This window comes from Aotus nancymaae, unplaced genomic scaffold (genome assembly GCF_030222135.1).
Source record: "Aotus nancymaae isolate 86718 unplaced genomic scaffold, 86718_ANA_hifiasm-v0.15.2.pri h1tg000041l, whole genome shotgun sequence".
In the NCBI taxonomy this organism is placed as follows: Eukaryota; Metazoa; Chordata; class Mammalia; order Primates; family Aotidae; genus Aotus; species Aotus nancymaae.
In genome coordinates, this window is record NW_026988455.1 from 24,758,879 (window position 1) to 24,830,967 (window position 72,089).

General features: G+C 43.7%; 1 protein-coding gene and 1 pseudogene across 1 annotated transcript; one reads left to right on the forward strand and one right to left on the reverse strand.

Moving 5' to 3' along the window:
• Positions 1-3,741: 3,741 nt before the first annotated feature.
• On the forward strand, positions 3,742-16,081 carry LOC105725144 (serine/Arginine-related protein 53-like; annotated as a pseudogene).
• An 8,645-nt stretch (positions 16,082-24,726) lies between these two features.
• On the reverse strand, positions 24,727-26,218 carry LOC105725150 (ADP-ribosylation factor GTPase-activating protein 1-like). The gene is given in 3 exon segments (XM_064361602.1): positions 24,727-25,156; positions 25,462-25,684; positions 25,687-26,218. Coding segments are annotated over 3 exon segments (1,185 nt in total).
• Positions 26,219-72,089: the final 45,871 nt, after the last annotated feature.

Sequence of the window (72,089 nt, forward strand, 5' to 3'; positions counted from 1 at the left end):
CTCCATAAGCGGTGCCATGGCCTGGGAGCCTCTGACATTCCAACCCCTTCCACAGGCATAGAGGGGCCTATGGCTCAACCTGGCCCCACCCCAGGGTCTGTCGCTGCTCCAGCTCCCAGACCACAGACCTAACAACGCATGTACCCCCAACACAGAGAGCCAGACTAGTGAGAAGGCAAAGTGAATAAGGGAAGATGAATTTCTTAACGTCTTTAATAAGCTTGCACATAGTAACCTATTGAATTTTTTTTTCTTTTTTTTTTTTGGAGACAGAGTTTCACTCTTTTGCCCAGGCTGGAGTGCAGTGGTACAATCTCGGTTCACTGCAACCTCCAGCCCCTGGGTTCAAGTGATTCTCCTGCCTCAGTTTCCCAAGTAGCTGAGATTATAGGCACCCACCACCACACCTGGCTAATTTTTTACATTTTAAATAGAGGGGGGATTTTGCCACATTGGCCAGGCTCGTCTCAAACTCCTGACCTCCGGTGATCTACCAGCCTTGGCCTCCCAAAGTGCTAGGATTACAGGCATGAGCCCCCGCACCTGGCCTACCTATTGAATTTTTAAAAGGATATGTTGATGATAGGTGAAAAAGCAAGGACTAGAGAACCCCAGGCATGACTCGGGAGTCTGGTGACCTTTAATATACACGTAGCCCCAGGACTGCCCCCAGCGGAGACGTGGTGACTTAGAAGGACCCAGCAGCTGAGCTGGGGTCATACAGCAAATCTGCCCCGGCTCCTGAGGTCCTTCCTGGCCCCACAGACCAGCAGGGGAAGAGGCAGGCAGGCAGGCAGGATTTGAACACACAAGGCAGCTGGAAGTGATCTGTCCAGAATGGACAGGGGGTGGGCAGGGCAGGAGCCGTCCCCGCTCTGTCTCCCTCTGCTTTCAGAGCAGCTTCCTCCTCTCTGGGCCCTCTCCATATGGGAAAGCAGGAGGTCCCCACAAATCAGGGAGAGGAATGTGAGGTCTCTAGAGGGAGTTTCTGTGCCTTGTGCACATACAGGCGTGCAGGAGGCCCAGTTCCGGGGGCCTCATTTCCATGGTGGAGAGGACTGTGCCAGGTGGTGCCACTGATTTAGATGACAATGGAAATGGCCCTGCCCCCAGCATGTGGGACTGGCTGGCACTTGGGGTGAAGGGGGCAGTAGGCAACAGTCCCCAGCATGTGGCCTGTCCTAGGGCCGGGTCCTGTCTGGCGCCCAGATGACTGAGGCAGCCTCCAAATGGACCCAGCAGTGACTGCAGAGCCAGGACCAGCAGGAGGGGCTGGGACCTGGAGCAGAGATCAGCTTCAGTCCCCCTAGGGAGTTCAGGAGAGAGGGTCACAGAGCTGGGACCCTGACTGCTGAGGATGGACCATGCCTGGCTGCTGCTGGGTTCCCTCAGGAAACCAAGAGGTGAGTTCTGGGACGTGGAGGAGCTGGACGTGGACCCCACGGCTCAGGCCAGGAGAAGCGCCACAGGAAACACTGGCCGACCAACAAGAACATACAAAGGCGCAAGCTCTTACCCCTCCGTGACTCAGTCTCCCATGGGGTGCAACGAGGCCAGCAATGGAGAGACCACAGAGACCTCCCACAGAAACCTCACAGAGACATCTCATACAGAGAGCCCACCGGGACCGCTCACTGCCACAGAGACAGACACACTGTGGCCTCCACAGAGACCCCACAGAGCTCTCGGAGACCTCATGGTGCCCCACAGAGACACAGCACTGAGATTCCCAGAGTCCTCACACAGACGTCACACAGACCCCTTCAGAGAATCCCAGAGACCACACTGAGAGACTTTATTCAGTCCCACAGAGACCTCCTGCAAATTTCAGAGACCTTCCTTGGTTCTCACACAGAGGCCTCACACAGACACCCGACAAAGGCCTCAGAGACTTTACACGAATCATAAAACAGGGAACTCATGCAAAGACTCATGCAGCTCACTGCAACCTCTGGCCTCCAGCCCTAGAAATGGCACCCAGCACTCCCCTACCCAACGGCCTCACAGAGACCTCTCTCAGAGTCCTCATACAGAGACCTTGCCTGGAGACCTCCCACTCTCCACAGAGACCTTGTAGAGATTCCTCACACATGTATGTCTTTTTATGCTTTATGGCCACTTTTCTTCTTTTATGTTTGTTTAAGTTCCATTTAGGTTTTAAATATTAGAACTTTGTCAGATGTACAGGTTTCAAATATTTTATTTTCTGTTCTATAGGTTGCCTGTTTACTCTGTTCACAGTATCTTTTGCTATACAGAAGCTCTTTAGTTTACTTAGATCCCATTTGTCAATTTTTGATTTTGGTTTAATTGCTTCTAGCATTTTTGTCCTAGAGTCTTTGCCATTTCTTGTGTCCTAAATTGTATTTCCTAGGTTATTATCCAGAGTTTTTATAGTTTTAGGTTTTACATTTAGATCTTTAATCCACATATATTTTTTCAATTGATGCTGAAAAAGCATTTGATGAAACTAAACATCCTTTCATGAAAAAAAAATCCTAAAAAAAGGGTATAGAAAGGACACATCTCGACATAATAAAGGTTATATTAGAGAGACTTTCACGTAGTATCATATAGAATGATAAATAAATAAGTCTTTCCTCTTAGATGTGGAAAATGACAAATTTCCCACTTCAACTGGTGAAGCATAAACCCTTCTGCTGCCACCATAGCCGGCTCTTACCTGCAAGCACCACCTACTGGCCTGACAGTGAAATTGCATGACCTAATACAAAGTCACTACCACCAGTGCACAGCGCATGAAAATGAGATTCGCGTTTCAGTACTTCTGTGATTCCAGCTCTCAAAAGACCGTGGGCTGCTCACATGCCCCGTATATTACTACTACAACTGGAATTTGAAAAGGCCACCACGCTAACGCTATTAATACAAAAGAAATCATACAGATCAGATGCTCCTCACCTGGCCATTTCCGTCAAGGCTGTTGCTTTTGCTTGTCAGGCTTGGTGGCTCACATCTGTCCAGCTTTGTCCCCTTCTCAGGGGCTAAGCAGAGAACTCAGGTTACTGTACACTGTGCAATAGGCCAGTCCATTGCCTGAGGCAACAGAGAACTTCTCCCTGTGCACAGATATCGAGCATGACTCATCTACTTCCACCACAGTCAGCTAGAATCTGTAAGGCCACTTACTAACTTGAAGGGTGAACTGAATAACCCAATACAAAATCTGCTGAGGCAAATGCATTACAAATGAAAAACAGTTCCTGAGGCCTCCACTATCTAGGACCTGAAGGAGGCCAGGCAACAACAGTGACACTGTGTCTCAAAAAAAAAAAAAAAAAAAAAAGGATAATTGTAATTCTAAATTCTTAGAATTATTAGAATAATAATGTAGGTTGAAATTTTTTCAGTATCTGGAATATATAACAGTTTTGGGAAAACACCAGTGAGAAAAATTTGTAGAGTGTTCTGTGTAGACCAGAAATCAGAAGGTGATAAAGTAACAATTGTATTTGAATAATCTGGAGTTATGATGTGTATTTGGCATTCATCTCCTTCTATTTTTCAATGAAGAGAAAAGGAATAGATGACATCTACATGTGAAATGGGACACAGAGTTTTAAAGATGATTCTCAAAGAAAGTTGCTAACACAATTACTCACTTGATGTCCCGACACAGGGCTGTGGAGGAGATGGTGGCTGCTGATGGTGACTGGCAGGCACAGGGTTGGTTTTAGCCACTATTTTGTCCATGAGAGACATTGGGCTGTCGTGTACTACATGCAGGTGAGTTTCTAAAGCTCAGATGAGGAGAGAAACGTGAGAACACAGAAGATGGGAAAATTGAAGATCTCACTACCTCAACCACACTCCACTGAGGAGAACTTGTCACTGAGATGCCTGGAATATGCAGGGAGTAGAGAGGATTTTGGGGAATATTATCCATGAAAGAACAGATCCAACCTAGTTGACCTCCCCATGGAAGGAGGGTTTAAATGTTTGTTCACAGATAATGGTGGCTTATGTCAGGATTCCCACAGGTTTCAGAAATAGCCTTCATTGACAAATGCCATACTTCATTTAGAATTGATTCCCATCTTGAGAACCCATGAAATTCTGGAGGGAAATTCCATCAATCTGTGGGGTGTGTGCCTCCCCCCCAGGATTTCTTACCCTATCCCTGTCCCCACCTGTCCTCCAGACATTTACAGAATTAACATGTAATGTTCCCACCAGATTGTGCTGTCAACTGAAGAATCACCCAATTCATAAATTTAGAAAGGAGATTTTATTTCTGATAAAGGGTTGAAGCTGCAGGACGGCCATCTTAACAGGCTGGGAAGCAAAGCCTCCCACAGAGACTGTGAGGAGGCACTTCAAGAGAGGGAAAGATGAGAAATGAACTCATGCGAATGGATTGACCAGTGCACACACTCGGCAGGCTATAGAAGGAGCTATGGATATTCATGTGGCAGGCAGGTTCACGTGTAATAAGCAAACACACCTGTTACATACACTTCGTGTTTGCTTTGGGGTGAGGACTTAAGAACTAAGTGAATTACAGTTGGGCACTATACATCAAAAGGGCTTTTTCTGTGCCAGTACCATGCTGTTTTTCTAAGCATATCTGTGTAGTAAAATTTGAAGTCAGGGAATATGGTGCTTCCAGCTTTGTTTTTTGTTTTTTTTTTCTTAGGATTTCTTTTGCTATTCCGACTCCTTTTTGATTCCATATGATGTTTAGGATTTTTTAAACTATGTAATCAGTTACGTTGGTTATTTGATAGAAATTGAGTTGAATCTGTATATTGCTTTGGGCAGAGTGTTAGTCTATTTTGCATTGCTATAAATTAATACCTCAGGCCAAGTGATTTAAAAGGACAGGAGTTGTATTTGGCTTCTACCCCTGCAGGCTCTGTGAGAAGTGTGGCATCAGCATCCGCTTCTTGTGAGGGCCTCAGGAAGCTGACAATCACAGTGGAAGGCAAAGGGGGAGCAGGTTGTGTCACGTGGTGAGAGGGGGACATGAGAGGCGACGAGGGTCGCCAGACTCTTTTTAACAATCAGATCTCGCAGTAGCTAATACAGAAAGAATTCACTAATTACCATAGAGTGGGTATGAAGCCATTCCTGAAAAACTTTTCCCCTTGACCCAAAACCTCCCAGGAAGCCCCATCTCAAATATTATGGATCACATTTCACCATGAGATTTGGTGGGGAGGGGCAATCTTCTGAACTACATCATTGCACTCTGTGTCCCCAAACTCATGTCGTTCTTAGATTGCAAAATGATCCTTTTTTTAAAATACATTCCAAAGTCGTGGTCAACCTCCAACAAAAAATTCCAAAGCCTCCTCTGAGTCATAAGACAGTTTCCCTGCAGCTGTAAGTATGAAAATGTTGGAGTTACTTACTTGCAATGTGCAATAGTGGCACAGACATTGGGTAAACACTTTCAATACAAAAGGAATAAGTTGCACAAAGGAATGTCCAACTGACACCCCACACACCTAAAGCCTAGTAGGGCAGATATTAAATCTTAAAGCTACAAAACAATCTATCATAACTTTATGTACTTCGGTCAGGACACAGTAGGACAAAGTGGGCCCCAAAAACCTCAGGCATCTTATCCATGTAGCTGGGCACAGCTCATGGGGCTACTTTCACAAGTTAAAGTCAAGTGCCAGAAGGATTTTCAGGCTGAGAGTGGAAGCTGCCTTTGGCTCTGCCATTCTGGGGTCATGAGGGTCGTGGCCACATTCCCAGAGCTTTACTATGAAGTGCCCTAGTGGGGACTCTGAATGGGGGCTCCAATGCCATCTTTCCCCATCCTTGCCACTGCCCTTGTAGAGGCCGTCTGTGGTGGACCACTCCTGTGCACACTTCTTCCTGGGCACGTAGTGTTCTCTACACATCATCTGAAATGTAGGCAAAAGCTGCCCAGCCTCCTTCAGGTATGCAAAATTGATTCAGTATTCAAAAATCAATCAACATATCACTAGGCTAAAAATCAAAAAGGTTTTATGAGCATATCAACTGACACCAAGAAAGCCTTTGACAAAATCCACCATCCACTTATCATGAAAATTTGCAAGACACTAATACTAGAAAGGTACTTTCTGAACTTGATAAAAAGCATTTACCCAAAGAATTACAGCTAACATTGTAGTTAGTAGTGAAGAACCAAATGCTCTTCCCTAAGATCAGGAGCAAGGCAAAGACGTCCAAACTCACTACTCATAGTCAACATAATACTGGAAGTTCTAGCAAGTACAACGTGGCAAGGAAAAGAACTAAAAGGCATACAGATGGGAAAGAAAGAAAGAAAACTGTCCCTATTGCTAGATGACATGATCATCTACATACAGAATCCCAAGGAATTTTCCTTAACAAACCTCCTAAACAAGAGAGACCAGCACATTTGCATAATACAAGATCAACACACACAAAAATCAACTAAATTTTTATATACTAGCAACAAACATGTGGAAACTAAAATTAAAAACACAAAAATGCTGACAAAAAAAAAAAAAGACCTAGTTAAATGGAGAGACATACTGTGTTCATGGATTGGAAGACTCAACATAGTAAAGATGTCAGTTCTCCACAAACTGATTTGAGGATATAACACAATGCCTATCAAAATCTCAGCAGTTTTTCTTTTTCTTTTTTGAGATGGAGTCTTGCTCTGTTGCCAGGCTGGAGTGCAGTGGTGCCATCTTAGCTCACTGTAACATCCACCTCCCAGTTTCAAGCGATTCTCCTGCCTCAGCCTCCGAAGTAGCTGGGACTACAGATGTGCGCCATCATGCCCAGCTAATTTTTGTATTTTTAGTAGAGACAGGGTTTCAGCATGTTGGCCAGGATGGTCTCAGTCTCTTGACCTCGTAATCCACCTGCCTCAGCCTCCCAAGTGCTGGAATTACAGGTGTGAGCCACCGCACCCTGGCTTGTTTTTCTTTTTTCTTTTTTTCTTTTTTTGTTTTTTTGAGATGAAGTCTCACTCTGTTGCCCAGGCTGGAGTGCAGTGGTGCAATCTCAGCTCACTGCAATCTCTGCCTCCCAGGTTCAAGCAATTCTCTTGCCTCAGCCTCCCAAGTAGTTGGGATTACAGGTGCCTGCCACCACACCTGGCTAATTGTTCAAATTTTATTAGAGACGGGGTTTCACCTTGTTGGCCAGGCTGGTCTTGAACTCCTGACCTCAAGTGATCTGCCTGCCTTGGCCTCCCAAAGTGCTGGGATTACAGGCATGAGCCACTGTGCCCACCCTCAGCAGTTTTTCATACTGAGGCGGGAGGACATAGAGAAGCACATTCTAAATGTATATGGAAAGGCGATGGACCTAGAATAGCTAAAACATTTTGAAAAAGAACTAAAAAGAGGAGCCGGGTGCAATGGTGCATACCTGGAGTCCCAGCTATTCAAGAGGCTGAGGTGGGAGAATCAGTTGAGCCCAGTTCAAACTCAGCCAGGCAAAATATCAAGACCCTGTCTCTAAATAAGTAAATAAATAAATTGAATGGGAGGAGTCACTCTACTTGATGTTTAGACTTACTATAGGTACAGCTGTTAAGACTGTGTGATACTGGTGAAGGTACAGACACATACATTAATAGAACAGAATAAAAAATCCATATAGGCGTGCCCATCTGATTTTTGATAAAGTGCAAAAAATAATTAAATGGAGGAAGGATGGCCTTTCAAAAAATGATGGTGAAACAATGGGACACCTATAGGAAAAAGAATGGACCCAAACCTCACGTCTTATATGAACATTCACTGAAAATGGATCACAGACATAAACATGAAAGGTAAAACTAAAAAACCTTTAGGAAAAGTAAATAGGAGAAATCACCTGGATTTAGGGTTAGGTAAAGAATTCTTGGACTTGGCCCCCAAAGTGCAATATGGGAAAATTATAAATGGGACAGGGTTTCAGCATGTTGACCAGGATGGTCTCTCATGAAAATTTTTAAATTTTGCTCTGCAAAAGACCCTGCTAAAAAGATGAAAAGGCAAGCCAGAGACTTAAAATATTTGCCAACCACAGATTCAACAAATATATAAAGAATTCTCAGCTCGGCGTGGTGGCTCATGCCTGTACTCCCAGCACTTTGAGAGGCCAAGGCGGGCAGATCACCTGAGGTCAGGAGTTCAAGACCAGCCTGGCCAACATAGAGAAACCCCGTCTCTACTAAAAATACAAAAATTAGCCAGACGTGGTGGTGGGCGCCTGTAATCCCAGCTACTTAGAAGGCTGAGGAGAATCGCTTGAACCCCAGAGGCAGAGGTTGTGGTGAACCGAGGTCACACCATTGCACTCCAGCCTGGGAAACAAGAGCAAAACTCTGCCTAAAAAAAAAAAAAAAAAAAAAAAAAACCAGAATTCTCAAACTCAACACGAAAAAGCAAAACTGCAATTAGAAGATGGGCAAGGCTGGGTGCCTTGGCTCTCATCTATAATCCCAGACTCTGGAAGGCTGAGGTGGGAGGACCACTTGAGCCCAGGAGTTTGAGACCACCCTGGACAACATAGTGAGATGCCATCTCTACAGAAAAAAAAACAAATTAATCATCCAGGCATGGATGCACACACCTGTAGTCCCAGCTACTCAGGAGGCTGAGGTGGAAGGATCAGTTGAGCCTGGGAGGTCAAGACTGCAGTGAGCCCTGCCACTGCACTTCAGCTTGGGTGACACAGATGAAAGAAGGAAGGAAGGAAGGGAGGGAGGGAGGGAGGAAGGAAGGAAGAGACGGAGGGAGGGAGGGACCAACTACTGATATGGTGACAACTTGGATGCATCTCAAGGAAACTATGCAGAATGGAAAAAGCCAGTCTCAAAGGTCACAAACAGTATGATTCCATTTATAAATCGTCTTATAATAGTGACATTATAGAGATGGAGAGTGGATTATTGGTCGCCAGGGGTTAGGGATGGGAGGCCAGGAGGGCAGACCTCTTATGTCTTTCCCTCCAGCTGCTCTGAGGTCACATGAGCACTTGCTTTTAATTCTTCAAGACAGATGTAACTTCACAGTATACGAATGGTCTGCCGATGTTTTCCAGGGGGAAGGACAGGAGAATCTGCATTGCACACTACAGTTCGGAAGCTTCATCACAGTTCTTCTCATTGGCTCCGTGTTTCTTCCCATAGTTCTATCAGTTTTCTCATCTCTTTCCTCCTCCTTACCTCCACCCAGCAGAACCTCTAAAATTCACATCATTGGCCATGGACACACAGGAACTCAATTATTGCCTGGACTTTTCACAACCTACTCGGAAAAACAAAAGCATATGGCTTCTAAATGGCTGCCATTTATGATTTCAGGCATACCTGCTACTCAGGTATGCTTATTCAGGGTTGTTGGGGAGGTCTCAGTTCCTCTACTTCTTACGATTATTATCACATGAATATATTCCCTTCTAGCCCATGTGCATCTTGAGTGCAGGGACTCTCTTATTCAACTTTTTATCACTCTCTCTTTTAAAAATCTCAAGTGCTGGGCAGGCACGGTGGCTCATGCCTGTAATCCCAGCACTTTGGGAGGCCAAGGTGGGTGGATCACAAGGTCAGGAGTTCGAGACCAGCCTGGCCAAGATGGTGAAACCCCATCTCTACTAAAAAAAAACAAAATTAGCTGGGCATGGTAGCTGGCACCTGTAATCTCAGCTACTTGGGAGGCTGAGGTGGGAGAATCACTTGAACCCAGGAGGTGGAGGTTGCAGTGAGCCAAGATGGCGCCACTGCAACAGTCGGCAACAGAGCAAAGGCTCCGTCTCAAAAAAAAAAAAAAAAAAAAAAAATCTTGAGTGCTTAGCACAGTGACTGAAAACAGACACTTAAAATATTTGTCATGGAACAAATATGCCTTATATGGCACCTGTGACCCTTCCTTTCTTCCTTCCTTCCTTCTCTCCTTCTTTTTTCTTTCTCTTCTCTCTTTCTTTATTTTTCCTTTTCCTTTGACTTTGGTTCAACATATTTCAATGCCTAAAACATGTTGACCAACTACAGCCCACTTTGCCTGTTTTTGTAAATAAAATTTTATTGAAACATAGTGACATTCGTTCATTTATATATTATCTATGGCATGTTCATACAATAGAAGAATTGAATAGCTGTGATTGACTGTAGAGTCCATAAAACCCAAAATATTTACTATCAAATCTTTTACAGAAAAAGTTTGCTGACCCCTGCTTTTCAGGGATTGGTTGATGAGAAATTTTATATTCCATTCCTGAGTGATAACGCTAAGTACAAAACTCATTACTTCAAAAAAAATTTTACATTCTTTTTCCTAACATGCCCAGAATATCAATCACTCATATAATTTGAGTTAAGAGGAATCTTCCACATAATCTATTCTGTGTCCCTTGTTTGCAGCTAAGGTCTGTGCGGAGAGACTTTCCTGAAACCTTCCTCAAAATCGTCTTACCTGCTTTTCGTGTAGTTCAACTTCAATCCTGCAAAGCCTGTGTGAATTAGTCTTACTAGTAATTCCAAAAACTAAATTCAGGGCAACATTTCTACCCATGCATTTGGATGGAACATTTGTACTCAATGGGAAAGCCAAGGTACAACCCAAGCAAGTAGAAATTCGCCTCTGAACATTCTTCCCTCCAGAACACATGACGGCTTCCTATTCCAAAGAGAAGCAAAGGACCGCTAATGCTTCCTTGCCCACCATTACTTTTATATTTTACTATTTCTAATCAATAAGATTCTATTAATAATTTTTTTTTAATTTAGATACTCATGAGAAGTCGTTTCATTAAATGCAGCCTGTGATACTTCTGCAGCATTTTTTTTATTAATGGACATTATTCTTTTTTCTAGCTTCCCCCCCCATTAATGGACATTATCTTTAGGTCACTTTTAGGTTTATTGAGAGATGAGCAGGAATTAAATATAGCCCCCTCTTCCCACCCCTCCCCAACTAGCAGCTTCCCCTGTTGTTAACACCTTGCTTTGGAATGATACATTTGTTTCCATTGATGAACCAATACTGATGCCCTACTATTAACTAAAGTCCATTTTTTTTTTTTTTTTTTTTTTTTTTGAGACGGAGTTTCGCTCTTGTTACCCAGGCTGGAGTGCAATGGCGCGATCTCGGCTCACTGCAACCTCCGCCTCCTGGGTTCAGGCAATTCTCCTGCCTCAGCCTCCTGAGTAGCTGAGATTACAGGCACGCGCCACCATGCCCAGCTAGTTTTTTGTATTTTTAGTAGAGACGGGGTTTCACCATGTTGACCAGGATGGTCTCGATCTCTTGACCTCGTGATCCACCCGCCTCGGCCTCCCAAAGTGCTGGGATTACAGGCTTGAGCCACCGCGCCCGGCCAACTAAAGTCCATTATTAACAGTAGGGTTCACTCTTGTGTTGTACATTCTATGACCAAATGCATAATGTCATGTGTCATCATTATAATACCATATAGAATGGTTCCACTGCCTTCAAAATCCCATGTGCTCCACCGTATTCCTCCCTCTCTTCTTCCTTCTGTGCTTTCCAAATCCCTTTGTATCATTGATCTACTGTCTATAGATTTGCCGCTTCCAAAATGTCATATAATTGAAACCACACATCACATAGCCTTTTCACATTGGCTTCTTTCACTTAGCAACACGCATTTGTGTGCAAGTTATGTAGATATACGTTTTCAACTCATAGGGTAAATACCAAGGACTGTAGTTGCCTGATGTATGGGAAGACTATGTTTAACTTTGTAAAGACATTGCCACATTTTCTCCCAAAGTAGCTGTACCATTTTGTTTTCCCACTAGCAGTGAAGGCTGATGATACCAAATGCTGGTAAAAATGTCTTTACCAGCATTTGGTATCATCAGCATTTTAGATTTTGGTTATTCTAATAGGGGACTCCTTATTGCTTGAATTTGTGTTTCCCTGATGTGTCAGGCTGCTTTTGCATCACTATAAAGAAATAGCTGAAGCTGGGCAATTTATAAAGAAAGGAGGTTTAATTGGCTCACAGTTCTATATGCTGTAGAGTAAGCGTGGCACTGGTACCTGCCCCTGGTTAGGACCTCAGGAAGCTTACAGTCACAGTGGAAGAAGGAGGAACAGGGGCAGCGCTTAGTGAGAGTGGCAGCAGAAGGTGGGGGAGGTGCCAAACTTTTTAAACAACCAGATCTCACATGAACAGAGTGAGAACTCATTTATTATCATGAGGACAGCACCAAGCCATTCATGAAGAATCCTCCCCCATGACCCAAACACCTCCCACCATGCCCCACACACCTCCCACCACGACCCACCATCAACATTAGGGATTACAGAGTTATATTTCAACATAAGATTTGGAGAGGACAAGCATCCAAGCTATATCACCTGATAGCATATGATGTTGAACATCTTTTCCTATGCTTGTTTTTAAGCTGTATATCTTATTTGGTGAGGCATCTGTTCAGATAGTTTGTCAATTTAATTGGGCTGTTTGTTTTCTTATTGTGAATTTTTAAGAGCCCTTTGCATATTTTGGATACATGTCCTTTGTGTTTTGCAATGATTTTCTCCTAGTCTGTGACTTGTCTTTGCATTGTCTTAACAGTATCTGTCACAGATAAGAAGATTCTAATTTTAATGAAGTCCCACTTACCACTTTTTTCTTTCATGGATCATGTTTTCAATGTCATATCTTAAAACTCATTACCAAAACCAAGGTCACCTAGATTTTCCCTTACGTTATATTTTACAGGTTTTATAGTTTTGTGTTTTACACTTAGATCTATGATTTTCTTTTGAACTAACTTTTGTGAAAGATGTAATGTCAGTGTCTAGATTCTTTCCTTTTCTTTATCGTAAGGAACTTCAGTTCCAGCACCATTTGTTAAAAAGACTATCTTTTCCCTTTCTCCATTGAATTGGTTTTGCCCGTTTGTCAAAAATCAGTTGGCTATATTTGTGTGAGTTGATTTCTGAATACTCTATGCTGTTTATTTGATCTATTTGTCTTGTTTTTCACCAATGCCACACTGTTTTGATCATCGTAGCTTTACAGAAAGACTCGAAGTCAAGAGGAGTCAGTCTTCTTTGTTCTTCTTCAATATTGTTTCAACAATTGCATATTTTTGCCTTTTCATATAAACCTTAGAATCAGTTTGCAGATATCCACAAAGTACCTTTCTAGGATTGCACTGAATCTATAGATCAAATTGGGAGGAACTGACACACAGCAAGATTGAGCCTTCTTATCTATTAACATAGTTTGTCTTTCCATTTATTTAGATCTTCTTTGATTTATCTAATCAGAGATTTGTAGTTTTTCTCACATACATTTTGTACTTCTTTTGTTAGCATACTATGGATCTCTCTCTCTCTCTTTTGGTAATGATGCTAATAATGTTGTATTTTAATTTCAAATTCTAATTGTTCATGGCTGGTGATAGTAAAAAGAAAATACTTTCATGTATTAAGCTTGTATTCTGCAACTTTGCTATATTCTAGAACTAATTAGTTCTAGATTTGTTTGTTTGTTTTGTCAGCTCTTTGGAGTTTTCTACATAGACAATCATGTCATCTGTAAACAAAGACAATTTTATTTTCTCCTTTACAATTCATGTACTTTTTATTTCCTTTTTTTGTCTTATTGTCTACAGTGTATTTTCAAAGCAATATATAACTACATATATGATTACAGATAACAAGGTGCATCCTTTAAACCAAAGTCTATAGTATTTTAATTGTAAGTTTTAAATGCATCTTCTAAGCACTAGATAAAATTCTTAAAAACAGGAATGTCTTTGAATGTATTTCCATAGTCTACCACAGAGTCTGTACGTGGTAAGCACTCAATGAGTATGTAGTGGGAATTAACTTAAGATATAACTTTAAAACTTAACATCTGTGTCTGGGGTTTTAGCAGAAAATAGAATTCACATCAGATGCTTCAAATGAAGAGACTTTAACACAGTGGACTCTCAGTCATGTCTGCCATTAGAATCAAAATTCCCCCTGTCTGAGAGTAAGACATGGGCTTCTCAGGTAATTCCAATGGCCAGCAGTGGTTAAAAATCAGTAATAAAAAGACTACCTGTAGAAGTGTAGACAAGACTAAGAAAATCAAAAAGAGATGTTGAGGCACTTGCTTTATAAATAAAGAAACTGAAGCTGAGTGAGGAAAAGTAACTAGCTCAAGGTCATGAAGGTAGTTGATGGTGGAGATGGGCTTCAAGCCCAGGGATGTCTAACTCTATACTCCATGCTGCCTTCCAAATGAGTTTTTCTCTGGAACAAAATGTAATATTTGACCAAGCCTGAAGTAAAAAAAAAACACTTTCGAAGTAAGCACAAGATGCTCTTTCACTTAAAACCACATCAAATAGATTAAGATCAAAGTTTTCCTTGTGTTCTCAAATGAATTAGGGCCTGAAATAAAACCCATCTAGTTTCTGTGATTAATATGACACGTGATGTTGTCTCCTTTTCTCTCCATCTTGCAGATAAAATCATGTCTGAATTTTTCTGGAAAGAGAATGATGAGAAGCCAGAATGACAGATATTATATCTGCTAATGTGTAGTCTGGGAGATGGGACCCCTCGCAGGGAGTGGGTTAGGAGGGCAGAGAAGATGTTGACCTCTGATTAAAGCAAATGCTCAGACCTGGATTTTGAAAACTCTTTCCTTTCCAGTGTTGCTGGGGATAACATCGTAGCTTTACCTCTGAACTAAGGACTTCATACAAATACATTTTCAATTCATCTGCCACTTACTATTGACTAGATTATAAACCACTTAAAGCTTCTGAGACTAGCAGTTACCTCTTAAAATGAAGTGGTCTTCTGATTTTGTGTAACACGCATTTGTCTTTAAAATGCTTTATGTTTTTTATAATTTTCTCCTCTTATTACCTAATTCACAAGTTCATTCTATTTTATACACCTTACATGTCCCTATGCTATTCATGCTGAAGTCTCTTTCACTGCAAAATGAAAGATAAAATTAAATGATTGTCAGGAAGGCACTGAGCTTAAACTGAAGCAAGTTCGTTGGATGCCGGCAGCACCCTGATCTGAAGAAACATCTCAGGGTCTGTCTGCAGCACTTGCACATCAAAGGAAGGTGTGAGTCCAGAGGTCTGGACCCAGCTTATAGAAGTGGGACACCAGTCACCAAATACTGAAGAAAAAAGCAGAACCAAGAGAAGAAAAAAAAAAGAAACACTGTAGACAGTCCTCTTCGAGGAGTTCTTCAGATAGAATATATAGTCAAAAGAAAGAAGGAAGGAAATCAAGATCAAAGTCAAGATCTTTGTCCAGAGATCAGCCTTGTTCTCATTCTTATGACAGAAGACACAGGCATCAATCAAGCAGTAGCTCTTATGACTGTAGAAGGAAAGTAACTCGAAGTCATTCAAGGGGTCGAGGGAAATTCTTTGGAGTTGAGTTAAGAGTTAAGTCTAGATCAAAAAGCAGAATAAGGTCTGGGTCAAGACCTTGTCCATGTTCTCACAGTCGGAGCAGTGAAAGCTCCAGCCACAGAAGAATGCATAGTCGGTCTCAGGATAAAGAACAACGTAAAGGCAGAGCTAAGGAGAAAAGAAGAGGGATTAAGGGAAGGACAAGGATTACATCACATCAAAGGTGGGGAATCTAGAAACATCAAAGCTGGATTAGAGAACATCTGCCACCAGCTGAGCAGACCAAAGCCAGACTACAGCTGGTTCTTGAAGCTGCTGGGAAAGCTGATGAGGCATTGAAAGCCAAAGAGAGAAATGAGGAAGAAGCAAAGAGAAGAAAGGAGGAAGACCAAGCCATCCTGGTAGAACAAATAAAAAGAATAAAATAAATGGAAGCTGTTGAAAGAGATTCCTTTGTTCAGCAGACATTCAGATCAATTAAGAAGTCAAAAAGTTAGTGGAATCTACTGAAGCACAACATGCAACTTCAACATCAGGACCAGCATCACTAGGTGTTGATCCACTCAGTACCAAAAACGAAACAGAAATGAGCAGCATCCCTACCGCCATCAAGTACCAAGATGACAATTCCCTGGCCCATCCACATTTATTTACAGAGAAAGCTGATGCTGAGGGAAAATGATTTAGAGGTTAATTGCTCTCTGACAAGAAAGATGAATAGGCAGTCCTGTGGCCTAAGTAAAATACATACGGTTGGATTGGATGGCCCCAGTAACATTGGAAATTTAGGTTTTTAAAATACCAATATTAACTTTTTGCCCTTAAAAAGAATTCAGCTGATTATATAAAAAGGTAATCTCATTTCATTCTTCTCTCATGTAGACTTGAATATGTGTTGATTTTCTTTAACAAAATCAACTTGTTTTTAAGCTGTATACTTCAAGCTGTAATATTGTGAAAATTAAAATGTAAAATTTAAGAATGCATGAAAGAGAGGCATGAAAAATATTACACTCTTAACAAAGCTAACTATACATTTTTTAAAAAGATTCTCTGGGTGTGGCAAGTGCTCTGCAGTGGACCGCAGTTTCCAGAGCTCCCTATTAATGCCTAATGGACCCAGGCTGTCTATCTGGATGCCAAAGGCATATGTGAATGTATCTTCTGTCCTGCTTCAGCCAATTCCCTAGTATTGACTATGAAAGTCAGCAGATGGGTGTGTTTGGGGTTATGTTGTTTTGTTTTATTTTGCTATGCAGAATATATATTTTAAAAGAGTTTGAATGCATTTGACAGTGGACTAATATGCAGAATTTACAAGAAATTCAAACAAAATCAACAAAAATACGTCTAAAGAATCCCATTAAAACGTGGAAGAAGGACATGAATAGTCAGTTTTCAAAAGAAGTCATACAAATTGCCCACAGGCATTTGAAAACAAGTTCAACATCACTAATCATCAGAGAAATGCAAATTAAAACCACAATGAGATACCATCTAACACCAGTCAGAATGGCTATTAAAAAGAGAAAAAATAACAGATGTTGGCAAGACGTAGAGAAAGAGAACTTTTATACACTGTTAGTGCGACTGTAAATTAGTACAACCTCTGTGGAAAACCATACAGAGATTTCCCAAAGAACCAAAAATAAAACTACCATACAATCTAGCAATCCCACTACTGAGTGTCTAGCCAAAGAGAAAGAAATAATTATCTTAAAAAGATACCTGGACTCATATGTTTATCACAGCACTATTCACAATAGCAAAGATATAGAATCAACCTAAGTATCCATCAATGGCTGATTGGATAAAGAAAATGTATTATACACACTTGAACACCTACTCAGCCATAAAAAAGAATGAAATCATGTCTTTTGCAGCAACATGGATGGAACGGAAGTCATTATCCTGAGTGAAACAAGACAAGCACATGTTCTCACTTATGAGTGGGAGCTAAATGAAGTGTACACATGGGCATAGAGCGCAGAATGATTGACAATGGAGGCTTGGAAGGGTGAGAAGGTGGGGAAGGGAATCGTGAGACGTTACCCAATGGATACAATGTACATTATTTGGGTGATGGATACTCTAAAAGCCCTGACTTCACCAGTATGCAATGGATTCATGTAACAATATTACACTTGTACCTATAAATTTATAAAATAAAAATGGTTTTCATAAAATAAAAATGAATGTAACTACTTACACTTTTATGACCATAGATTTGTTTCTGCTTTTTCTCATCAGTCGTTCTTTATCCTCACTCGTTTGTCTAGATTATGATATTTAGACATTATATTCATAAATGCAAATCATGTGTGACATATTACATGGGAAGTTCCAAAATGTACCCTAATTAGTTGAATTGAGACAGTTTAGTATGTGGAAAATATCGTGAAATTATATAGGACTAAAAACTACATGAGGGTTATTTAAAATGTCTATTTAATTTTGATCAATAAATTGGTCTAAATCAAATGGTTTATAATTAGTAAAGAAATTGATTTCATATCAAAAATAATCTCTATGCTGAAAATAAGAAAAACTGATTTCCCACAAATAATTTTTTTCAGTACCACTTATTGGCAAATAAATCAAACGCCTGTCTTCCCTACCTCAAACGATTTATTAAGAACAGATATCCAGGCATTGCTCTACTTTCTATTATGGATTTAAGATAAATTGAATAGAATTCAGAATACAACTTAGCAGAGAAAAGAAAACTGTGATGTAAAAGGGCTGAAGAACTATGTGGGAAGGAAGGAAGGGAGGGAGGGAGGAAGGGAGGGAGAGAGAGAGAGAGGGAGGGAGCGAGGGAGGGAGGGAAAGAAGAGGAAATCCATAGTTGGAACAGTTAGAACCAAACTCTCAGAACTTTTGGTATGTCGCTGGGATTACAGGTGCCTGCTACCACACCCAACTAATTTTTGCATTTTTAGTAGAGATGGGTTTTTACCATGTCGGCCAGGCTGGTCTAGAACTCCTGAACTCAAGTGATTCTCCCACCTCAGCCTCCCCAGATGCTGAGATTGCAGGCGTTAGCCACCCGCCTGGACCTTTCTTCATTACTAATTCTTGTCAGCACCTCCTGTCTGCTAAGCTTGGGAGCGTTTCCTAATGTCTAACTTGTATCCTTACTCTTCCAATTCTGGTTCGTTCTCACCTTAGGCAAATGAAAATGCTCTCCTGGATTAGATGTCTAATTCATAGTGCCCCACCCCTCCCATCCTCCCAGCACACAGCTCCAGCAGCTATCCCCAGGTAGGCATGACCCAACTGTACTTGGCCTCCACTGCAGGGTGTAGGGCAGCCTTCTGCCCCAGGGCTTGAGGACACTGTGGGAAGCTCCCTGGCACCCATGGAATGTGAGGGTGTTACCATCTTACAGGTCATTGGGAAATGGGAGCTGATGGAAACACCAGGGCTCCACAGAGAGTGGCACGAGCTTCCCACAACAACGAGTCACTTGAGAACTCACCCCTGTATTATCTTCCCATCCTTTCCTGTTGCAGCCCTCCATTTCTGTTCTCTGGAGTTAGCTCCCAAAATAAATTACCTGCACTCCTTTGGCTCAGCCTTTGCTTTCAGGGGGACCCAACGCAATTGCTCAGCATCAGCACATATTCTTTTCAGCTCGCTCTCTTGCTCTCTCTCCATATATATATATAGTTTCTCAGCTCTCTCTCTCTATATATACACATATATATGTATGTATATATATATAGAGAGAGAGAGAAATTAAAAATTATAGGGAGATAAAGAATAAAGATACAGAGAATAACGTCATAAACACTATTGTACTTGTTACACAGAAAAACAAATCTAGACAGTTTATTTTGGACACATATATAAAAGAACATAAAAACATTGGAGAGAACACTGAAATCTCCATTTTTAATTTTCTAAGCCTCATTCCCCTACATCAGTCCCCAGAAGCTGCCACTAACCTGAATTCGGGGGTTTTTTTTAGCCTTATTTTGTTTGCAAAATACTATTTTGCATGATTTAATATTTATACCATTACTTCAACTGAAAATTTACTTTAGGCCAGGCGCGGTGGCTCACGCCTGTAATCCCAGCACTTTGGGAGGCCGAGGTGGGTGGATCACGAGGTCAAGAGATCGAGACCATCCTGGCCAACATCGTGAAAACCCGTCTCTACTAAAATATAAAAATTAGCTGGGCGTGGTGGCGAGTGCCTGTAGTCCCAGCTACTTGGGAGGCTGAATCAGGAGAATTGCTTGAACCCGGGAGGCAGAGGTTGCAGTGAGCCGAGATCACTCCACTGCACTGCAGCCTGGCGCCTGGCGACAGAGCAAGACTCTGTCTCAAAAAAAAATAACAATAAAATAAAATTTACTTTAAAATTTACACAAATGGTATCACACCTTATGCTTCATTTTGAAACTACATTTTTATCTGTCTTATTTTTGTGAAATGTATTCATGTTAATACATATGGTTCCAGATCATTTCTCTTATTTACTGTAATATGCTACTGTATGCCTATAATTTATTTATCTGTTTCTCCTTTTAGACATTTCTGGATGTTCCCGGGTTTTTTTTCTCTCTTATGAGTAGTACTGCTGCTATGAACACGTTTTTGTACCCATCTTTTGGTGCAGATGTGCAAGGTTTTTTTCGGGTGTTTTCTTGGTCATAAGGAAAGGACACTTCTAACTCTTCCATGTGTTGCCAAACTACTCTTTTGAGAGATTCTTCCACTAGTATAATGAGAATTTCCTCTTTTTCGTATTCCAGTCATCACTTGACATACTAAATACCTTTAAAATACTTCGCTAGTCTTATGAGTCTGAATGGATCTCCTTTTGTTTCATTTTGTATTTCCCCAATTATTAGTGAGGTTAACTGTCTACTCAACTATTGAGCCATGAGTTTTCTTCTTTGAGGACTAAAATGTCTGCTTGTCTATTGGGCTGCTTTTGTCCAATTGATGTGTAAGAATTCTTCAGATCTTCTGATACCAAGCTCTTGCTTCCGGTCGATGTTGCAAATCTATTTCCCAATATGTCTCCTATATTTAGTTTTTCTAGTGTGTCTTCTGTAGTAGTAAATATTTGAACTTTGATTAAGTCAAATGTATCCATTTTTACTTTATCAGCGAATTAATTTTCATGGAGTCAGACTTTTCTCATGAGTTAGTCATTTTAAAGAATCATCTTTCAGTTTGGTTTGTGGGCTTGGTTTGCTGGTTTATCTTTCTCTGATTTCCGTTCTTATACTTACTAATCCTTTCTTCTCCTTATTTCTGCAGACTCTATTTTTATTTTCTAGCTTTGACTACTACCTTCATCTTGGTCTTTCAAGAAATATGTTTTAATTCACTTTGTCTGCATTTTTCATTGTTTGAAGTATACAGTAATTTTAGTGACAACGGTTCTAAAGATTTTCCTTCTTAAACCATGGTAAATTAAACATTTTTAAGTTTAAACAAAATAATGTGTATACATACTAGAAAAAGAAAACAGAATTTATCTCCCATTTCTCCTGTCCCTCTGTTCCCTCCCAGATGAGGGCAACCAAATTATTAGAGCGCCAGCCTGGGTTGCTTTACTTTATGTAGGATGAGAAAAATGGGTGTTTATTTGAAATGGTATATTATTGTATATTATTTATTTTCTGTTACATAAATGCTATCAAACAAAATGAAATGATGAATTTATTATTTAAACAAAAACAATAGGACTAGTTAACAGTGGCAATTAGTAGTAGAGGTGATTAAACAAAAAATATGTGTGAGGAAAAAATAACAATATTTTCATAATATTTTTTATTCTCTGACACATCAACTTATTTTAACTCTTTATTAAATTTAATAAATTTTGGCTGGGCGCAGTGGCTCACACCTGTAATCCCAGCACTTTGGGAGGCCGAGGAGGGTGGATCATCTGAGGTTGGGAGTTCAAGACCAGCCTGACCAACATGGAGAAACCCCGTCTCTACTAAAAATACAAAAAAAATTAGCAGGGAGTGGTGGATTATGCCTGTAATCCCAGCACCTCAGAAGGCTGAGGTAGGAGAATCAATTGAACCCAGGAGGCAGAGGTTGCAGTGAGCCGACATCACACCATCGAGCTCCAGCCTGGGCAACAGGAGCAAAACTCTGCCTAAAAAAAAAAAATTAATAAATTATGTAGGTCATATAGTTGGGTATTCTTAAGGTACATGTGAATGTTTTAACAAGGAGAACTTTAATATAGATTATAATTATTTATAATTATAATTATAGAACTTTAATAATATTTAAAGAGGACTTTAATATAGGTAAAGAGAGATTACCCATATTTAGTAGGAAACAGCAATGACATCTTTTTTCTGTACAGTAGGATATTTTACTCTTCCTATTTTCTTTTTCTTAATACTTCCCTGAACTGCTGCACCCTTAAGTCACATCAGTCACCTCACTCGCTCTTCACTCAATGCCCCACTGCAGGAACTCCAAGTCGTGGGTGCCAGCATGAATGGGCAGTGACCACGCTCGCAGGGGATCTATACTGTACTCAGCCCCTATTTTTTAGGATGCCCTATGGGTTTTGTACTTTTCCCTCAACCTTCTTCACCCATCATGAAAAACTGAGATGTCTTGTGCCCAGGACTGACGATTTTTCTGGAACGCGGGACTGACAGTCCTGAATGAGCCCGGACACCTGGCCACCCCAGCAAGTTAGTAATTTTAGCTCTCTTAGCTGGTTCTCTTGGTCTTAGTCTCCATATTGCTAAATAAGATACTTACATTGCTCTTTCGTGATTGTTCTATCTCAGATATCATGTACTGTGTTTTCATATGAAAATGAAGATTTGACTCTTTCCAAATCCTCTTTTCTTTGCTCCAGTGTATTTCTTTTTGTTACTTTACACATTCACTTTTTTTTTTTTTTGAGAAAACCATGCAGTGACTTCCCAAGAAGTGATGCATGCCAGAGGAGTTTTTAAAAATAACTGTCTGTGCATCGCCCCCCTCCCCCTACCCCCCACCCCATCGTTCCCCATCTGGTAAAAGCACACAGAGTTCTTTCCAGATACTCTAAAGCACTGGCTTTACAAAGGAAAAGATTCTTAACCCAAATACACACTCTTTCCACTTACCCCCAAAGGAGACTAACCACAAAAAGTTTTAAAAACTGAATCGAGATGTCAACACCTTCGTTTTTAAGAAAGACTCCAAGGTACCTATGCTGCCAAAATGCCTGCACCGTCCTCTCTCTCAACATCTGCATTCACAGGGGCTTTGCTGCATTCTTAGGACAAGATCTTTTCAAGGCAACTGTTACTAGCTGTTTCCTTATAGGGCATCAAGATAAGAAACGCTGATGATGTTATTAACCCCGATCCCGCTTTGAAGTGGATATGGGAAACTGAGCAGCTCAGCTTTCACTGGTCACTGACACTAACCTTCCTTTTTTTTTTTTTTTCCGCATGCTCCCGTGTGCTTTATTGGAATGCTGTCAGGTCCATGCCTTCCACATGGGCCCTCACACAGCCAGGAGAGGCCCCAGCGCCCGTCCCGGGACACCGGCCCGCACCTGCAGGAGGGAAAGGCGTTCACCCTCTGTGAAGGGGTCTCAGCCACCACATCCCCTTCCGAAGGTGGCCCCGACCCCTCCCTCCCAACACTGACTGCACTTCCCATCAGAAGGGGCTGTCACCCTGCCCCCAAGGAAGGCAACTTCCGGGGTGTGGGGGGAAGAGCTTGGGTTCGTGCTGCCAAGTCAAGGTGCTGGCATAGAAATGGGAAAGTGGAAACCACGCCCCACCGTCCAGGATGGAGTCCACCCCTCCTCAGAGCGCTCAGCCCACCAGGATCCAAGCAGTCCTTGGGGAAAACCACGAGGCCGCCCAAGCCTCAGCTCAGGAAAGACATTCCAAGACCTCACGCTCCACTCTCCGGGGCTGACTTCCTGGGACCTCTGTGTTGGCCACTTTGCCCTGAGGCTTCTCAGCACCCGGAGCCTCTGACCCCAGGTCCAACTACAGCAGGTGGCTGCTTTGGTGACCAAGTCCGTCCGTGGCAGCCAAGGACACAGGCCCTCCACGTCGGCTACCAAGGGGGCTGGTGCCCACAGGGAGGAGAGGGTGCCAGGAGGGCTCCCTGAAATCTAGGGCCCATCCTGTGCCGCAGGTGGCCAAGTCCCTGAGGTGGGACGTGCTCAGGGCTGAAGGGCCAGGCTGCTCCAGGAGCGCTGCAGACGGCGGCCGGAAAGTGGGGTGACCAGGGAGCATGGCTGAGGCCATAGTGAGGAGCACAGCGGCAGGGGAGAGCACCTCACACACTGCACGAGCTTCCGGCACATGCATGGCTGGCCAAGACGGAGGGTAACACAGGGCAGATGAGGGAGACTGAGTCACACGCAGCGGCACGTCATCCAGTCCAAGGGGAAGGTCGGCATGGGGCGGGCACCAGTCTGCAGGGCAGCCCCATCCAACAGGTTCAAGCCAGCCATGCTCCGGGCAGCCAATCAGACTCAAATGACAGAAAAGCCAGAGGGCGGCGTCAGAGGCACGCGGGCACAGCTGCATGCTGGGGGCTGACCAGGAGCTGGACCTTCCCCAGGCCCAGCCACTGCACACAGGTGACCCCAGCTCAGCTCCTGAATCCCGGCCCCTCCTACTGTCGCACCCCCCTGCACCCGGGCCGAGGGCCCACCCGGCCCACCCGCACTCCTTTGTCTAACAGGGCGTCCCAGGATAGTCAAGTTCCAGCACCGAGAACAGCTCAGGCATGGCCGTTGGGAGGTGTGTCCGGTGAATGTGGTGAATGTGGTGGCTGCACGAGGCTGATGCAGGGAAGCCGCTGAGGGTAATGACATGGATTCGACAGCACTGGCCCAGGCAGCCGTGGACTCGGGAGCGAGGGCGGTCGATGGCAGTGTGAGCCCCAGTGTCGCCTTCAGCATTTCCATCTTTACCACTCCAGTCACTTTCTTCAAAGAGAAAGAACCAGAGCAAACCCAGAGTTAAACATCTCCACGAGACGCGGCTCCTCTCATCGCCGACAGCACGGCACGTGGCTGGTCCCTGACCCCGGAGATAATGTGTCGAACCGGCCGCCGGAACACAGTTGCGAGGGTCCGGGCCGCAGCCCACCTCCCAGTAAGCCACGCCGGGCCCCTGCTGGAGTCCAAGAATGCCCAGGGAGTGTGGGATGGGACAGCCTCCGCACGGGATGGAGAGCAAGCTGCCCCACGCACCAAGACTCCCAAGGTGGACGGGCGGCACGAACCCGAGTCTCCCTGGAGTCCTGCCTCCCGAGACGCTGTCCTCACACTGCGGTCCCTGATTCTTGGGTCAAATGGAAGGAGAACGAGGGCAGAGTGCAAACACGAAGTCACCCAGGGCGCTGGGGAAGGGGCTGCGGCGGCCCTACCAGTTCTGGTTGTCATAGCCATTGTCAGCGGGCACAGCCGGCGGCACCGCCTTCTTGGAGCCCTCCCCGCCGTCGCTGTTGCTGTTCCTGTTGGGGGAGGCTGAGCCCCACATCTCCCAGCTGTTGGAGCTCCTCCTCTCCGTGGAGTTGTCCGCGCAAGTCCAGCTGTCACTGCTCGGGGACTTCCGGGCCTTGGTGGACTCGGTGCTCCCGAAGGTCTCACAGAAGCTCTGGTCTATGGCGCTGTTCTGGAAGTGGTCCGGACCGCTGTTCTGGTAACTGTGGTCCTCGGAGAGGCTGTCCAAGGGGCCCTCTGCTTTCCCCGAAAAAAAGGTGGTGACGTCCCGCCATCCATTACTGCTAACTCCCTGGACCTTGGATGCCAACTGAGAGACCCCACTGGACACATCATCAAAAATCTTTCCCGGCCGGGCGCGGTGGCTCACGCCTGTAATCCCAGTACTTTGGGAGGCCGAGGCGGGTGGATCACGAGGTCAAGAGATCGAGACCATCCTGGTCAACATGGTGAAACCCCGTCTCTACTAATACAAAAAAATTTAGCTGGGCATGGTGGCGCGTGCCTGTAATCCCAGCTACTCAGGAGGCTGAGGCAGGAGAATTGTCTGAACCCAGGAGGCGGAGGTTGCGATGAGCCGAGATCGCGCCATTGCACTCCAGCCTGGGTAACAAGAGCGAAACTCCGTCTCAAAAAAAAAAAAAAAATCTTTCCCTCCTTCACCTTCTCCTGCGCAGGCTGGAGGACGTTCTCGTTCAGGCTGTGGCTCAGCTCGGACGCCTTCTGACTTGCTTGGGATCCAGATTTTGTAGCGCCCTCCTTGGCTGCTGAGGCAAACTTGCTGGCTCCAGTGGTGAAGCCGCTCCAGCCCGAGTACAGGGAAGACATGGCATTGTTGAGGAAGTCATCTTCTTTCTTCTGAGGTGGTGGTGTGTTTGGGCCCCTTGATAGGAGCCTAGGTCATCATTCAGCCACTCTTCAAAAGCCTTGTCCGAGGAGGCGGTCACATTCTGCAGCTGGCCAGAGGCTCGGTGTGCCATGGACGGCAGCATCCTGGGCTGAGGCAGGGTCCAGTTCTGGGCAGGTGACGACTCCAGAGACCACCCTCTGCCTTCGGTCAGAGCGGCCACCTTATTCCTGAAGAGGCCCACGGCTCTGCTGTTGTACTTCTCCTGCAAGGACCAGCAGGGATCGTAACCCTCCTGTGACTCCAGGAACTCTCGGAACTTAGCGTTCCCACTCGCTTTCATCTTCTCAAGCTCAAGGCCCTTCCACTTGTCCGTAGTAACAGAGCGCACAAAGCTGAGGTGCACCCCGAGCCCACGGTGTCGCCCCGAGCACTCCAGGCAGAGCCAGATGCCGTAGGTCACACTGACCCACTGAGGATTGAATGCGCCACACTCAAAACAAACGTTGTTCTCATCCTGCACCCCGATTTCTTTAAGAACCTTCCTGGTTCTTGGGCTGGCCATGATACTGGCAGGAGGCGGACAGGGCCGCCGGGGTCAGGCCAGAGCCGGGGTTGGGCCGCCGCACTGCAACGGGGACGCGCCCGGGCGCCCACCAGCCGCCACCAGCTTCCCCACTAACCTTTCATACTAGGATTTCCTGCAGTTTAAGGGTGACAGACTGACTAGGGGAATGGTGACGTCTTATAGCAAGCATCACTTGCATTTTACAAGTGGTTCCTACAGACTACTTAATTTTATCCAAAATATAATGCTCACCTTTCTTTACAGTGCCATCTGCTGCTGCCTCTGACTACTGCGTTTTCCTTCTGTTTGCTTAGTCCACACCCAGTGCGGTAAAAGATGGGAAAGGGAAAGCCATCTTCTATTAAAGTAAGTGTTGGTTCAGCATATACTATCAGGCACTTTTTTTTCAGGTACTACAGAACTATACTGACACAGGCAAAATGTATTTTCTGTACCCTATAGTCTCACTTAATAGGTGCATTAGGCCGGGCTCACGCCTGTAATCCTAGCACTTTGGGAGGCCGAGGCGGGTGGATCACCTGAGGTCAGGGGTTCTAGATCAGCCTGGCCAACGTGGCGAAAGCCCATCTCTACAAAAAATACAAACGTAGCTGGGTGTAGTAGTTCATACCTGTAATCCCAGCTACTCAGAGGCTGAGGCAGGAGAATCACTTGAACCCTGGAGGCAGAGGTTGCAGTGAGCTGAGATTGCACCTCCAGCCTGGGCGACAGAGTGAGACTTCATCTCAAAAATAAATAAATAAATGAATAAATAAATAAAATAATAGGTACAATAAGTAACATCAGGAGATGATCTCAAAGAAAAATTGAATGGAATAAGCAAAAAGACTTGTGGGGTGCTGTTTGATACAGGGTGGTCATGAAAGACCTTTCTGCTAGCTATTTCTGAATGTAGTGTAGGCACTGAGCCATGTAGATGTCTGGCAGAAAAAGATTTCAGACTTAGGATCAGCAAATGCGGAGATGTAGGAGAAGGATCATTCATTCAGCAGAGGGCGCGGCAAATGCCAAGGTCCTGAAGTAGAAACACATGGGGCATCTCCCGGCTGTGGGAGGAGGTGGGGCCCTAGAGCAGCATGAGGGAGTGAGACGCTGGTGATGGGAGCTGCAGTGGAAGCCACGACCAGGTCATGAACAGTGAGGACCCTAACTTTATTCTAAGTGTGACGGGAAGTTACTAGGCAGTTTTGAGCAGAAGAGTATCACAGATTCAGATTTTGAAAGGATTGCTCTGTCTAGTATGCAAATAGCCAAGAGCAGAAGAATAGATGATGATGCTCTGTCACCCAGGCTGGAGTGCAGTGGCATGATCTCGGCTCACTGCAACCTCCACCTCCAGGATTCAAGGGATTCTCCCGCCACAGCCTCCAGAGTGGATGAGATTACAGGCATGTGCCACCATGCCCAGCTAATTTTTCTATGTTTAGTAGAGATGGGGTTTCGCCATGTTAGCCAGGCTGGTCTCAAACTCTTGACCTCAGGTGATCTGCTTGCCTCGGACTCCCAAAGTGCTAGGTTTACAGGTGTGAGTCACCACGCCCAGCCTGTTTATTTATTTTAGAGATAGGCTCTTGTTATGTTGCCCAGGCTGGCTTTAATTCTGGGACTCAAACAATCCTCCCATCTCAGCCTCTCAAGTAGCTGAGACCATAGGTGTGTGCCCTCATGCCCATTTCTATTCTTTATTTTATTTATTTCTGCTCTAGTCTTTATTATTTCCTTCCTTTTGCTAACCTTGGGTTTAGCTGGGTTTTTTTCCCTAGTTCCTTGAGGAAGAGAATGATCTTTATGTCTTTCCCATTACGTCAAATCTCTTTACTGCACTCACACATATAGAAACCTTGTGGTCTTTAATCTGCTATGGGATTGGGGGGAAAAAAAAAACACCAAACCTTGTGATCTGGAAGAAAGCAACAGTGTTCTAGCTAAATTCTCAAAGAACAATAAGAATTAAAAATCCACACAGTTTTGAAACCTTACTACACTCTCATTCTTAACCTTTGTGTACCATCTTAAAATTTTGTTTCTTTCTGGGCCACAGAAGAACAGAGTTTTCATTGTGAAATTTTACACCACGTTTTACTGGTTCCGTGTATTCCCTGGCATACAACGGCCTAAGTCCCCTCTCAGACCTCCTTTTATTAGACACCCCGAGTCTGAAGTAAGATGTCCCCACCAGGATATAAAGACACCAGTGCATACTGACTGATAGGACAGTTGTGTGATTTAGTTATAAGAAGCCAACCAGGCTGAGGCAGGAGAATCGCTTGAACCAGGGAGTCAGAGGTTGCAGTGAGCCAAGATCACACCACTGCACTCCAGCCTGGTGACAGAGCGAGACTCTGTCTCCAAAAACAAAGAAGCCAACCAATTTCTCAGACGGCCAGTTGAGTTTTTAAAGTGTATTTGCTGAATTGAATGGTTGTCTCTTCATGTGAGTTTTAGAAATCTATTATGGTGACCTCATCTCTCTGAAGGAAATAAAATGGTTTTGTCACTGGTAATAAGAATCATGTGACTTTTAATGTCTCTGGTTTAAATTCTTTACCAGAAAGAGCCAGGTCAAACGTTAAGCTCAGTTACAGCAATTATGTTTCCTTTTACTGTTGGCACATTTGCTGTATCCTTTTTCTTTGCTTTTGATTTTATGTTTTGAAAATTTGCTATCCTATATGGTGTGTTTTTATGCAAATCATTTGCATATTCTTAAGAGCCTTTGTGGAAAAAAACTTTAGTTTTCTTCAGGGAAAAGGAACAAATGAATTGGATTAATAAACTGTATACTTTGAGATTTTGACATAAGAAATGTCTGCTCTTGGCCGGGCGTGGTGGCTCATGTCTATAATCTCAGCACTTTGGGAGGTGGAGGCGGGTGAATCACCTGAGGTCAGGAGCTCTAGACCAGCCTGGCAAACATGGTGAAACCCCGTTTCTACTAAAAATACAAAAGTTAGCCAGGCGTGGTGGTGCATGCCTGTAATCCCAGCTACTCGAGAGGCTGAGACAGGAGAATCCCATGAACCCTGGAGGCGGAGGTTGCAGTGAGCTGAGACCACACTACTGTACTCCAGCCTGAGCAACAGACTCTGTCTTTAAAAAAAAAAAGAAAGAAAGAAAAAAAAATCTACTCTTCTGCATAAAATATCTCCCTGGGTTATCAATCACTAGAAAAATGACTACAGATCTCTCTTATTGTATATCCATATGGAGAACACTGAAAAAAGCATCCTTTCCATCAGTTTCCATTGGGAATCATGTTATAAACTTCTGTGGTTTCTGTGTGTGCATGTGTGCATTTCTGTAAAATTCCTCTACATCAGCCTTTTCCACACTATGCTCTGAAAAACAACGTCAGAATAACCCAAATATCTACCAATGCAAATATCTATTAAAATGGATAAATTTACTATAATATGTTGATACAATAAAATACCACTGAGCAATAAAAATTATCAACTACCAATATATACAACAACACTGATAAATCTCAAAAACATTGTGTATTATGAGGCCAGGTGTGGTGACTCATGCCTGTAATCTCAACACTTTAGGAAGCTGAGATGAGAGGATCCCTTGAGCCCAGGAGTTCGAGACCAGCCTGGGCAACAAAGTGAGACCCCGTTTCTATTAAAAAAAAAATTAAAAATTAGCCAGGCATGGCGGTGAGTGCCTGTGGTCCCAGCTACATGGGATCTGAGGCACGGCTCCCTTGAGCCCAGTAGGTTTAGACTGCAGTGAGCCATGTTGGCACCACTGAACTCCAGCCTGGGTGACAGAGCAAGACACTGTCTCAAAAAATACATAAATATAAATTGTGTAGTATGAAAAAAAGCCAGACAGGAAAGAGGCATGCTGTCTAACTAATCTACTCCATTGATAACGACATTAAGCCATACATGAGGGGTTTACCCTGATGGCCCAATTGCTTCATATTAAGGCCCATCTCCCAAAACTGGGATCCCACAGATTAAGGACTCAGTCCTATGAGACTGCCACCCACTTCAGATGCCAATCACCTGTTCCAGGTTGTGACCTGTACTTCTGACCAACTGGCTACTAATTGAGGAGGTTCCCCTCCTAAATCCACTAGTTTGCTGGGATGGCTCACAGGACTCAGGGAAACACTTTGCTTATGTTTACCCATTTATTATAAAGGATATTGCAAAGGATACAAATGAATAGTCAGATGCAAGAGATGTACAGGGGAACGTATGTGGGAAGGAGCATGAATCCATATACCTCCACGTGTTCAGCAACCTGGAAACTCTCCCAACCCAGCTCTTCTGAGATTTTATGAAGGCTTCATTATGTAGGCATGATGGATTACATTATCGGCCATTGGTGATCAGTGCATCCATTAGTTCCTTTTCTCTCACTGAAGGGATGGGTAAAACTAAAAGTTATAACTCTCTCTCTCTCTTTTTTTTTTTGAGACGGAAGCTGGAGTTGCCCAGGCTGGAGTGTAGTGACACGATCTCGACTCACTGCAACCTCAGCCTCCTGTATTCAAAGCTATCCTCCAGCCTCAGCCTCCGGAATAGCTGGGATTACAAGATTACAGGTGCCCATCACCATGCCCAGATAATTTTTGTATTTTTAGTTTTGCCGTGTTGGATAGGCTGGTCTTGAACTCCTGGCCTCAAGTGATTCAACCACCTTAGCCTCTCAAAGTGCTGGGATTACAGGTGGAAAGTTCTAACTCTCTCTCTCTCTTTTTTTTTTTTTTTTTTTGAGATGAAGTCTTGCTCTGTTGTCCAGGCTGGAGTGCAGTGTCTCACTGCACTCTCTGCCTCCGTGGTTCAAGCAATTCTCCTGCCTTAGCTTCCCAGTTAGCTGGGATTACAGGCGTCTGACACCATGCCTGGCTAATTTTTTGCATTTTAGTACAGACGTGGTTTCACCATGTTGCCCAGGCTGGTGTCAAACTCCTGACCTCGTGATCTACCTGCCTCGGCCTCCCAACGTGCTGGGATTACAGGTGTGGTGGTTTACCACCACGCCCAGCTCTAACTCTCTGATCACAAGGCCAGTTCGCCTGGCAACCAGCTCCATCCAGATGCTATCCAGAAGTCACCAGTCATCAGCCAACTCCTTAGCACACAAAAAGCACATCATTTTGGAGATTCCAAAAAATTTAGATGTGTGTGGGAAACCAGGATGAAGACCAAATATATATTTCTTATTTTAAATCACAATATCACAAGGAATATGAAGCACAGAACTGCTATCCTATAAGCCTGTCTCTGAGAACCATATGGATCATAACATACATCGACTTGCTCTTGGCTTTGAAAACAGTTTCTGTTCTGTTATGACCCTACTAAAGCCATGCATTAAACACTCTGGTGCAATCTATATGTCTAGTTTTTGGAAATCCCAAGTCCAGCAACAAAAATATCCTTTGAAAAATGCCCATGCCACCTTGTCTTGCACAGAAATGTCATTGCAAGTTTGAGTAGAAAATTATTAGTAGTAGTGCCTTGAAATATCTTTTAAAAATGAAGAAAATGAGAATTATAATTATTTTTAACAATTCTGCAATTTAAGCTTAAATGGTATTTTAAAAATAAATAGATTTCCTTAACAGGACTCTGCTCCAAATTTGCTTGGTGATGTGAAAGTGAATTTTCCACCTAGTTCTGGCATTTCCAGCCAATGGCCCAGCTGACGGGACACGCTCCCATAGCCAGGCTCATAGGCTAACTTCTGGTGTCAGATGCAAATTATGGTGACTTTTGCCTTTACAAAGGGCAAGATCAAGTCCTGAAGTGAGGCTCCCAAAGAACATACAGCACCCTTCCAGACCCATCTCCACAGCAGCATGGCATGGAAAGTACTGATCTTGTTGGAGGACGTTTGTTCTGTAATGCTGGAGTGATTTGTACCAGTAGCAAAGAGCTGAAAGTGCTTAGATGGCAATTAAATATAAACGTGCTAATTTCTTGACAGGCCAACTATGTAGTTCTCATCCAGCGAAAACTGTCACCCAGTCAAGGCAGCAAAGATGATATAATCAGAATTTATGTGGCAGTGATGTGTGGTGACTCATCTAGGTAGAAAGTAAGATTGGGTCATGTGTTTAACAAACAAGTTTCTATGAAGAATAAAGAATGCTAGGCAGCCTTGACCCATTTCAACTCTTTTCCATCACTCTAATGGGTTATATTTGCAATGATTAGGAGTTTTCCAACTCAAAGGAAATGCTAAAAAATTATTTGTAGGTTTTGCTGGGTGCAAAGAGATAAGAATAGAACTTCTCTATTTAGTTTTAGTTACCACCTCTGACTGTCACTGCATGGCGGCACCAGGCAGGCATTGTTTTAGAAAGTGTGTCTGCTCAGCAGGCCCTCTCGGCTCACTGGCTCCTAATTAGGAAGAGCAGAGGGAGGCAGAAGCTACTGAGCTAGCTCTGTGTGAAACTGGGAAAGGAGAGTGGGTCATAATAAGAACTAGAATAATCTCATTTACCACCATGATAAACAGGATGGTGGCAGATAGAGTCACGCTGGGGCCATTTCAACACACTTGTAAAAGTCCTTATTTCTGAAGGTCCACATTTGTGAAAGTCCCTGTTGGTGAAATCCCCAAATGTCTGCATTGGGGAGGACCCATATTTGTGAAGCTCCATGTTTATGAAGGACCTTCCATGTTTGTGAAGGTCCCATTTGTGAAAGTCCCCATTGGTGAAGGTCCATGTAGGTGAAGATTCGTGTTTGTAAAGGTCTATGTTTCTGAAGGTCCCCATTGGTGAAGCTCCGTGTTTATAAAGGTTCCTGTTGGTGAAGGTCCCTGTTTGTGAAGGTCCTCATTGATGAAGGTTCCCATTAGTGAAGGTCCTTGTTGATGAAGGTCCATGTCTGTGAAGGTCCCCATTGGTGAAGGTCCATGTTTCTGAAGGTCCTATTGGTGAAGGTTCATGTTTGTGAAGGTCCCCATTGGTGAAGGTCCTTGTTGGCAAAGTTCCATGTTTGTGAAGGTCCCTGTTGGTGACGGTCCCTGTTAGTGAAGGTCCTGATTAGCAAAGGTTCATGTTTGTGAAGGTCCCATTGGTGAAGGTCCTCATTGGCCAAGTTCCATGTTTGTGAATGTCCCTGTTTGTGAAGGTCCTCATTGGCAAAAGTTCATGTTTGTGAAGGTCCCCATTGGTGAAGAGCTATGTTTGTGAATGTCCTCGTTGGTGAAGTTCCCTGTTTGTGAAGGTCCTCATTGGCAAAAGTTCATGTTTGTGAAGGTCCTCGTTGGTGAAGATCCATGTTTGTGAAGGTCCTCATTGGCAAAGGTTCATGTTTGTGAAGGTCCTCATTGGTGAAGGTCCTCATTGGTGAGGTTCCTGTTAGTGAAGGTCCTCTTTGGCAAAGATTCGTATTTGTGAAGGTCCCCATTTGTGAAGGTCTCCATTTGTGAAGGTCCCTGTTGGTGAAGGTTCCTGTTGGTGAAGGTTCATGTTTTTGAAGGTCCTCATTGGTGAAGGTTCCTGTTTATGAAGGTCCTCATTGGCAAAGGTTCATGTTTGTGAAGGTCCTTATTGGTGAAGATCCATGTTTGTGAAGGTCCTTGTTGGTGAAGGTCCCTGTTAGTGAAGGTCCTCTTTGGCAAAAATTCATATTTGTGAAGGTCCCCATTGGTGGAGGTCCCTGTTTGTGAAGATCCCTGTTTGTGAAGGTCCCCATTTGTGAAGGTCCCTGTTGGTGAAGATTCATGTTTTTGAAAGTCCTCATTGGTGAAGGAAGGTACTTGTTAGTGAAGGTCTTCATCAGTGTGCAGGGCAGGAACGGGAAAGGTGATGAACGTTCTTCTTTTCATGTGTGCCTATAAGCAGATGGTCATCTACATACTTCCTGGATTTCTTTTTCCCCCAGGGAGATCATGTAACAAGAACCTCTGAGGCACATGGATATATGAGGAAAGAGGAGGGAGATGGAAGGACTCACGGAGCATGCTGCTGTCAGTGCTGTGCTGTCTGTGTGGAGTTGCCTGACCCAACGAGCATCGAAGTGTATACAGTACGCAGATTCTTTGAGCAGCACCATGGTGCTTTATATACTTTATATTTTTATAGGTATTTTATGAAGCACTTCAGAAAGCTTTCATGAAGCCCAGGTTTAAGCTGATGACCTAAAATCACATCAAGTCCCAAAAATTATATGAAGAAAATCTATCCTGTCAAGAGGCTGGCCAGAAGGATAACTAGAATCTCCACCTGTGCCATCAGCTTCTGAGATGAGCCATGATCAGGGCCCTTCCTCTAAGCTTCCTGGGACTCCATGGATGCATGGGACTTCTGGGCAGCAGTCCCTCATCTTTCTGTACCACTTCAGCTGCAGTGAGAAGAAGAAGTTAGGCGAACACTGCATATTGGAGCCTCACTTAGTTTTCTTTGTCCTGCACTATGCTTTTCAAAAAAGGTAAATAATCGCCAACATGTAAAAATTGAGAAGGTTCACATTAAAAATAGATTCTGACTTTCAAAAAATCACTGAGTTTGGATTCATGCTGTCTTGGATAACAGACATCAACTTCTTTTTTTTTTTTTTTTTCTGAGATGGAATCTTGCTCTCGTCGCCCAGGTTGGAGTGCAATGGCACAATCTCGGCTCACTGCAACCTCTGCTTCCTGGGTTCAAATGATTCTCCTGCCTCAGCCTCCTGAGTAGCTGAGATTACAGGCATGCACCACCAATTCCAGCTGATTTTTGTATTTTTAGTAGAGACGGGGTTTTGCCATGTTGGCCAGGCTGGTCTAGAACTCCTGAACTCAGGTGATCCGCCTGCCTCAGCCTCCCAAAGTGCTAGGATTACAGATGTGAGCCACCATGCCCAGCCCAGACATCAGCTTCTAAAAAGTCGTCTAAAAGTTGATGGATAATGCATACTTAGATCAAAGAGTTTAATTGCTGCCACTGCTTCAGCTGTAAGCATTAGCAGAAAGTAAAAAATAGGTACTTTTGAAAGGGTTCAGGGTATGATGCTCCAAAACATGCTGCTGTAGCAAAGGGTTTATTTTGAGCTAAAGACAGTTGAGAAAAAGCAGACACAGGATGAGCCCTTTGCCCTCCCTCTCTCTGCTTGAAAAGTAAACTACAAATTCCCCTTGAAAAAGCACCCCTCTCCCTTCCTGTGCCAAGAGGGGAAGAACAACCTTATCACTGGAGACGAGATGGCACCCAGAAAGAGTCTAGACAAACAAAGCCCCCTAACTAGCACTTCCTGTCCGTTAGCTTCCCTGCAGATTTGTCTCCCTATGATTGGCCATTCCTAGAAACCCAGTTTTTTCCTTTGTCTTATTACTTCTCTGCAAATGTATTGTCCTTTGTCAAGATGCCACATAAGCCCACGATGTAACCACTCCTTTGAGTTACTCACGTCTGAGTGCTCCCGTGTGAATACATGGTGCATATGTTAACAAACTTCTCTTCATTTTCCTCTTGCTAATCTGTCTTTTATCGGTCTAATTTGCAGGACCCCATTCAATGAAACTGAGATGAGTAGAGGAAGAAAGAATAGTTTTTCCTTCCCTACAGTTTCTTGTGACATATTCTTTTGTTGAGCGACTGACTTGGATATTTTGATACTTCCAGATTAAAAGTATTCCTTATGTGCAAAGAAATACAGATGATTATTGTTCAAGGAAGTGTTAAATGCATTGATTGAATTATGTTGTTTTATAGACCTTATTCATCACATTAAAGGTTTTGAAAGATCGATAAGTGTTCTTGTTTAGGTAAACAGAGAAGACAGATGTTAATAACAATTCACTTAATAAACTGATTCTGTTATGTTCTTAATTAAAATGCATCTTCTTCAAAATAACCCCTAGGGATCAGAATATCATAACTCATTGAAAAAGTAATTAAGGGCCAGGCGCAGTGGCTCATGCCTGTAATCCCAGCACTTTGGGAGGTTGAGGCAGGTGGCTCACTTAAGATCAAGAGTTGGAGACCAGCCTGGCCAATATGGTAAAACGCTGTCTCTACTAAAAATACAAAAAATTAGCTGGTGTGGTGGTGGGCACCTGTAATCCCAGCTACTCGGGAGGCTGAGGCAGGAGAATCACTTAAACCCAGGAGGTGGAGGTTGCAGTGAGGCAAGATCTTGCCATTGCACTCTAGCCTGGGCAAAAAGAGTGAAACTTCATCTCAAAAAATAATGATAATAAAAGTAATTAAGTACCTGCCAAATACCCACCTTTGAGTAAGACTGTAGCAGTATTACCTGCAGAAGTTCCGGATCACCAACACGTTTTCACTTGCATTTTCTTTTCCAGAGACTATTTTGGGGAGATTTAATTTGACATGCCAAATGTATCTTTTCTAGAGAAAAAAATATACACTCGAGTCACTTCAACAGCACATCAGAACAAAGTTTTAGTAAACTGCTAAAATAATAGTTTCTTATTCTGTACTCAGCAAGACTGCAAATAAAACTGTCATTTTTAAAAATGTAGAAAACGGAAAAAATTTTGTAGCATCAACTCCTGCCTGCGTTTCCAGCCTCCTAGTCCGCCCTACAATTCCAAACTTCCTTGACCTTTAGACTTTGGACCAGTCGATCCTCACAACTGCATGAATCGATTCCCTGAAATAAATCTCTAGGGCCTCAGGAACACAAGAATTTTTGTTTTGTTCACTACTGGGTCCCCAGAGTTTAGAACAGCGCTTGACACATAACAGAGGTTCAACGAGTGAAGGACTAAAAAGACAACTTTATTTTTAAAAATATGGAAAAGTAGGCCAGGGGTGGTGGCTCACACCTGTAATCCCAGCACTTTGGGAGACCGAGGCGGGTGGATTGCCTGAGGTCAGGAGTTCAAGACCACCCTGGCCAACTTGGTGAAACCCCATCTCTAAAAAAAAATTAAAAATAAAAAATAAGGAAAAGTATCTGCTAGATGAAAGCAGATGGGTATGAGATACGACAGAAGAATTCTGTTTATGGGGTGGGGCAGTTGCAAGAGACCCTTCTCCAGTCCTCACTGGGGAGGCAGGCATCCGCCCAGCCGCTGGTTGTGCCTTAGGCCCTACTGCTTTCATTCTGTCCGGTGGGGCTTCCAGTCTTGCCTTTCCTTTCCTTTTCTCATATCCACATTCAAGAAGAATAGAACATAAGTGACTTAATAACTGCTGTGGTGGTTCTCCCCTCAGGGCCAAGCCCTCATTTCCTGGCTGCTGAGAGTATTGGCTGCCAATGGCTCCCTCCTCAGGAATTACCCTCAGCAGAAAGACGCCGCATCACTCAAGTCATGTTCCCTTCATGGGGGCCACCGCAGAAAAGTCATCCCAGCTCAGAACTCCTCATGTTCCACTGAGGCTGCTGTTGCACCCACATCACAGCCCGACTCTGCCCCTGTCCTCCTGCCACTCACATTCCTTCACAGGATGATACCCATGAGAATGCCTCAAAGATCCTGGTGTGCAAATCTCCTCAAAAACGCTGTTCTAGGGAACCTCAACTGTAATGAGACTTCTGACACTTCATTTTTAAAAAGAATGTTGCAGAAATATCAAAATGTCACAACCATTACCAGATTTTTAATGTGCTAGTCTCAAGATTTTCTCTTAGACATTGATATTTAACTGATACTGACAAAAGGATGTTATTTTTGTTCAGTGATGTTCAGTAAATTCATATGACACCAAAATAGCAGTCAAGCAATCAATTTAGTAGAAACAAAAATTATAAGATTAATTCTTTTGAAGCATAATTGTCTGTTTTTGAAAGGTACTTACTTGAAATGTATAACCATTGAATTCACTTGTGCTTTGAACAGCCTTAGTTAAGAGGAATCCTGCCTTCCAACACACAGGCAGTTGCGCTAGTCAAAATCCATCTCAAAAAAAAAAAAGAATTGTCAGCCAAAAGACGGAAGCAAGACATGCTACTTCTCTGCTGATCTTGGGAACCAGGCACTCTGAACACATCTGAGTCATTGTGGGCAGGAATTGAGGGGGAGGATGAAGGTAGAAACATCCCCTTTCTGGCCAGGCACGGTGGCTCATGCCTGTTAATCCTAGCACTTTGGGAGGCCAAGGTGGGCAGATCATGAGGTCAGGACTTTGAGACCAGCCTGATCAACATGGTGAAACCCTGTCTCTACTAAAAATACAAAAAATTAGCCAGGCGTAGTGGCAGGTGCCAGTAATCTCAGCTACTTGGGAGGCTGAGGCAAAAGAACCGCTTGAACCCAGGAGGTGGAGGTTGCAGTGAGCCAAGATTGCGCCACTGTACTCCAGCCTGGGCGACAGAGCTGTCTCAAAAAAAAAAAAAGAAACATTCCCTTTCTGTCCACTCCTGACATTTCCTTCCAGGCGGGCTTGTTGCTTACACGTAACTTCATTTTAGATTCTATTTCTTTCTTTTTTCATTTAGTTAATATTTATTAAATTTATCCTACATTCTATGTACTATGTCAGTAATGAGTTTTCAAAGAAATAATTTGAAAATCCTACCCTTAAAAAACAGGCTTCACCCCATGACTGCCGGACAATCTTTTCAAGCGCATATGAAATGTTTACTAAAAATGACAATAAAAGAGGGGACATAATCAGTAATCAATTCTCCACAAATTTCAAAGAATTAGAAACTTACAGTATATTCTTATAGCCACAGTAGAATTAAATTAGAAAACAATAAGATTCTATTTCAATGTCATGCCGTGGACGATCAAAGACAAGGTAGGGATAGGTCAAAGCAGAGAGTGATTTGGCAAAGAAGATGCATTTTTGGTTTCTTTTCTTTCCTTTCTCCGTCCCCAAATCCAGCCTACCCATGCCACACTGGGTGTCCTGAGGAGCCCCAGGTCCAGGGCGGGGTCCCTCCCACCTCCCATTCTCAAAGCCACCTGAGAAGCAAACAGTGGGCCCCACCAGTCCCAGAGGTGCTTTCCTCCAGATGGAGACTGCGCCCATCAAGTAGAGGGATGCAGGTTGACGATAAGGTTTCCCATGTCGTTCCTTGAAAAATGTGGCATGGATTTTTGCATTTTTTTTTTTTACCTCGAATCCTTGAAGAAAGTTCCCAGCAAGTCAGTGAGACTGACCCATTCACAAAAGGGAAGCCAAGTGGCGGGAAGTAATTAGCCTGTCAATTATGGGGACAGAGCTACAGTGGGACAGAAGAGGGTCCCTGATATCAGCAAATGAAAATAGGCAGAACTGCTGGCTGGAAAAAAATAAGTCATTACCAGTCTTAAAAAAAAAAAAATATATGCAAGCTGTGTGTGCACAGTGGCTCACACCTGTAATCCTAGCTCTTTGGAAGGCCGAGGTGGGCAGATTGCCTGAGCTCAGGAGTTCGAAACCAGCCTGGGCAGCATGGCAAAACCCTGTCTCTACCAAAAATACAAAAAATTAGCCAGGTGTGGTGGTGCACGCCTGTAATCTCAGCTACTCCGGAGGCTGAAGCAGGAGAATCACTTGAACCCGGGAGGTGGAGGTTGCAGTGAGCCGAGATTGTGCCACTGTACTCCAGCCTGGGTGACAGAGCAAGACTCTGTCTCAAAAACAAAACAAAACAAAACAAAACAAACAAACAAAATGCAAGCCTATTAGAAAGTAAGCTCACCCTGCTGGTGCATACTGAAAGCAACAAGTGTGTTTCTTCTAAAAGTCACTGAGAGACAACATCCACACGGGATGATGCAAAGATTGACTACATGCAATGATACGAAATTTGCCACCTCAAAAGCATGACTAGACAGAAGAATAATGATAATACCTCTATTTCTACCTAAATGACAGGAGATCAAAAACTGGTATTAAAATTATTCCTCAGAATAATACAATAAAGGTAGATTTGATCAGCAGGTAGGACATATCAAGAGGCACACTCTAGTGGGGATCCCAGATGTGTGAAAATTCCAGAGAGCACACCCAGCACCATTCTCGCTGCACCTGCCCCAGAACATCAGCTCCACTTGGAATAGGCACTGAGTCTGCTGAGGGTTGGAATGAAAACGTCTTTAATTGTGCCCGACCCACTTCATATAAATAAGCTTGTTAATGGCCCAGTAGAAGGCCGGGATTTCTATGCTGGGTTTTTCCCATTTCTCTCCCTGCCCCACTCCCTCTGTCACCTCCTTCCTACTTTAACCCCGCCTGAATACACACATTCTTTTCTAGGATTTATTTTTAAACTGCTAATATTGTGCCACCTGCAATAAACCAATGCTGAAACGAAAGCAGTGGTATGTCAAAAACGAATCAATAAATTGTCTGACAAGCCCTAACTTCCAAACCATGAAAAGTAAAGATGCAGCTAAATAACATCAAAGCTGCTGGGCACTAAGCAAGGAAAGATGTCCACACGAGATAAGTTCAAGGCCATCCTCACAAAGTGAAGTTTGAACTACCCCGGAATATCATCTATAACTATCTGGACACTGGATTTAGGAATATCCAGGTAGGATTAAGGGGTGTAAATCTTGTGTAGAGAAATGATGGTTAGGACTCAAATAGGATTGTCACTCAGAAGCTGAAGTCACAACACGTTGCATCTTGTCAGAACGATCGACACCAATGAAAGGGAAATGGGCTGAGAATACTTTAGACAACTACAAGTTGCAGTACGGATTTTTCAGTGTTTCAGCCACGTGCACAGTGAAGCTGTTCTGGCCAACTTGAGGTCCACGTATGGGAGTGACGGATGCATCAGCCACAATAGGACACAGCTCTCGCCTTCCAATTCATAGATGCTTCCTGAGGCTGCCATCTGGGAAGGTGACTTTAATGTATCTATGCACCCCTCTCCTCCACCCCAGCACAGCCTCCTAAGAATAACAGACTTCCCATATTGAGGGCAGAGAATGTGCTACACAGAACTGTGCTTCTGGTCCTTTATTCACTCAGAATTTAAAAATTAGGACCAGGAATGGTGGCTCACACCTGTAATCCCAACACTTTGGGAGGCCAAGATGGGTGGATCACCTGAGGTCAGGAGTCAGAGACCAGCCTGACCAACATGATGAAACCCCATCTCAACTAAAAATACAAAAATTATCCAGGCATGGTGGCATGTGCCAGTAGTCCCAGCTACTTGGGAGGCTGAGACAGGAGAATCGCTTAAATCCTGGAGGTGGAGGTTGCAGTGAGCCAAGATCACGCCACTACATTCCAGCCTGGGTGACAGAGTGAGACGCGATCTCCAAAAAAAAAAAAAAAAAAATTAGTGTTTGGGATTATACATCAGTCTCTTGAGAATTTGATTAACTTGAGTTTATAGTTACAGGTCTATGGAAAATAATTGTGGACACTAGGCAGAAGTAGAGACCTTGCTAAGGTGGCAATGTCTGGGAGAAAACTCCCTGGCCAGCAGGCATCCTCCCTGACATCACAGTGAGGTCAAAGCTTCAACACTGAAGCTTGTTCAAAATGGACTAGGGAGTCTGGGATCAGCCCGCCAGCAACACACCAAAGGCCTCTGCATGTCGTTTTCCACTGGAAAACATTTTCTCAAAAGCAAAACTTCCTTGAATGTTTTTGTCTCATCTTTATATAAAACTTTTTCTCAATCAAACAATAGACATTTCATGAAAGTCTCAGTACATTCAAAAGAAAAAAAATGTGGTTAATTAAAGCCACAAAATTTCATTTTTCACCCAAAGCTACATTCCATGAAAGTTCTGCCAGACATTTTGGGTTGGGTTAGCCTATATAAAAGTTGGCATCTCACTGGGGATTTTGATCCCTGTTCTTCAGCATCTTGACCTGTGACCATGCTGTACAACTCTCGTGATATGGAAGTCCTTTCTTATGAGAAGAGACCTCTTAGCTTAGATCTCCCAGTGGTGATGTTCTAGCTGATGGGAAGATATCAGCAGGCCAGTCTTGATATAGATGTGGTCAGAGCAACAGGCTGGGTGAGGAGGTTATGTCCACAGACCAGCAAGCCAGCACAGCCACACATCTGCAAGGAAGGGGCAGGGTCGTGGGCTCAGGATGAACATCTTTCAGAGGGAAAGGTTAGCCCTGGTGCAGTGGTTAATCCAAAGCTATCACAGCTGACAGCTTACTTCATGGCGCAGCTTTGGCTGCAAAAGCCACAGCCCCATGTCTAGACTTCTGCTTCTCCTCGGGAGGAATGGGAAGATGGAAGAGATTGTATTGTACCCACTGCCTATCTCCTGGGGATAAAATTTGAAGACAAACATCTCCTTTGGAATCACAAACCAAAAAGGAAACATTTACTAAAGCAGGAAGACCCCCCCCCAATCCCTTTGAAAAAGTTGTCATATATTTTATGGAAAATTATCAAAATTATAGTTTAATTCACTTCAAGGTGTGAGTAGTAATATCGCAAAATACGTGGCATGAACGAACACGTGTAATGAGCGCATTCATCTCATAGTTCTATCAAGGTAAGCTGTAGTGTCAATCTGTAGTGAAAGCAAAGAGCTTGCTCAAATAGTGATCAGAGTTCCTGCCACTTCCCAGCCCTCTATTTGTCTAAAAAGCTTCCTTTTTTCATTAAATTTTTAACATTTTGTACAAAGCAGTTCTTCCAGACACTTTTCTTTAAAAATGATTTTATTACCCATTTTGTTCTTTTAAAAATATGCCAAACTGGGGGCCGGGCACAGTGGCTCACACCTGTTATCCCAGCTCTTTGGGAGGCCGAGACAGGCTGATCGCTTGAGCTCAGGAGTTTGAGGCCAGGTTGGGCAACATGGTGAAGCCCGTCTCTACTAAAAATACAAAAAATTAGCCTGGCATGTTGTTTTGTGCCTGTTGTCCAAGCTACTTGGGAGGCTGAGGTGAGAGAATCACCTGAGACCTGGAGGTCGAGGCTGCAGTGAGCTGACAACACGGAACTGCACTCCAGCCTGGGCAACCAGAGTGAGAAAAACGTGTGTGTGTGTGTGTGTGTGCGTGCACGTGTGCATGTGCGCCAAACTAAGAAACTACAGATCTCTCATTCCTCAAGGGGTAATGCTGAGTGTTTTATTAGAAAATTAGTTTGCATTAAGTGAAAAATAATCCCACTAGACAAGGCTCCGACGAAACTGCATTCAAGGGGTTACCTTCAGCTCCAGATGCTGGGGCTTCAGTGGGTGCTGTGTCAGGCACACCCTTGGTAGAGAGCAGCGCTCAAGCACAGGAACCTGGAGCCAGGATGTCTCAGTGTGGCCAAAAAGACCAAGGCCATTAAGGCTAGAGAATACAAAACTTCAATATTTGCTTTTCATTCTTCAAGAATGTGTCACAGAGAATTAGGTGTGTTCTTTAACTTCACTCTTGGCCTCTGGGATGAGACTAGTAAGTAGAAATAGGAGAAGGGAACGAATATTTCTCATGCAACTTCAATGCACCTGGAAATGCTCTCAGGCTATCCTCCCATAATTGGCCCCATTTTACAGAAAAAGAAGTTGAGGAACAAGAGGATTAAGAATTCACATTCTTTTGGCTATGAATTAGTTACACAGTCACCTCATGGCACGGTGTATCTTCAGGGAAGAGGAAATGGATACTCCAATCCACAGGGAAGTCAGGGCAGGGTCTTACACCGGGAGGAGAGCTGGTCAGATGCTCCCTTTGGAGTTGAGTGAAGGGCAGATAGATAGAAAGCAGAGAAGACCGGAAGCCAGGAGACCAGCCCTGCACAGGCCATGTGCAGGCTGGAGCCGACAGAGACCTGGGCCAGGCCAGAGGCAATCAGACAGCAGAGAAACCGGGCTCCAGAGGGGCCCAGGAGGCGAGTCTGTACAGCGGCTGCCTCACTGGTCAGAGTGTGAGATGGTGTCAAGGTCACATGCCCGCTATGCAACAGACAAACACACCCGCAGCGGGGCTGCAGCAGAGGAAGAGCTTTGTAATCAGAAGTGCTCAGTGAGGAAGAAGGGGTAATTCTCAAGCTTCATATCCATTTCATTGAGGGATTCTGGGCAAGGGTTTTTAAGAGGATTTGTGGAGGGCGAGGGGCTTGGAAATTTGGATCGTCAGCTGGTCGGAATGAAATCATCAGGATGTGGAAACTGCATTCCTTCCTGAGCCAGCTTCTTCCTAGGCCCTCCACACCAGCTGGTGTCTGTCACTAAGCAGAACCTAAAGAAGCAGCTCCAACAGAAAGCTGATGGCCTCACAGCGTCTCAGACTTTATCCACAGAACGGCAACCCAGAAGCAGGCCAAAGGGCAAGCTGACTAATGATGGCTGTTCGAGCCTAGTTGGACTTTATTTTCTTTTTTCTTAATTCATTTTACAAAATTGAGGGGGGTGGGAGGCAGTTTCAATATGAGGAATACAGAGAAAAGAGATGTTCTGATCAACAGGAAGTTCATGTAAGATAGCCCGTCCCAGACTATTGATCAGAAATCAAACAGGAGCTGGCAGCAAACAGAGATCACTGGAACTGAAGAAAATAGATTGCTAATGAAAATTTCTATTTTTCCGTTTGTCTGGCTTTGTTGAGAGGAAATGGCCTCAGCACTGGAGCCTTTTCTCTAAGTCATCTAGCCATTGTGGGCATATGCCTTCTGTTAGTAGCAGCACTAAAACAATCGTAATAATTTATTGGTCATGATCATGGACAGTTTAGAGCAGAAGGCAGCAAACTACAGCCCACCATGTCTTTTATGCAGCCTTTAAGCTGAGAATAGGTTTTTTTCCATTTTTCAATGCCGGCGGGATGGGGTAAAGGGCACAGGGGGAGGAAGAATATTTAGTGACATGTGAAAAGTATGTGAGGTTCAAGTTTTGGTGTCTGTAATAAATGTCCAAAATAAAGTTTTATTGGAACACAGCCATGCTCATTCATTCAGGACTGGTCCGGGGCTGTCTTCCCACTATAATAACAAGGTTGAGTAGTTGTGATAGAGGTTTGCAAAGCTTAAAATATTTACTGTCTGGTCCTTCATGGAAAAAATTTGCTCACCTGTGATTGAGAGAATAAAGTATGTGTGTGTTTTTCATTCATTCCTTGCTTACTATTTGATATGGCTGACTATAAAAAACATGTTTAAGTTTATTAAAGGCATTTAGAAAAGAGAGAGAGAAATCAGAACCACACAAAGTGGCTTTTCCAAAGAAGGTATTTGTCAAATAAATGACAACATGAGCAAATTCCCAAAACTGATTAGAATTTCATACCCTTCAAAGAAATGAGAATTTTAGATATGCTTTGAGATTTAGAAAACAGGCTCATATTTACACTATGCTTAACACAGAAAAATTGGACAGAAGAATCAAAATGGTAATTCAAATGGAAAGGTGTCCATTCATATCATATTAATGGAGCTGGGATTGTCCACTTGGCTGATAGCTAAACGATGTTTGCATGCGGTGAGGTGAGGTTCACATGATAAAATCTTGTAGCAAATGTGAAAATTACAATGGGCATCCTCATAATCTGGACACCTGACAGTCCCTGTGGCTGGTAAGCCCTTTGTGCCTGATATGCCCTGGGCACTCTTCTAAGCACCTGGCATGCATTATCTCAGGAGGATTCCATTTTGAATTAGTGACTCATCTTTATATCACACTGCTAATTTATTTCTTGGATTGTTTTAAAGGGTTTGGGGTTTTTTTGTTGTCGTCGTTGTTTGTTTGTTTGTTTGTCTGTTTTTTGACAGAGTCTCGCTCTTTGTTGCCCAAGCTGGAGCGCAATGGCGTGATCTTGGCTCACTGCAACCTCTGCCTCCTGGGTTCAAGTGGTTCTCCTGCCTCAGCCTCCCGAGTAGCTGAGATTACAGGTGCCCATGACCACACCTGGCTGATTCTTTTGTACTTTCAGTAGAGATGAGGTTTCACCACGTTAGTCAGGCTGGTCTCAAACTCCTGACCTCAAGTGATCTGCCTGCCTTAACCTCTCAAAGTGCAGAGATTACAGGCATGAGCCACCATGCCCAACAGACACATCTAAGAGTTTCTAAAAAGTTCAACATTTTTGTATTTTTAATAGAGACGGGGTTTCACTGTGTTGGCCAGGATGGTCTCAAACTCCTGACCTCAAGTGATCTTCCTGCCTCAGCCTCCCAAAGTGCTGGGGTTACAGGCATGAGCCACCATTCCCAGCCAAGGGTTTGGCTTTTTTTAAAAAAATATTTAAACAAACAGAGAATTTATGTGGAATGGTAAAAATGCAAAATACATAGAGCTTGCAAAGTCAAAATAAAAATATAGACCAGAATATCTAAATATAACGTTTCATTTGGGAAGAGAGAATCGCAATTCGGGGAATACACACAGACCAGGTAGTCTCCGGTATGCTCTGCAATGTTATGTATTGCTCGTTGAGAAAGTTCACTGGCACTGGGAAGCTTCTGGGGAGCTGGCAAGCTCTGATTGTTGCGCAATGGCAGTGGAAAAAATTAGTCTAAGAGTTGCAGCAAATTATCTCAGAAGCTAGAGATAAAACTGGTTTCAGATTTCAACAAGCAGTTCCAGCAGCCAGACTTGCAGAGAATGACACCCTTAGAGCAATGTTTTGATCCCTGAGTGCTTTTCCCCCTGGCTTCCATCTCTGCCTTAGTTGGATGACCCAGTTCGGATGATCAACCCTCACAGGCCTAAGATAATGTTGACATGACAGCCTGAACTTTACTCCCGGTCCATGGGAGGCCCCGAACACCAATTTGATGAGGATAGATTGGTTTTAAATGCAGGCAAGGAGGGAATGAGGTCACTCAGTGGATTTTCACAATGGTTCTCTGAAGTCTTGATGCTGCTCCCTGACCTGGTGCCCCGCGGCAGGTGAGGGCTGCTAGCAGGCAGGCAAAGTGGTTTAAGATTCCTGGTTTCTCCAGTGACTTATCTTTAATGCTTTTTACTAAAGTTGAAGCTTGATGCTTCTCAAGAAGCCTGTGACCCCAGTTCTCTCCCTGCAATCATCTTTTCTTACTCGTATTTTCAGTCACTACGGAGTGCGTCCCCTCCTAGGTGCAGACTCCACGATGGGAGGGGAACGTGACGTAGAAAGCCAGCTTGAAGCATGTTGCATATAGTTTGAGTGACACGGGATATAGAGGGGAAATTCTCAGTCCCCATCCAGAAACAAGACTGTTGAATGCTTCATCTCTTCCCCTGGCGCCGTGAGAACAGGCACCTGGACAGGAGGACACTTACTCTGAAGGACTGAAGAATTCGTCTGGAAAAGTCCTTTCAACCCAGGGTTCTTGTCCCACCCCAGCACACACAGCAATTTGGACAAGCCCCACCCTGTGACTTGTTTGGGTTCTATATTCTAGTGAGCTCTTATCTGAATTGTTGTGCCAACTGAGAGAGGGAGGGACAATTCAAAATCTCTCACGGTTTAGGAATAGGAAAGCTGGGTTCTTGGCTGTGCCTGCCACCAACAGGGCCCTTCTCTAGACCCTGCTGGGAAAACATGAGTGGGAGTGAAATCACTGGTGTCTCAGGCCCTTCAGGGCAGACATTAAAACTGCCTGTGATGGCTGGGAGCGGTGGCTCACACCTATAATCCCAGCATTTTGGGAGGGTGAGGCGGGCAGATCACTTGAAGACAGGAGTTCGAGATCAGCCTGACCAACATGGCAAAATCCCGTTTCTACTAAAAATACAAGAAATTAGCTAGGTGCGGTGGTGCACAGCTGTAATCCCAGGTACTCAGGAGGTGGGGGCACAAGAATCACTCCAACCTGGGAGGTGGAGGTTACAGTGAGCTGAGATCATCCCACTACACTCCAGCCCGAGCAACAGAGCATGACTCTGTTTCAAAAACAAACAAACAAACCAAACCTGCCTATGATGAGAATTGACCCCAGCAGAGCATGAACAGGTTTTGTTGGTGCACTCGGCTGGTTAGGACACTTCAAGGGATCATTCACCTTTCTTTTGAGAATCTATTTCTAAAGCATAGGGCAGAAAGATTTGTGATTAGGATATTTGGGAATATCTCCCACAAATTAATTTAGAAATGTTTTTTAACATTTCTAAATTAACAAAGCCTATTATGTGCATAACCTGGTTAGGAGGAAGGAAGCAGAAAGTTCTGAGATGAGTCAGACATGTATGATTGAAAAAGACTGATTCCCACCTCTCTTCTGAGAATGTTTGTGAATATCCCAATGGGACACTTTAACAGAGTAGCTGATAGACACGGTCACAGGCATTAACCTCGGGCCACCAGGCCACAGTGTATGCACTAAATGACACTGATGGACACTTCAGGGACCTGACAGCCCATCTCCCAAAGAACCTACTTTATTATAGAGCAGTGATCAATGCTCAGAAACAGTAGAATGAGGCACTGTTTCCCAAACTTAGCAGAAGGTTAGAATGGCCTGGGATGCTTGCTGAAGATACAGATTTGGGGTCCCAACAAGGGAATTCTTACTTCTGTAACCCCACTGGATTGAAGTGAAATTTTCAAGGAATGGGGAGAGAAAAAAAAAAAGAAAAAATTAAGTGAAAATATAAGTGTGAAAGAAGAAGAGAAAAGATTTGGAGCCTATGTGCTCCCTGGTCTCCTTCTGCCACTCACAGCTCCCAGGGGTCTCCCTGCCTGGTTACAGAAAGAAGGATGTGAGCAGAGCTGGATAAAAGCAAATGTATTTTCTGTTCCTCTGCTATGAGAGATCCTAACCCTAGATTTCAGTGTCCATCAACCGACAGCAGACAAGGACTACTTTTGTCTCTGGGCGTGTGTCAGTGATTACTAAATTGAGTGCATTGGCAATTCACTAGGCCATGGTAAAATTCTTCAAAGAGAAAAGCTGTAGTGGCTTTTAGTCACTGTGAGACGGTCATCTACGTGGCAGGCTCTTCATAAACCATGAGGTGCCACCCTCTTCTGTTCCTTGCTTTAAAAGATGGAGTAACCAGAACATGGGAAAAGATATGAACTGACATTCCACTGAAGATGGCTTGAACCCGGGAATCACTTGAACCCAAGAGGTGGAGGTTGCAGTGAGCCAAGATCATTCCACTGCACTCTGGCCTGGGAGACAGAATGAGACTCTGCCTAAAAAAAAAAAAAACCTATATGTGAATACTCAGAGCAGCTATATTTATAACAACCAAATATGAGAAGCAAACCCGAGATTTTTCAGTGGATGAATGGCTAAACAAGTTGTGGCACAGGAAAACACTCTCAACACCATTAGCAATTAGGGAAATGTAAAGTTAGCATAGTGAGATATCATTACACCCTAACAGAATGACTAAAATACAAAATAGTGACAGCACCAAATGCTAGTGAAGACGCTAGGAAAACAGATCACTCATACACTGCTGGTAGGCAGGCAAAGTGGGACAGTCACTCAGGATAGTTTTGGCCAAGATTTTTGGCAGTTTCTCACAAAACTGAACATGCAACTAATCCCCAAACAAGCAAGTAAACTCTAGGGTATTTATCCCAGAAACATGAAGATTTATGTTCATACAAAAACCTATATGTGGCCGAGTGTGCTGGCTCACACCTGTAATCCCAGCACTTTGGGAGGCCGAGGTGGGTGGATCACTTGAGATCAGGAGTTCGAGACCAACCTGGCCAACATAGTAAAACCCCCGTCTCTATTAAAAATATAAAAACTAGCTGAGTGGTGGTGGGTACCTGTAATCCCAGCTACTTGGGAGACTGAGACACGAGAATCACTTGAACCTGGGAGGTGGAGGTTGCAGTGAGCTGAGATCGTACCACTGCACTCCAGCCTGGAAGACAGAGTGAGACTCTGTCTCAAAAAACAAACAAAAAAAAAACCCAGCCTATATGTGAATGCTCAAAGCAGCTTTAGTTGTAACAACCAAAAACTAGAAGCAAACAAGAGGCTTCTCAGTGGCTGAGTGGTTAAACAAGCTCTGATACATCCGTATCATGGAATACTTCTCAGCAATCAAAAGAACAAACTATTCATACAAGAACTTGGATGAATTGCAAGGCAGTTATATTGAGTGTAAAAAAAAAAAAAAGCCAAAATGTAACATACTATTTGATTGTTTATATATCATTCTTGAAATTACAAAATGAAAAAAGAAAAAAAAATTACAAAATTATAGAAATGGGAACTAATCTAGTGAAGATTAGTGATTGCCCATGGTTAGGGTTGGGATGGGAGAGTCAGGGGCCAAAAAAGATTAACCTGAGGGATCCCTGGAGTGCTGGAAATGTTCTGTATCTTGACTATGCCAACATCAATATCCTACTGTGATACCGTCCTACAGTTTTACAAGATGTTACTTTATTTATACCAAATAAAGATTTTGGTATAAGCCGGGGGGTGGATATGGCTCTGCCGTGAGGCAGGGCTACTTGAACGGGGCTTCTGAGTACCCCACACCTCAGTCGCTGCTGCGGAGATGGTCGGAAGAGCGGCTCAGCGTCCCAAGCCGTGCTACCGAGCAACGGAGACGAGAGGGTTCAGGAAGGTTGCCTGTGTTTCAAAGGCAGGAATTTCCCAGCACCACACCTCCATCCAGCACTCCCATCCGGGAATGTAAAGTTCTTCGTCTAACTTTCCCGAGCACCAGCTAGGTAAAAATTCCAGGTGAGCTCCTTTGTTCAGAAAGCCTGTCAAAAGCCCTTGGAGGAGGGGCTCTGTTGTGGACCCAAGCAACCAATCTGGGATCAGAGTTGAAGATCAATCACTCCAGAGGAAGTTTGAAAGAACTCCTCTCATTGGACGAGAAGATGAATGGGGCAGGAATAACTCTGGGGTTAAAATCCCCCTGCCTTTTACCTATATGGATTTCCCTCTCTGGTAACCCCTCCCACAACAGCGTGGAAGCTCGCTCGCTCGCGCTCTCTCTCTCTCTCTCCTCTCTCTCTACAGACTCCTTCTCTGGATCCCCTCCCATGGCAACGTGGGAGCTGTCTTTCCTTCTCTCTCTCTCTGCCTAATAAATTATCTATGCTAAACTCTTTGGTTCAATATTTATTTAAACGGTAAGCTCACCACGTTGCCAGGGCCCCTTCCCCATTTCTGGGGCAAGTGAGACCAAGAACCTAGGCACATTGGGCACACCCAAACGTGGAGGGAGCTGAGCCCCTGCATCCCATCGTCCCGCAACCGGGTTACATTACCATTAGGAGAAACGCAGTGAAGGATACTCAGGATCTCTCTATATTATTTCTTTTCTTTTCTTTTCTTTTTTTCTTTTTTGAGACGGAGTTTCACTCTTGTTACCCAGGCTGCAGTGCAATGGAGCGATCTCGGCTCACCGCAACCTCCATCTCCTGGGTTCAAGCAATTCTGCCTCAGCCTCCCGAGTAGCTGGGACTACAGGCATGCGCCACCATGCCCAGCTAATTTTTGTATTTTTAGTAGAGACGGGGTTTCACCATGTTGACCAGGATGGTCTCCATCTCTTGACCTCATGATCCACCCGTCTCGGCCTCCCAAAGTGCTAGGATTATAGGCGTGAGCCACTGCGCCCGGCCCTATATTATTTCTTAAAACTGCATGTGAGTATACAATTTTCTCTGAATAAGAGGTTAATTTTCTAAAAATATTGTGTGATTATAAGAGTTGCACTTCATTCTTGTTGTTTTATATGTCCCAGCACAACACACAATTATATTTGCTTCACCCCATAAGTATTTGAATTTCTGAACTCTTCTGAATGACAATTCAACAGCCAAATGATTAATTAACCACTGAAAAGATGTTAGCTTCTTGTTTTTTGTCAAAAGGATTTATCTATTTTATCCATTTCACATGACTGAATCATTCCCCCATATACATATCGCTGAGAAGCACTGTATAAATTTTTTTTTTTTTTGAGATGAAGTTTCACCCTTGTTCCCTAGGCTGGAGTGCAACGGCAAGATCTCAGGTCACCACAACCTCCACCTCCCAAGTTCAAGTGATTCGCCTGTCTCAGCCTCCCAAGTAGCTGGGATTACAGGTGCCCACCACCACAGCCAGCTAATTTTTGAATTTTTAGTAGAGATGGTTAATTTTTTCACCATGTTGGCCAGGCTAATCTTGAACTCCTGACCTCAAGTGATCCACCCACCTTGGCCTCCCAAAGTGCTGGGATTATAGGTGTGAGCCACCATGCCTGGCCCTAAATTTTTTTAGAAGTTATATATAAGTAACATTTGTGATATGAAATTGGGATTCCGAAATGGGTTTCACTGAACATTTTATTATAGAATGACTAAATGGAAGAAGTAGATGGTACCATGGCCATGAGACCCAAAGGATGGGAGAGAGACTGTTGCTTACATGAAGGAATGACAGTAAAGGAGACATTTCAGGTGGACAAGACTGCTTACAATGATGAAGCCTATCATTTGCAAGCAAGTACAACTAGAATCAAGCACTGAACAGTCTATAGGATCACATATAAAGACTATAAAGAATAAAAGCTAAGTCTGAAAGCATAAAATGCTATCTTTTATTTTCATCTTTCCTATGGAACATAAAAGACCCAAATCAAAAATTAAATCCACAGCCAGTGAATTGAGTGAGCCATCTCTGCAGCTGAATAGGCCTTAGGTGATCTTGGTGAGTAACAAATGAATAATGAAACATTCGAAAGGCCAAGACATTTGTATAATTGTGGCTCCTGCTGAGGAAGGAGCAGCTGTAATGAAAGCCACAGGGAAATGCAACGCAGAGTGTTCTCGGTAATCCCCTAATCACACTTTTTAACGAGAGAAAAGTCCTTTCAGGCACGTACCTTTCATTCCTCTAGAAACTAAATGCTGACTTTCCCACTAGAAAATTATTTAAATCAATAAATGTTTTCTGGAATTTGTCTTTATTTATGTAGAAAGACAAATGAAGGATAAATAATCCAGAAAAATAATTAAGTTCCATCGTTACTCATAACACCCTTTTTCCTTGTCCTGAACTCAAAGCACTTTATGATCTGCTATGCTGTTGTACTCTCCAGGACAGACTCAACTTCCACCCAGTGCTCAGCAAGACGACAACCAATGGCCTTGGATACCCCAGCTGCTGGGGTTTGGTCTCCTACAACCCCCATCTGCCCTCTCATTGTCAGAGTCATTTGAACCAGAGCAACTCCATCTTGAATGGGAGCTGGGTAAAATAAGGCTGAGATCTGCTGGGCTGCATTCCCAGGAGATTAAGCATTCTAAGTCACAGGATGAGTTAGGAAGTTGGTACAAGATACAAGTCACAAAGACCTTGCTGATAAAAGGTTGTGGTAAAGAAGCCAGCCAATCCCACCAAAACCAAGATGGTGATGAAAGTGACCGCTGGTCATCCTTATTGCTCATTATACGCTAATTATAATACTTTAGCATGCTAAAAGACACTCCCACCAGCACCACAACAGTTTACAAATGCCATGGCAATGTCTGGAAGTTACCCTATATGGTCTAAAAAGGGGAGAAACTCTCAGTTCCAGGAATTCCCCACCTCTTTTTCCCAAAACTCAAAAATAATCCACCCCTTGTTTAGCATGTAATCAAGAAATAACCATAAAAATAGCCAACCAGCAGTCCTCGGGGCTGCTCTGTCTATAGAGTCACCATTCTTTTATTACTTTACTTTCTTAATAAACTTGCTTTCACTTTATGGACTCGCCCCAAATTTTTTCTTGCACAAGATCCAAGAACCCTCTCTTGGGGTCTGGATCAGGACCCCTTTCCGGGCACATCATCACCATTCAGGAGGGTCAGTCCATTCACATTTCCAAGCCCCACTCTGACTGGCTGCCAGCCAGAAAAGAGCTCCCAATGTCTCACATGTCTTTCCTGACTTCTTACGTCCTCCATGAAAACCATTTGAACCTATAGGAAACAAGACCATAAAACTTATTGCCATCTCCTCTGCAACTCACCCCAACACTTCCCGTATCTTTATCTTTGTCCCGAAAAAAAACTCATATATACATATTGGTTGAAATGGCATGTGCCTCTAGTCCCAGCTACTTGAGAGGCTGAGGTGGGAGGATCTCTTGAGACCAAGAGTTTGCAGCTGCAGTGAGCTATGATTGTGCCACTGCTCTCCAGCCTGGGTGGCAGAGCAAGACCCCATATCTAAAAAATAAATAAACTAAAAGTTAAAAAAAAAAAAAGTGGTGTAAAACAACATCCATTTTATTGTGCTGTAAGAAAAAAAGAAGAAAACAAACTTTTTATCTGAGGAATATGAGCCCCTTTAAATTATCAGTCCCAGAGAGGTGCTAGAATGAAATAGCAGTCGTGTCTTTCCCCCTTGAGCTAAATAGTTATGTTTTGAAGTCAGTTGCTATGTGGACTCTAGACTAACTGATGCCAAGTAGCCATAAAATGCCATACATTCAGCCGGGCGTGGTGGCTCACCCTGTAATCCCAGCATTTTGGGAGGCTGAGGCAGGCAGATAATGAGGTCAGGAGATTGAGACCATCCTGGCCAACATAATGACACCCTGTCTCTACTAAAATACAAAATTCTGTAGTCCCAGCTACTTGAGAGGCTGAGGCAGGGAATCGCTTGAGCTCGGCTGAATGTATGGCCATGGTTGAGATCATGCCACTGCACTCCAGCCTGGCAACAAAATGAGACTCCATCTCAAAAAAAAAAAAAAAAAAAAGTCATACATCCTGTGGTTGGTTCAACAATGTGTGGCTAATTACTAACCAATATTACTTTTGTAAGTCAATGAGAATTCTTGACAAACAACTTTTGTAATCTCCCCTCTCCTGATTCATCCTTTTTCTTTAAAAACCAGAGCCTCCCCCTTGTTCCCCAGAACACTCTCCAAGGCAATCTGGGAAGTGTGTCCTGGGAACAGCCCTCAACCGTAGCCCAAATAAACTGTCTGTCTTAATTTTACCTCAGCTTCTTCCTTTTACATCAACAATGCTATTTGGATTCTGAGGTCAAGACTTTGAACAGGCCCTGAGAGGACAGCTTGTCTGTCTCACAGGGTGTGGGATCACAGTGAAGAGGACTTCAGTGGCAGGGCCTGGAATCACCAGAGGCTTCTTTACTCACTTGAAGGGGTGAAGGTTTGACTTGAAGGCTAAACTCATCTAGGACTGGAGCTCTGATGTGTGGCTTCTCTGTAAAACTTGGGCTTCCTGCCAGCATGGCTGCCTCAGGTGCATGTGGATTCTTACACAAGGAGCAGGGCTCTGAGAGTGAGAGTCTGATGATGAAGGCAGAAGCTGCATTGTCTTCTATGGCCCAGAATCAGAAATCACATAGTGTTTGGGAAAAAACAAGCTATGTATTTTTTTTCTTTCACACCAATGTAACACCAGTCAAAACAGCAGACTTCTGTGACCAAATGAAGGGTTTTTTCCCCCACACACCAGAAGCAGATACCAGCTGGGTGTCCTCTAATTCAATTCCAACATTCTCTACCTGGAGAGAGTGTCAGATCCTACAGGTTGAGGGCTCAATCCCACAAGCCCCCTCCCTTCTTTCCCCTCAGTTGCACGTCCAGGCCTCCAGAACTTCAGACTGACTGGCTTCAGGTTAAGGTTCCCATAATTCCCTCTTTGGGTTTCATTAATTTTCTGGAGCAGTTCACATAACCTGGGGAAACACTTACTTATACTTACCTGTTTATTATGAAGATATTTTAAAGGATACAAATGAGCAGCCAGATGAAGGAATACACCGGGCAAGGTCTGGAAGGGTCCCTAGTGCAGAAGCTTCCATCCCTGTGGAGTTGGGGTATGCCACCCTTCCAGCATGCGGATGGGTTCTTGCTCACCTTCCAGTCAGCCTCCACGTGTTCAGCTCTCTGGAGATAAGTTCTCCAACTTCTGTCCTTTTGGGTTTTATGAAGGACTCATAGGATGATTGACGACCATGTAGAAATGTGATTGGACAAAAGCACATGATCTAAACCCAGCAAGGCCTGCCTGTCTGTTCAGACTTCTCTCGCCTCTCTATGTAGTTTTCTTTCCTCTGGGGTCCAGAGCTGGGCCCTCTCCGGACTGTGAGTCTTTCAATCCACAATAAGATTAAGTCTTGTCTTGGGCAGATGAAAGATGGGCAGAAGAAGGGCAGAGAGAGATTCTGTTTCCTGACACCTGCTTCTGAGGCCCAGTGTGTCCCAATATTATAACAAAAGATGGTATCAAGGGTTATGGGAGTTATTAATACAAGCTAGAAACTGCGGACACACACACACACATTATATATATACATATGTGTGTGTGCACATATATATAGATATACACAAAATCATAATATCACACATAGGGTCACCTCTGCCATATTCTGTTGTTCAGAGCAGCCTGCCCAAATAAAAAGGATGGGAACACACACCCCCATCCCCCACCTGATGGGAGAGGCTGCAAAGAATTTGTGGCCAATTTTTAAAATTGCCCCGTGTCTCATATATGTTTTTCATTTGACCTCCTAAACATCTCTGGGCCTGCTTCTTTCCTTCTCTACCACCACCCTGTTCCAAACCATCCTCTCCCATCTGGACCACCTTGATATCCTCCTCACTGCTCACCACATACAGGCCCTTATGCACTGCTCAGCCACCATCTATTCTCCGCCCTGCAAGCAGGGTGACTGCACAAACCCACATCTGCTTATCACCAGCCTCCACCCTTTGTAGGTTAAGATACAGAGTCCTTGCTTGGTCTAGAAGGCCCTGCATGGTTTAGTCCCTGATGATATATCTAGGTTCCCAACCCTGGGGAACTAGATTATCTTCCTGAGTGCTAGGTGCTCTCAAGTGCCTCAGGGTCTTGCATATTCTGGTCCCTCTGCCTCAAATGCTCTTCCTTGCAGACCCACTAAGCTTCACCCAGAAACCTCCTACTCATACCACTTGCACAGGAGAGGCTTCTCTATGCCCCAGAGTAAGTAGGAGCCCCCCTGTGATATGTCCTGGCAGATCACACTGTCAAGAGGTAGCATCTATGCATGGGAATTGGCCATGTGATTTGCTTTGCCCGATGGGTCATTCACAAACATTAATACAAGAGGAAATCTTAAAAAGTACTTGTGCATCAGTGTGGGAAGAGAAAAGTTGCTCTTCAAAGTTTCCTTTCTTGTTTAAGAAAAATTCATAAGTGTTAAAAATAATAGTTTGTTTTAAAGACTTTCTTCAAAAGCCTTCTTGCCTTTTTGCTAGAAGCCCTATACTATGTAGCTGTTAGACATGCTTACAGGCACATAGTACGTTCTATGTCCTTATACTTTAACCATCTGTGCTGGACGTGCTCACAGGCACGTCCCAGCTCACAGCCTATGCCCCTTCCTTATTTAGACTTTCCTTTTCGCTCTCCATTGCTTTTACCTGTTTAGAAAGGTTTCAAGTTATTAACCAATCAGGTTTTAGTTTAGACTGTGAGGTCTAGCTCCAGCCAACGGAGATCAGTCACAGCAGTAAAGACAACCCCAAATGCGTAAGAAATAAATATACCTGTTTTCCTTTGTTCATTGTACTCTCACGACAAGATTGCTAGTGGGAGTATCCTTTCTGCAGGAAATAAAAATAATTGCTTGGCTGAGAGATCCTTTGTTCCAGTACTCATTTTTCTTTGCAGCACCAAAAAGAAAAATTTTACACGTAACAATCAGGGTATGCTCTCTTGCTGTGACTGGAAACCCAAGACCACCAAGTCCTAATCAGCCTTCTGAATGCTAGAAGGTCATGTTCAGAAGAGCTAAGGCTCCCTGGCGGAAGACCTGCTGATTGGCAGACATATGTGTGAGGCCATCCTCCAACAACCAGCACTAGCCCACCCCTTAACTAACCAGGGACAGAGGAGAGAGCTGAGCAGATACCACACAAGCTGACCCAGCCAGGAAGGCCCTTTCAGCCCAGATGATGCACAGAATCATATACAACAATAAAATGGTGATGGATTTAAGCCACTGAACGTGAGGGGGAAACTGACAGAATATCTATGGACCTGTTTTTACTATCAATAACCTCATCAGACTATGAGCTTCATAAAAGGGGTTAGAGTTTCAACATATGAATTTTAGTTTCTGTCTCCAAATGCAGCCACACTGGGGGTTAGAGCTTCAACAGGCGAATTTGGGGGGAGACACAGTTTAGTCCCCTAAAGTGGAAAAAGTAGGCGCCAGGTGTATCTGCTCACCACTTGATCACACATGTTTAAAACAGCAGCCAACACAAAGTGGATTCTCCATCATTATTTATTGTTTAGTGAATTAAGTAAACAAGTCAATAGTCTCCACTGGAGAGACAAAATTGGCTCTCAAGGTTTTGTAGCTCTTAAACACAGTGACTTTGCAATGTTTTTCTCACACTTGCTGGGGTCACTTTCTAAGGTGTATGGAATAGTCCATACCTTAGTTTGAGTTTCACCCCGAGCACCAAGTTCAGAGCCAGGCTGTGGGACACATGGTAAATTACTCAACGTGTCGCCTTCCTGCAAAGAATACACAAGTCCCAAGAGGTCCTTGGAGCTTCAGGGGAGGAAAATAAGGCAAGAGGACTGAGGTCTTCTCAAAAGCTGCTCATCCCCTCCGGCCCCAAGGTTTCTTTTGACCTGGATAAAGTAAAACAAAGAGAGCACACTGAAATTAGAGGGAGGCAATGGCATTTTGCACACGTTTGTAACAACATGAGGGGGCCTCTGGGTGTCCTGTATGACAGCAGAGGACCAGGAAGATTTCTAGGGTGATGGAAACATTCTGCATTTCCTCTGTGGTGGTGATTACATGAGTATGCATATTCAACAAAACTTAGCAACTGTGCACTTAAAATAGGTGCAACTTGTACATAACTCATTCTCCAAAGCAGTGCTTTTGGAAAGGGCTCACGTGGTCCTTTTCTCTTTCCTGGCTCCTTCTCTGCTCACCTGCCAACAGTGCTCCTTGTCCTCTGGGTTTCAGCACGTGGAGGAATGAAGCAAAGAGAAAAGAGAGATGCCATTCACACAGATCCAGAAGTAAGCTGGCTCATACTGGTGCCTAGAAACACCTACCCAGATACCTCCCTGTTGGGATTGCCTTACATTGGACACTACCGTCGGGGTCACTACCTGCAGGGGTCTATCCTGCAGAGCCTGACTCAGCGACAGATGAATAAAGTACACTGACACACAGATATTTTGTTTTGCTGGTTTGGCTGAGGGACTGAGCAGCTTACAGTCACCTTGGGAGTGCTGTGAACAGTTGCAACTGCCAGCTCTCTCCAGCTAGTGAGACTCGCATTTATTTAGTAAAGTTTAATTGACAAAGGCTTGAGTCAACACTACTAGATGTTGAAGATTAAAACACAGGGTCTGATGCCTAAAGCAAACACTATTAGTAGATAAAATCTTTGGTCAACCTCCCCTGAAGAGGGCCATCTAGCTGAAAGGTTAGTTATAAGACTATATGAGTAAACAAGTTAGTTAGGTAAACTCCTCCACATACCTTAGCTATTTGCTTTACTTATTAACTAAATGTAAGGGGGATTTAGGCTGCCTTCAGCTGAAATTTCTACTAAAACTATGAAAAAAACCCTTAGGCCTTCCAAAAGGATTTGAGACTACATTCTGTAACTTTCTCTACTATTTTTCTCTTAATATTTTTTCTACCACCCTGAGTGAATTCCCACACCTTTCCACCAAGGAGCAGTTTGCCAGCCCATCTGTTCTGCCCTCTGTGTTTCCTTGGGCAGGAGTTACCCCCCAGCCATTGCATCCCCCAAACTCTAGAGGTTCACTTGAGCTGAACTTCACGGGGCCTGAGGCAGGAAGATAAGCTACCCCTACCCAAGCCCTTGACAAGGCAGGAGGGGGGCTTAACAGCACATGCCTGTCTACAGAAGTCCTCCTTTCAAAGCTCCTTAACCTTCCTCCTTCTCACCAGGTGTATCTGCTCACCACTTCACCATGGATGTTTAAATCAGAACCATCTGTATTTTGGTCTGGCAGCTCACTTGGGAATGCAGCGTCCTTGGAAATGTGGTGTATAGTGGATGCACCAATGCCCACCTCCTGCTACAAATGGCGACTGTACTTGTGGCCATCTGGGTTTTTTATTCTGTTGTTGGTTTTGCTTGTTTTATACCACCCAGCATCCACTGACAATAGCAGCCTAATTTGTCCTCCATAATGGCTACTTCCGCAACTCCAGGTGGTTGTAGTAAAGAGGACTCCTAGTTCAAGGGGTCAGCCTTGCAGATATTCAAGGGAGAGCCACCTGAGCAGAGGGACAGTTATGGACTAAACTGTGTCCCCCCAAAATTTGTATGTTGAAGCACTAACCCCCAGTGTGACTGCATTTGGAGACAGAACCTATAAGGACGTAATAAACGTTAAGTGAGGTCATAGGGTGGGCCTCGATCCAATAGAACTGTGTCCTTATAGGAACAGGAAGAAGCATCAAGGATATCACTCTCTACTCTCCCATTCTCTTTCTCTCTCTCTCGCCCCCTCTCCCCCATGAGAGGACACAGCCAGAAGGAAGCTGTCTGCAAGCCAAGGAGAGAAGCCTCACCAGCCATGGAATCTATAGGAGCCTTGATCTTGGACTTCCAGGCTCCAGAGCTGTGAGAAATGCATTCTGTTGTTTAAGCTGCCCCGTCTGTGGATTCTGTTAAGGCACCCTGAGCTAAGGCAGGGACTAATTGGTGCAAAGACCCTGACGGGGAACTGGAGGCAGGTTTGAAGTGTGGGGGGAGGGTGGTGCCATGATCACTGGGTGGAGGGTGGGAGTAGGTGGACATGGGTTGAAAGGTTGTGGGGCAGGCGGCCTCCTAGGCAGCGTCCTGATGTTGGCCTTTTCCAAGACGGAAGCCATGGGGAGCACACACTCCACATTACAAGGATGGGCCGGCCCAGGAGGGGAAGCAAGGACACCCTAGAGGCAGCGGGAACTGGCGGGCAGCACCGTGGGGGAGGAGAGGAGGTTGGAATCTAGATCTGTCTTCAGAAGGACGGCTGCTGGAGGGTGTGATGTGAAAACAGAGGGAGAGAGAGGACTCAGAGGTAACTGCAAGGATGGAGGTGCCCCGAGCTGACGCGGGAGGCCTGGGCAGCGGCCGGTGTGCAGGGATAGATCCTGGGGCCCGGAGACCAGAGGTCGGGCCATGAGGCCCTACCGCAAAGGCGGTGCGGGCCCTGAAACCAAGAGAAGACAGCGCTGGCAGGAGGCAGCAGCCCCAGAGTCAGGATCCAGGAAAGCCGTGCCGGTGGCCAAGGTCAACCAGGCCTTTGGGGCTCGGCAAGGGCAGTTCTGTGACCTGGTGGAGCCTGGCGCCTGCCTGCGTGACGGGGAGGACCCGCAGGCGGCGACCGCGGACAGAATGTCCACGGTTCTGCGCGAGGAGTGGAGAATGAGGCGGAGCTGGGCTGCAGGAGACGGAGGCGGAGAGACTGCCCGGCGGGAGACGCGGGGGCCCGCTGCAGGGTCCTGGAAGCTCCGGGCGGGAGGAGGGGCGTGGTGGTGGCGGGCGGGGAGCTGGGGCTGGGGCAGAGCCTGCGGGCGCCACAGGCAGAGGGGTCGGACCGAGCACAGGGGGCGGAATTGAGAGGCCCGCCCGGCAGGGGAAATGAAGGGAGGTTGGTTAAGAGCGCCCGCCAGGGGCAGGAGGACGCCAAGAGACTGCGGGCAGAGCCGCGGGAGTGCGCGCTACCCCGGAGGAGGATGCGCTGGGCTGGCTGCGGAGCGGCTGGGGCTTGAGGGGCTGGAAACGCTGCGGCAGAAACTGGAAGGCCGCCGTCTAGGTTGGCTCAGGAGTACAGGGGCGCACCCTGGTCACCCCGCACCTCCGGGGCGCCACGCGCTCGCAAGCGGGAGGGCGGAGAGGGGCGGGAAGGCGCTGCGATCCCAGTCGCGTCGCGCGCTCGGCGTGAGGCTGCAGGAGCGGCCGTGCAGCGTCTCGGCGACTCCACACGTGAGTGCGGAGATGCTGCAGGGAGGCCGCACTTACAAAAGCAGCTCCGCTCACAAAAATACGGCCACGCAGGCGCAGAGCAGACGTCTGCTTTGACACCACCCGACTCTGCCAAAAAGATTGCTGGGATCGGAAGGGCGGGGAGTTGGGAGGAAGGCGGAGGGCCGGGGCAGGGGTGGACCGGAGCCTCGCTTTCCATCTCAGGCCAGCATGGTGTTCTCAAGGGAATTTAGCCAAACATTTCGTCCTAACCTCAACAACAGGTCCTCGTGAGTCCTCATAGAACCTCTCCTTAGCGGGTGACAGGCTGCAGCTGTTGAAGTCTAATTTCACTCTGTTGATCGATACTTTCAATAGAATGCTTTCTCATTAATTCTGTGCCTTTAGCTTAACTCTGGACATGTTTCAAGACAATGTATTAATAGGACTCTGGTGTTACGTATTCAGTCAATTTATAGATGTAACCCGGAAAACTCAAATATGGTTAGAGGACTGGATTAAATGATATTTACTTTAGCAATAGAGAAATAAATGTATACTGGACTGATGGAAATATTCTAAAACTAGATTGCAGTGATGGTTACACAACTCTATAGATTTACTGACAGTGGGTGAATTCTGTAGCATGTAAAAAATACCAGCTGTAAAAATGAAAAATCTATCACTAAAAAATAAATACGTGTCTAACTGGAAGAACATAGGATACAGAAGCTGGGGGGCGGGGAAGAGGGAAGGCTAGGGGTGCTAAGACCCTCATTCACATCGTGGTGTGGCAATTACTACTGTCTAAGTTTACAAAACAAGAAATTCAAATTCAAGCATATTTTGAATCTAGTTAACTTATAGGAAAACTTTGATAATATAAGCACAGCAAATTAAGAGGAAGACGGAAAGTAGCCTCAATCAGCTAAACCTTCATCTTTCATAACGGAAAGCCACTGCAGAAGAAATCGAGGTTGATAAATACAGATGCTTAATAAGTGCATTATTACTTAAAATTTTGAATTTTGAAAGGAACTCCCCAAAATCTAAAAATGCTAATTGTTAAAAAAAATTTTGGGGGCTAAGCGTGATGACTCAGGCCTGTAATCTCAGCGCTTTGGGAGTCAGAGGCAGGTGGATCATTTGAGGTCCGGAGTTCAACACCAGCCTGGCCAACATAGTAAAACCTGGTCTCTACTAAAAATACAAAAATTAGCCAGGCAGTAGTGGTGAGTGCCTGTAATCTCAGCTACTGAGGAGGCTAAGGCTGGAGAATCGCTTGAGCCTGGGAGGCAGAGGTGAGCTGAGATCAATCACTCCACTGCACTCCAGTCTGACTGACAGAGTGATACCCTGTCAAAAAAAAAAAAAAATTGAGATAGCATCTCTCTCTGTCACCTAGGCTGGAGTGGAATGGTGTGATCGTAGCACACTGCAGCCTCTAACTCCTAGGCTCAAGAGATCCTCACGTCTCAGCCTCCTGTGCAGCTATGACTACAGGTGGGCACCACCACTTCCAGCTGATCTTTTTATAGCGAAAGGGGTCACACTGTGTTGCCCAGGCTGGTCTCAAACTCCTGGCCTCAAGCAGTCCTCCCATTTCAGCTCCTAAAGTGTTGGGACTCCAGGCATGAGCCACCGTGCCTAAATTTTTGCCTTTAGAAATTGTGCCATGAATCCCTGGATTGACATAACAGTTGGTATTGTCTTGATAGAAGAGATGTTGAAATCATCTATCATCTTCACACTGCCCAGCATGTGCACCCATGTGCATATCTGTACATGTCCTCCGTATGTGTGCACGTGTTACATGAATGTGCAAGTGTGTGCATATGTGAAAGTGTTTGTGTGTGCTTGTCTGTGTGCATGTGTGTCCAGGTGTATGTATGTTTTAAGCGATCTGTAAAATCAAAAGAAAAACTAGCCTCAAGGTAAAATTACAAAGAATTCCCACACATATTTACAGTGATCAGTGACATAAAATAGTCTTTCATTATTAAAATAAATATTAAAATTTGGTTATCTGAGATGGTTTTATATTTAGGAAACTAGTTAATATAGATTAAATTACATTTCAATATTTCAAATGTTTTCCTAAATCTCAATAACTTTTATTACTGAATCTCAATAACTTTTATTGCTGAAGGTCTTGGTGCAATTATATTTTAAAACTTTTTTGAAAGGAGGAGAGAACATAATATTTTTAAAATTTTATGCTTCAAATTTATATTATGTACATTAAGTGCTATGTAAACTTTTCTTTAGGGTATCAATATTTAACTTGGGCAGTACTATTTCATCTGAATTTATTTGGAGAAATACAACTTGGCTGTCTGCTTATGAACATCAAAAAATGTGCCAAATAAGAAAATAGGGCATTAACAATCAGAATTTAAAAATTTTTTTTAATTTCAATTGTTTTGGGGATATATGTGGTTTTAGTTACATGAATAAGTTATTTAGTGGTGGTTCCTGAGATTTTAGTGCACCCATCCCCTGAGCAGTTTACACACTGTACCCAATGTGTAGTCTTTTATCCCTCACCCCCCCCACTGCAACCTTCCCCACCTAGTCCCCAAAGTTTATTATATCATTCTTGTGCCTTTACATCCTCATAGTTTAGCTCCTCCTTATAAGTGAAAGAATACAATATTTGGTTTTCCATTCCTGAGTTACTTCATATAGAATAATGTCCTCCAGCTCCAACCAAGTGGTGGCAAAAGACATTATTTCATTCCTTTTTAGGGCTGAGTAGTATTTCATGGTGTATATGTACCATGTTTTCTTTATCCACTCATTGGTTGATGGGCACTTAGATTGGTTCCCTGTCTTTGCAACTGTGAATTGTGCAGCATGTGCATGTGTCTTTTTCATATAATGACTTGTTTTCCTTTGGGTAGATACCAAGTAGTGGGATTGCTGAATCTTATGGTAGTTCTACATTTAGTTCTTTAAGGATGTGGTGAAAAGGGAATACTTTTACACGGCTGGTGGAGATGTAAAATATTCCCTTGTCCTTTTCACAACATCCACACCAACATCTATTGTTTTTTGGCTTTTTAATTATGGCCATTCTTGCAGGAGTAAGGTGGTATCTCACTGTGGTTTTAATTTGCATTTCTCTGATGATCCATGATGTTGAGCATTTTTTCACATTTGTTGGCCATTTGTATATTTTCTTTTGAGAAGTGTTTATTTATGTCCTTTGCCCACTTTTTGATGGGATTATTTTGTTTTTTTTTTTCCTGATTTGTTTGAATTCCTTATAGATCTGGATACTAGAACTTTATTGGATGCAGTTTGCAAATATTTTCTCCCACTCTGTGGGTTGTCTGTTTACTCTGCTGATTATTTCTTTTGCTGTGCAGAAGCTTTTTAGTTTAATTAGGTCCCATTTATCTTTGTTTTTGTTGAATTTGCTTATGGGGTCTTAGTCATGAATTATTTGCCTAAGCCAATGTCCAGAAGAATTTTTCCGTTGTTATCTTCTAGAATTTTTATAGTTTCAGGTCTTAGATTTAAGTCTGATATTGTTTAGATCCGTTTCCATGTCCCCACCAAATCTCATGTTAAATCGCAATCCCCAGTGTTGGAGGTGGGACCTGGTGAAGGGTGACTGAATCATGTGGGCAGCATTCTCATAAATGGGTTATTTTCACAATAAAGTTCTCAGGAGATCTGGTTGTTTAAAAGCATGTGGCACCTCCCCACACTCTCTTTCTCTCTTCTTCCTGCTCCAATCACATAAGACATGCCTGTGCCTGCTTCCCCTTTGCCTTCTGCTATGATTCAAAGTTTCCTGAGGCCTTGTCAGAAGCCAAGCAGATACGGGCATCATGCTTCCTCTAAAGCCTGTGGAAAAGTGAGCCAACCTCTTCTCTTTATAAGTTACCCAATTTCAGGTATTTCTTTATAGCAATGCGAGAACAGACTAATACAAAGTCTTTGACCATCTTGAGTTGATTTTTGTGTAAGGTGAGAGACGGGGATCCAGTTTCATTCTTCTACATGTGGCTTGCCAGTTTTCCCAGCACCATTTATTGAATAGAGTTCCTCAATTTATATTTTTGTATGTTTTTTCAAAGATTAATTGGCTGTAAGTATTTGGCTTTATTTCTGGGTTCTATATTCTGTTTCATTGGTGTACATACCTACTTTTATACCAGTACTGTGCTGTTTTGATAACTATAGCCTTGTAGTATGATTTGAAGTCAGGTAACATGATGCCTCCAAATTTGTTCTTTTTGCTTAGTATTGCTTTGGCTATGCAGGCTCTTTTTTGGTTCCAAATGAATTTTAGGATTGTTTTTCCTAGTTCTGTGAAGAATGATGATGCTATTTTGGTGGGAATTGCATTGAATGTGTAGATTGCTTTGGGCAGTATGGTCATTTCACAATATTTATTTTTCCCAGCCATGAACATGGGATGTGTTTCCATTTGTTTCTGTCATCTATGATTTCTTTCAGCAGTATTTTGTAGTTTTCCTTGTAGAGATCTTTCTCCTACTTGGTTAAGTATATTCCTAAGTATTTTATTTTTGCAGCTATGGTGAAAGGGATTGAGTTCTTCATTTTATTTGATTTTCAGCTTGGTCATTGTTGGTGTATAGCAGTATTACTGATTTGTACACATGGATTTTGTATCCTGAGACTTTATTGAATTTGTTTATTACATCTAGGGACTTTTGGGATGAGTCTTTTTTATTTTTATTTTTTTGAGACAGAATCTCACTTTGTCACCCAGGCTACAGGGCACTGGCTCAATCTTGGCTCACTGCAACCTCCACCTTCCAGGTTCAAGCAATTCTCCTTCCTCAGCCTCCTGAATAGCTGGGATTATAGGCACACACCATCAGGCCCAGCTACTTTTTTGTATTTTTAGTAGAGATGGGGTCTCACCATGCTGGTCTCAAACTCCTGACCTCAGGTGATCTGCCCACCTTGGCCTCCCAAAGTGCTGAGATTACAGACGTGAGCCACTGTGCCTACCCTAGCAATTGTTAAAAACACATGCTCTGAATAAAGTGATGCCCCAAACTGGCTTTGTGTGAGCAACATGGCTGTTTATTCACCTGAGTCAGCCAGGATGAGTCTTTAGGGTTTTCTAAGTATATAATTATCATCAGTAATTTTTACTTCCTCTTTTCCAATTTGGATGCCTTTCATGTCTTTCTGTTCTCTAATTACTCTGCCGAGGATTTACAGTACTATGTTGAATAGAAGTAGTGAGAGAGGGCATCTATATGTTGTTCCAGTTCTCCAGGGCAATGCTTTCAACTTTCCCCTATTCAGTATGATGTTGCCTGTGGGTTTGTCATATACAGCTTTTACTACTTTCAGGTAAGTCCCTTCTGTGCCTGTTTTGTTGAAGGTTTTTATCATAAAGGGATGCTGGATTTTATCAAGTGCTTTTTCTACATCTATTGAGATGATCATATGGTTTTTGTTTTTAATTCTGTTTATGCAATGTGTCATTTTTATTGACTTGCATATGTTAAACCATCCCTCCATTACTGGGATGAAACTCACTTGATCATAATGTATTATCTTTTGGATATTTTGGATTCAGTTAGCTAGTATTTTGTTGAGGATTTTTGCCTCTATATGATCAGGGATATTGGTCTGTAGTTTTCTTTTTTTCTTATATCCTTTCCTGGTTTTGGTAGTGGGGGGATACTGGCTTCATAGAATGATTTGGGGAGGATTTCCTCTTTCCCTGTCTTTCGAAATAGTTTCAGTAGGATTAATACCAATTCTTTGAATTTCTGCTAGAATTCATCTGTGAATCCATCTGGTCCTGGATTTTTTTTGTTGGCAATTCTTTTTTTATTACTGCTTCAATCTCACTGCTTGTTATTGGTCTGTTCAGAGTTTCTATTTCTTCCTGATTTAATCTAGGAGGGTTGTATATTTCCAGGAATTTATCCATTTCCTCTAGGTTTTCTAGTTTCTGCATATAAAGGTGTTCACGGTAGCCTTTAAGGATCTTTTGTATTTTTGTGATATCAGTTGTAATATCTCCTATTTCATTTCTAATTGAACTTATTTGGATCTACTTTCTTCTTTACTTGGTTAATCTCACTAATGATCTATGAATTTTATCATTTCAAAGAACCAGCTTTTTGTTACAATGAGAATTTTTAGATTTAGCCACATACTTTTTTCTTTTAGCTTGCTATTGGGTTGATTCTTATGTAGCATTTACCCTTAAGGTTGTTAAAACATTCTATCAAGGTATTATGTTATGCAGGAGTTTACATCTTTTGCATAAGTGGTGCCCTGGGTTGCACTTATTCTTGACCAAATGCAAAACAAATACCACTGGCACCATGCACTAAACTATTTTGGTATCATAGGTTATAAGATTTGATGAAAGCCAAAGGGAACCTTTAAGATTAGAGAGACCCTTTAGTAGTTCATCGTTGGGCTTAGAGAAGGGAAAAAAATAGTTCTATACTACATTTCATATTTCCTACAAATAGTGTTTCAGCAGCTGAAGCCTTTTTAGTTCTAAAACTTATTACACTAGGATTTACTTTGAAATATAGTTTACAACCAAATCAAGTATAATATACATACACTGGCACTTCAGCACAGGGCAAACTTTTTAAAGAATTATTTTGGACCTTTAAAATTAGGCCATAGTGCAAAAAACAGTCCACGCTCTTACATTCAGCAAATTCATACTAAAATATCTTATTCTTGTAAGATAAAGGTCAAGAAAACTTTATATATGCTACAAGTTTATTACATGTATTTACATAGCTCGTTCTTCCCTCATTACTTAAAATTTTCACATTATACAACTCCCCAGAGTAAGTGTCCTTTCCCCAAACAAAGTTTTGTAGAAATGATGAGGCCAGTTCACTATAAAGCTTGTGCAGGTCAGGCGTGGTGGCTAATGCCTGTAAGCCCAGCACTTTGGGAGGCCAAGGCAGGCAGATCACCTGAGCTCAGGTGTTCAAGACCAGCCTGGCCAACATGGCAAAACCCCATCTCTACTAAAAATACAAAAATTAGCCAGGTGTGGTGGCCCATGCCTGTTATCCCAGCCATTCAGGAGGCTGAGGCAGAAGAATCACTTGAACTGCGGAGGTGAGAGTTGCAGTGAGCTGAGATGGCACCACTGCACTCCAGCCTAGGCAACAGAGCAAGACTCTGTCTCAAAAAAAAAAAAGAAAAAGGAAGAGGAAAAAAGAATAGCTTGTGTAGTGCTATAATACAAAACTGTATTTTGAAAGCTGTTGAGTCACCGTTAAATAATGTTTCTATAAAAATGGTTTTGGTGTATTTGTTGGCAGACACCTATCCACTGCATTTAAGAAAGAGGGCCACCGGGGTACACTGTGCCTCATTCAAATGAGCTCCAAATACCCTCTCCACCTTCATCACTGTACACTTTACTAAAATGCAACTATTAGGAAAACTTCATATTTTCATTTTATAGTACATCATGTTGTTGTCATATTACCAGCTTGGGCATTTCTAATATAGTAAACATTTAGATGTTTACCTGCTTCTCAATCTTTATATTCTTAGCTAGATAATTATAATCTGATTCACTAACTCTCAACAATTCACTGTCCATGTATGATAATCTTATATTACTATTTTTCCCCAACCAACAGCAGAAAAAATTGGTTCCTTTACCACTCCCTACATCTAAACATGAATGGTTTCACTTAAAAGTTACTCAGTTGAGAAAACTTAATATCAAATACAATTATTGATTTAGTTTCTTTAAGTTGCACTGATGCTACCATTACATCACAGTGCACCCAACAAATAAAACAAATGAGATGAAATCTAATTATGTTTCTATGCATATTTACATATGTGTGTGTGTGTGTGTGTATATATATATATATACATTTTTTTTTTTTTTTTTGAGATGGAGTCTCACTCTGTTACCCAGGCTGGAGTACAGTGGTGTGATCTCAGCTCACTGCAACCTCTGCCTCCTAAGTTCAAGTGATTCTCATGCCTCAGCCTCCCAAGTAGCTGGGACTACAGGCGTGTGCCACCACACCCAGCTAATCTTTGTATTTTTAGTAGAGATGGGGTTTCACCATGTTGGCTAGGCAGGTCTTGAACTCCTGACCTTAAATGATCCACCTGCCTTGGCCTCCCAAAGTGCTGGGATTACAGGCCCACAGCACCTGGCCTATACCTGCACTTTAAGTAAGATTTTACGTTGAAATGCCATTATTTTCTTATCTAAAGAGGAAGTGTATTAGTCCATTTTTGCACTGCTATAAAGAAATACCTGAGACTGAGTAATTTATAAAGAGGTTTAATTGGCTCACAGTTCTACAGGCTGTACAGGAAGCATGGCAGCAACAGCTTCTGGGGAGGGAACTTATGATCATGTTAGAAGGCAAAGGGAGAGCGAGCACTTCACAGGACAGGAGCAGGAGGAAGGCCAGAGATGCCACGCACTTTTAAACAAGCAGATCTCATGAGAACTCACTCCCTAGCAGAGAAACAGCACCGAGAGGGAAATCCGCCCCCATGATGCAATCACCTCCCAGCAGGCCCCACCTCCAACACTGAGGATTACAATTCTACATGAGATTCAAGGTGGGCACACAAACACAAAGCACATCAGGAGCCCAGCGGTTTGGTGGTTTGGGAAGAACGCTTGGTGATGGCAGCTCACTAAATTTGGCTCTGGCATCATTCTGATTAGCTTGAAATCTTTTTTTTTTTTTTGAGATGGAGTTTTGCTCTTGTTACGCAGGCTGGAGTGTAATGGCGTGATCTCGGCTCACTGCAACCTCTGCCTCTTGGGTTCAAGCGATTCTCCTGCCTCAGCCTCCTGAGTAGCTGAGATTACAGGAACTCATCACCACACCTGGCTAATTTTTTGTATTTTTGGTAGAGATGGGGTTTTACCACGTTGGCCAGGCTGGTCTCGAACGCCTGACCTCAGGTGATCCACCCACCTCAGTCTCCCAAAGTGCTGGGATTGAGAGGGGAGACCCTCTTGCCTCCTTCAATTTCAATTCTTTCCCCGCCCCCACTTCCAAACAGGAAGGAGGGTTAAGAAGGGGGAAAAAATGAAATAAAATACCAAAGAGCTGGGAAAAAACTCCCTTTTTAGTTCCCAGCATCTCTGCTATCTGTTAACCTTGAAAGAGCTGCAAATGAATGCTATCTCTGCCAGCTGGAGCCCGGCGCTGGGTCACATCCCCACATCTCCACAGACCAGGCTCCCGCCTGGAAACACCTCTGCCAACAAACAGCTTGTTGTTTCTGTCTTGTCTTTGTAAGCCTCCTCCCCTGCCGGTCCCCGCTTACATTGCATATGAATTAGCAAATCAATGAAGCCAAAAGATTGTAAGGTTGGACATCCAGCAAATGGACAATAACATAGTTCTGCCTCAGTTTCCCCTTTAGCATTGTAAGCCTATAAAAGGGGAGAAAAGCTGCAGCTGGGGAGCTTGGTGAATGCGGCTGTAGCCCCCTGCACCTCCTGGCCAAATAAAAAGCCACTTCCTTCCTCAGTTCGGTGTTCGAGAGGTTTGTTCCCCACTGCTCCTGCTTCAGGATTACAGGCGTGAGCCACCATGCCTGGCCATAGCTTGAGATCTTAAAGTAAGCTGGGACTTGATAAACTAGAGTTCCAGTTAGATTATTTGGAAAAGTTTTATTATTCCCCTTATCTTGCATGACCTGCTATGCAGTTGCTGATGAGTTATAACCATGTCCTCTTTCTTCTTACGGCCTTCGTTGGGGAATTCTGATCCTTGGTCTTCTATTAAGCTACTGGTGGTTCTTCCTGTCCTTTCTAGACAGAGGAGCTGGATTGTTATACCTCTCTCCACCACCCATCTTCAGCTTCTTTGTCACCTTTCTGTCTGCTTTGCAGATTGCAGGATTTCCACTGCCTATCTTCTTCCTTCGTGTCAAGCCCAGGACAATAGGTGTTGCTTCCTGACGGAGCCTTCCCTTTGTCTCGATATAGGATTTTTCATGGGCTAATCTGCTGAATTCAGCCTAGGAGCTCAGGCTAACATCTGAGTCTCCTCGGCATACAAGTTTGAAAGAAGTTCTAGAGACTTCAAGCTTAGAACTATGGATGGCAGTGGCTCCCTCTCAACATCGAAGCTTCCCTCCCTTTTCAGGGAGAGTCAAGGCACAGATGAAACAAAGCCCAAGAGCACCAGTGAGCAAGCTGCTGACT